General features: G+C 37.0%; 2 protein-coding genes across 2 annotated transcripts; one reads left to right on the top strand and one right to left on the bottom strand.

The window, feature by feature from the left end:
* Window positions 1–40,956: 40,956 nt before the first annotated feature.
* LOC130949764 (uncharacterized) lies at window positions 40,957–41,421 on the bottom strand. Its single transcript, XM_057878402.1, has 2 exons — window positions 41,364–41,421; window positions 40,957–41,267 (listed from the first exon to the last, which is right to left on the bottom strand). Exons 1-2 carry the CDS (start codon window positions 41,419–41,421, stop codon window positions 40,957–40,959), a joined length of 369 nt encoding a protein of 122 aa, XP_057734385.1.
* A 7,964-nt stretch (window positions 41,422–49,385) lies between these two features.
* On the top strand, window positions 49,386–52,214 carry LOC130947852 (uncharacterized). Its single transcript, XM_057876570.1, has 6 exons — window positions 49,386–49,625; window positions 49,710–49,784; window positions 50,405–50,493; window positions 51,470–51,554; window positions 51,638–51,719; window positions 51,903–52,214. The coding sequence occupies exons 1-6, from the start codon at window positions 49,434–49,436 to the stop codon at window positions 51,992–51,994; spliced, it is 615 nt and encodes a 204-aa protein (XP_057732553.1). The 5' UTR covers window positions 49,386–49,433; the 3' UTR covers window positions 51,995–52,214.
* The last annotated feature ends 19,875 nt before the right edge of the window (window positions 52,215–72,089 follow it).

The following is a 72,089-nucleotide window of genomic DNA, read 5'->3' as shown; positions in this document are numbered from 1 at the left end:
GCTTGCAGCTTTTTGTTTCTGAACAGTTTTGGCATCTCCCTTTATCCATTGAATTTCAGAATGATTGGCATCCATAGGAACTCAGAATTCAGATAGTGTTATTGATTCTCCTAGTGTAGTATGTTGATTCTTGAACAAAGTTATTTTATGAGTCTTGGTCGTGGCCCTAAGCACTTTGTTTTCCAGTATTACCACCAGATACATAAATGCCACAGACACATGACTAGGTGAACCTTTTTCAGATTGTGACTTAGCTTTGCTAGAGTCCCCAGTCAGAGGTGTTCAGAACTCTTGAGCACACTCTGTTTGCCTTGGATCACGACTTTAACCACTCAGTCTCAAGTTTGTAACTTGGACCTGCATGCCACAAGCACATGGTTAGGGACAGCTTGGTTTAGCCGCTTAGGCCTGGAACTATTTCCTTAGACCCTCCTATCCACTGATGCTCAAAGCCTTGGATCCTTTTTACCCTTGCCTTTTGGTTTTAAGGGCTCGTGGCTTTTTCTATTGTTCCTTCTTCTCTCTTTTTTTTTTTGACTGCTTTTTCTTGCTTCAAGAATCAATTTCATGATTTTTCAGATCATCAATAATATTTTTCGTGTTCTTCATTCTTTCAGGAGCCAATATTCATCAAATTCAAAGTACAAGTTATGCACTGTTCAAGCATTCATTCAGAGAACAAAAAGTATTGCCACCACACATAATTAATTATAATTTTTATTATTAAGAACTCGAAAAATATAGATTACTTCTTTATTCTAAAAAAAAAAATCTACTACTTTATTCATGCCTGATGATGATGAGAAAAATAAATTATAGCTTAATTGGAAATAAAATCAAAATAGACATACTAATTACTACTACTAAATATCTCCTAAGGTAAATTTCTATAATACTGCTATCACTAAGTTAAAGCAGAAAAATTGGAACTCAGCAACCTATTGTTTTGAGGAGTAGATGTTCCTCTAATCTGTGGGGTGCTTTTCAAGGATTAATTTTTGGCGCTTTAGCTCCCTTAGATCACGCCCTTGCTCTTTCTGTTCCTTAAGCAGTTTGCAAAGCATGCTACTTTGATTGTTCTGTTCTTCCTTTATTTGGTCCATAGCTTCTTGCAATTTGGAAATAGAAGCCTCAAGATGTTCCCAATATTCGAATTGAGGCAGTTCTGGGAGGGCTTCCTGTGCTCTCCTCTTGGCTGAATCATCTTGTTGCTGTTGTCTGACCATTGATATTCCAGTGATTGGCCTCTCAACTGGAATATATTCTGTTATTCCCATCTTCACTCCAGCATCTTTGCAGAGCATAGAAATTAAGCTTGGATAGGCCAATTTGGCGTCCTTGGAATTCCTGTTTGCTATTTTGTATAGCTCACATGAGATCAGTTGATGGACTTCTACCTCTTTTCCCAACATGATGCAGTGAATCATCACTGCTCTTTTAATGGTGACTTCAGAACGGTTGCTGGTGGGCAATATGGAACGCCCAATGAAATCTAGCCAGCCTCTGGCTACTGGTTTTAGATCTTCTCTTTTGAGTTGAATTGGGGTGCCAGTGGTGCTGGTGGTCCACCTGGCTTCAGGGATGCATATATCCTCTAGAATCTTGTCTAGACCTTTATTTACCCGCATCATTCTCCTGTTAAAGGAGTCTGGGTCATCTTTCAGTTGAGGAATCTTAAATATCTCCCTGATCTTGTCAGGATGGGTATGAACAATCTTTCCCCTGACTAAGGTCCGATGGTCATAGAGAGCAGCTCCAATTATTCTTTGCCTGTCTGTCTGCCATAGATTAGCATAGAACTCCTGAACCATGTTCCTTCCCACTTTCGTTTCAGGATTGGTCAGAATTTCCCAATTCCTGATTCGAATTTGCTCTTGAATCTCTTGATATTCATCTTCTTTCAGATCAAATTTGACTTCCGGGATCACTGATCTGTGACTCATTATTTTGTAGTAATGGTCTGAATGTTCTTTAGTTAAGAACTTCCCTTGATTCCAAAGTGGCTTTGGAGTACTCTCTTTCTTGCCCCTTGGGGTGGGTTGTTTTCCTTTAGGGGCCATGATCTTAATGAGTATATTTTTGTGATCACGGATAACCACACCAAACTTAGAGCTTTTCTTGTCCTCAAGTAAAAGAGAAGAAAGGAGAGGGATAGGAGGAGAGCAAGTGTTGCAAGGTGATGATGAGTGGGGCGCCGAACTCAATATATAGGGAGGGGGGTGGGAACTTTCGAAAATAAGAGCATACTAAGATAGAAGATATGATTTAGAAAAGATAGATATGATAAGAAAAAGATATAGTTTAAAAAGAGAAAGATATGAATAATAATTAAAAAGATAGATTTAAATTTTTAATTTTGAAAAAGATTTTAAAGAGATAATTGAGTTTTGAAAACAAACTTTAAAAGAGTTGGATTGGATTGAAAAATAATTTGTCTTTATGGATTAAGATATATTTGAAATTTTTGAAAGAGGGATTTTAGAAATTAGGGTTCTTAGAAAACCAATTTGATTTGAAGGATGACATTTTGAAACATGTTGATGCAAGAAATTATGAATTGAAACATAAAAATTTAGAAAATTTGTAAAGAAAAATGAATTTTACCTCCTCCCCACCATCCTGGCGTTAAACGCCCAACTGCTGCATGGTTTGGGCATTTAACGCCCAAATGTTGCTTCTCCTGGGCGTTCAACGCCCAGCTGATGCATCTTTCTGGCGTTGAACGCCAGGAAGTCCTTTGTCACTGGGCGTTTTTCTGAACGCCCAGAATGCTGTCAATCTGGCGTTAAACGCCCAGAAGGTGCTTCTTTCTGGCGTTTAACGCCCAGAAGATGCTCCTTTCTGGCGTTTAACGCCCAGATGGCTACCCTTACTGGCGTTGAACGCCCAGTAGGTGCTTCTTTTGGGCGTTCAACGCCCAAAATGTTTCTTACTGCCCTTTTTTCGCCAGTGAGCTTCCAAATTCTCCTGTAACTCTGTGAATCCAATCAATTGCTTTTTTACCTTGAAGATATTTTGACCTATACCTGTAAAAATTAACAGAAACAAATAAAATTAAATTTTGTGATTGGCTGGGTTGCCTCCCAACAAGCGCTTCTTTAATGTCATTAGCTGGACTATTACTGAGTTTTTAATTAAGTCTCAGTTTTGAGCATTCTTGCTCAAAATTGCCTTCAAGATAATGTTTAACTCTTTGTCCATTAACAATGAACTTTTTGTTAGAGTCATTATCCTGAAGCTCTATGTATCCATATGGTGATACGTTTGTAATGACATATGGACCTCTCCACCGGGATTTTAATTTCCCGAGGAATAATTTGGGCCTAGAATTAAATAGCAGAACTTTCTGCCCCGGCTCAAAGACTCTGGATGACAATTTCTTATCATGCCACCTTTTCGCTTTCTCTTTGTAAATCTTTGCATTCTCGAAAACATTGAGTCTAAATTCCTCTAGCTCATTTAACTGGAGCAATCTTTTTTCTCCAGCTATCTTGGCATCAAGGTTTAGGAATCTGGTTGCCCAATAGGCCTTGTGTTCCAGTTCCACTGGCAAGTGACATGCCTTTCCATACACAAGCTGGTATGGAGAGGTCCCTATAGGGGTCTTGAATGCCGTTCTGTATGCCCACAGAGCATCATCCAAGCTTCTTGCCCAATCCCTTCTACGGTTAATTACAGTCCGTTCCAGGATTCTTTTGAGTTCTCTATTTGAGACTTCAGCTTGCCCATTAGTTTGTGGATGATATGGAGTAGCTACCCTGTGACTAACTCCATAACGAACTAGAGCAGAGTAAAGCTGTTTATTGCAGAAATGAGTGCCCCCATCACTGATTAACACTCTAAGGATACCAAATCTGCTGAAGATGTGTTTATGGAGGAATTTTAACATTGTTTTAGTGTCATTGGTGGGTGTTGTAATAGCCTCCACCCATTTGGATACATAATCCACTGCCACCAGAATATAAGTGTTTGAGTATGATGGTGGGAAAGGTCCCATGAAGTCAATGCCCCATACATCAAACAACTCAATCTCTAAGATCCCTTGTTGAGGCATGGCATAACTGTGAGGTAGATTGCCAGATCTTTGGCAACTGTCACAATTAAGTACATACACTCGGGAATCTTTATAGAGAGTAGGCCAGTAGAAGCCACATTGGAGGACTTTTGTGGCTGTTCGCTCACTTCCAAAGTGTCCTCCATACTGTGATCCATGGCAGTGCCATAGGATCTTCTGTGCTTCTTCCTTAGGCACACATCTACGGATTACTCCGTCTGCACATCTCTTAAAGAGATATGGCTCATCCCAAAGATAATACTTTGCATCCATGATCAGCTTCTTTATTTGAGTCTACTGTACTCTTTGGGTATAAATCTCACTGCCTTGTAGTTTGCAATGTCTGCAAACCATGGCACTTCTTGGATGGCAAAGAGTTGCTCATCTGGAAAGGTTTTAGAGATCTCAGTGGGAGGGAGGGATGCCCCTTCCACTGGTTCTATTCGGGACAGGTGATCTGCTACTTGATTCTCTGTTCCTTTTCTGTCTCTTATTTCTATATCAAACTCTTGCAGAAGCAGCACCCATCTTATAAGTCTGGGTTTTGAATCCTGCTTTGTGAGTAGATATTTAAGAGCAGCATGATCTGTATACACAATCACTTTTGATCCTACTAAATAGGACCTGAATTTGTCAATGGCGTAAACCACTGCAAGTAGCTCTTTTTCTGTGATTGTGTAATTCTTCTGTGCGTCATTTAAAACACGGCTGGCATAGTAAATGACGTGCAGAAGCTTGTCATGCCTTTGTCCCAATACTGCACCGATGGCATGGTCACTGGCATCACACATTAATTCAAATGGTAATGTCCAGTCTGGTGCAGAGATGATTGGTGCTGTAACCAATCTAGCTTTCAGAGTCTCAAATACTTGTAGACACTCTTTATCAAAGATAAATGGTGTGTCAGCAGCTAGCAGGTTGCTCAGAGGTTTGGCAATTTTTGAAAAATCCTTTATAAACCTCCTGTAGAATCCTGCATGCCCCAGAAAGCTTCTGATTGCCTTAACATTGGCAGGTGGTGGTAGTTTTTCAATTACCTCTACCTTAGCTTGATCCACCTCTATTCCCTTGTTCGAGATTTTGTGTCCAAAGACAATTCCTTCAGTCACCATAAAGTGACACTTTTCCCAGTTTAAAACCAGGTTAGTCTCTTGGCATCTCTTTAGAACAAGTGCTAAATGGTTAAGGCAGGAGCTGAATGAATCTCCAAACACTGAAAAGTCATCCATGAAGACTTCCAGAAATTTTTCCACCATATCAGAGAAAATTGAGAGCATGCACCTCTGAAAGGTTGCAGGTGCATTGCACAGGCCAAATGGCATCCTTCTGTATGCAAATACTCCAGATGGGCATGTGAATGCCGTTTTCTCCTGATCCTGGGGATCTACTGCAATTTGATTATAACCTGAATATCCATCCAGGAAGCAGTAGTATTCATGACCTGCTAATCTTTCTAGCATCTGGTCTATGAATGGTAAAGGAAAATGATCCTTTCTGGTAGCTGTATTGAGCCTTCTGTAATCAATACACATACGCCACCCAGTAACTGTTCTTGTAGGAACCAATTCATTTTTTTCATTATGAACCACTGTCATGCCACCTTTCTTAGGGACGACTTGGACAGGGCTCACCCAGGGGCTGTCAGAAATAGGATAAATAATCCCAGTCTCTAGTAATTTAGTGACCTCTTTCTGCACTACTTTCTTCATGGCTGGGTTCAGCTGCCTTTGTGGTTGAACCACTGGCTTGGCGTCACCCTCCAGTAAGATCTTGTGCATGCATCTAGCTGGGCTAATGCCCTTAAGATCACTGATGGACCACCCAAGAGCTGTCTTGTGTGTCCTTAGCACTTGAATTAGTGCTTCCTCTTCCTGTGGCTCTAAAGTAGAGCTTATGATTACAGGAAAGGTATCACCTTCTCCCAAGAATGCATATTTTAGGGAAGGTGGTAATGGTTTGAGCTCGGGTTTAGGAGGTTTCTCCTCTTCCTGAGGGATTTTCAGAGGTTCTACTATTTTCTCTGACTCCTCCAGATCAGGCTGAACGTCTTTAAAGATGTCCTCTAGCTCTGATTCGAGACTCTCAGCCATATTGACCTCTCTTACCAGAGAGTCAATAATATCAACACTCATGCAGTCATTTGGGGTGTCTAGATGTTGCATGGCTTTGACAACATTCAACTTGAACTCCTCCTCATTGACTCTCAAGGTTACTTCCCCTTTTTGGACGTCAATGAGGGTTCGGCCAGTTGCTAGGAAAGGTCTTCCTAGAATGAGAGTTGCACTCTTGTGCTCCTCCATTTCCAGCACCACAAAGTCAGTAGGAAAGGCAAATGGCCCAACCTTGACAATCATGTCCTCAATCACGCCTGATGGGTATTTAATGGAGCCATCAGCAAGTTGAAGACATATCCTGGTTGGTTTGATTTCTTCAGTTAAACCAAGCTTTCTGATAGTAGATGCAGGTATTAGGTTGATACTTGCCCCAAGATCACATAAAGCTTGCTTGGTGCAAGTGCCCTCTAATGTGCATGGTATCATAAAGCTCCCAGGATCTTTAAGCTTCTCAGGTAAGCTTTTCAAAATGACTGCACTGCATTCTTCAGTGAGGTAAACTTTTTCAGTTTCCCTCCAATCCTTCTTATGACTTAAGATCTCTTTCATGAACTTAGCATAAGAGGGTATTTGCTCAAGTGCTTCTGCAAACGGAATCTTTATTTCAAGAGTCCTGAGATAGTCTGCAAAGCGGGCAAATTGCTTATCCTGTTCCGCTTGGCGGAGTTTTTGAGGATAAGGCATTTTGGCTTTGTATTCCTCAACCTTAGTTGCTGCAGGTTTATTACCTACAGAAGTGGGTTGGGAAGCCTTTTTAGAAGGGTTGTTATCAGCTCTTGTATGTGACTGATTCCCCACTGGCATTTGAATGCCAGTGGTGGGAGCTGGAGTGGCGTTAGACGCCACTTCCTTGTTTGTTACTGGCGTTTGAACGCCAGAACCATGCTCCCTTTGGGCGTTCAACGCCGGATTCATGCTTGTTTCTGGCGTTGAACGCCAGGAATGAGCATGGTCTGGGCGTTCAGCGCCAGCTTTATTCCTCTCTGGGCTCTGACTGTCCTCAGAGGGATTTTGAGTATCCACTTGTTCATTTCTTGGTTTCCTGCTGCCTTGAAGTGAGGTATTTAATGTTTTCCCACTTCTTAATTGAACTGCTTGGCATTCTTCTGCTATTTGTTTTGATAGTTGCTTTTCTGTCTGCTTTAATTGTACTTCCATATTCCTGTTAGCCATTCTTGTTTCCTGTAATATTTCCTTGAATTCGGCTAGCTGCTGAGTTAGAAAGTCTAATTGCTAATTGAATTCATTAGCCTGGTCCACCGGACTGAGTTCAGCAGTTACTGTTTTAGCTTCTTCTTTCATGGAAGATTCACTGCTTAGGTACAGATGTTGATTCCTGGCAACTGTATCAATAAGCTCTTGAGCTTCTTCAATTGTTTTTCTCATATGTATAGATCCACCAGCTGAGTGGTCTAGAGAAATCTGAGCTTTTTCTGTAAGCCCATAGTAGAAGATGTCTAATTGCACCCATTCTGAAAACATTTCAGAGGGGCATTTTCTTAGCATCTCTCTGTATCTCTCCCAGGCATCATAAAGAGATTCATTATCTCCTTGTTTGAAGCCTTGGATGCTTAGCCTTAGCTATATCATCCGTTTTGGAGGGAAATAGTGATTCAGGAATTTTTCTGACAGCTGCTTCCATGTTTTTATGCTGTTCTTAGGCGGGTTATTTAACCACCTCTTGGCTTGATCTTTTACAGCAAATGGAAACAGTAATAATCTGTAGACATCCTGATCCACTTCCTTATCATGTACTGTGTCAGCAATTTGCAAAAATTGTGCCAGAAACTCTGTAGGTTCTTCATGTGGAAGACCAGAATACTGGCAGTTTTGCTGCACCATGATAATGAGCTAAGGATTCAACTCAAAGCTACTAACTCCAATGGAGGGTATACAGATACTACTCCCATATGAAGCAGTAGTGGGGTTAGCATATGACCCCAGAGTCCTCCTGGACTGTTCATTCCCCCTTAGTTCCATGATGGAATAAAAGAGATGGTATATATGTTGATATTATTTATTTTATAAAAATTAATTTTTATAAAATAAAAAAACGAAATAAATAAAAAAAATTGGAAATATTTTGAAATTGAAATCTGAATTTTATATAAAAAATTTCGAAAATGTAGTTTTAAAATTAGTTAGAAGAGATATTTTTTTTTTTTTGAATTTTGAATTTTATGATGAAAGAGAAAAACACATAAAAGACACAAGACTTAAAATTTTTAGATCTAATGCTCCTTATTTTCGAAAATTTTGGAGGGAAAACACCAAGGAACACCAAACTTAAAAATTTTAAGATCAAGACACAAGAAAAACTCAAGAACACCTTGAAGATTCACAAGATCTCCAAGAACAAAAGAAAGAACACCAAACTTAAAATCTTTAGAAAACTTTAATAAAATTTTCGAAAATTATGAAAAGATTAACAAGAAAACACCAAACTTAAAATTTGGCACAAGATTCAATCAAAGAAAAATTATTTTTGAAAAAGATTCCAAAGCGTATACCCAATTATCAAGAATATAAACCAATACTCTAGTCAATTGGGAGTAAATGTAACACTTGTTCTGAATATTCCAATTAATGCTTTAAAAAGAACACAAGTGAAACAAGAAAAGACACAAAGCAAGAAAAACTTGAGATCAAACAAGAAAATAAACAAGAACAACTTGAAGATCAATGAATAACAAAGAACACAAGTCAAAAATTTTAAAATAAAATATAAAATATGCAACTGACACCAAACTTAGAACAAGACACTAAACTCACGAAAATTAGCAATTAATTAATAAAAATAATAAATTTTGAAAAGGAATTTTTGAAAAGAAACTATCCTATCAAGATTTAATGACTCTATACAATAAAAATAAATTATTCCTAATCAAAGAAATAAAATAAGCCTTCAATTGTTCAAACTCGAATAATTCCCGGCAACGGCGCCAAAAACTTGGTGCACGAATTTGCAATCTAACTCTTTGGCAATTCGCACAACTAACCAGCAAGTGCACTGGGTCGTCCAAGTAGTACCTTACGTGAGTAAGGGTCGATCCCACGGAGATTATTGGTTTGAAGCAAGCGATGTTTATTTTATTATTCTTAGTCAGGATATTAATTAAAATTATCAGTTGGAATTATTAGATTGGAAAAATAAAAAAAAGAATAATAGCGTTACTTGTTGTGCAGTAATGAGAAATATGTTGGAGTTTTGGAGATGCTTTGTCCTTTGAACTTCAACTCTTCCTTGAAATCCTCTTCCCACACGCAAGGTCCCTTCCATGGCAAGCTCTATGTAGGGTGTCACCGTTGTCAATGGCTACCTCCCATCCTCTCAGTGAAAACGTTCCTATGCTCTGTCACAGCACGGCTAATCATCTGTCGGTTCTCAATCAGGTCGGAATAGAATCCATTGATTCTTTTGCGTCTGTCACTAACGCCCAACCTTCAGGAGTTTGAAGCTCATCACAGTCATTCAATCCCAGAATCCTACTCGGAATACCACGGACAAGGTTTAGACTTTCCGGATTCTCATGAATGCCGTCATCAATCCGGCTTATACCACGAAGATTCTGATTAAAGAATCTTAGAGATACTCATTCAATCTGATGTAGAACAGAGGTGGTTGTCAAGCACACGTTCATGGATTGAGGAAGGTGATGAGTGTCACGGATCATCACCTTCTCCATAATTAAGCGCGAATGAACATCTTAGATAAGAACAAGCGTGTTTGAATGGAAAACAAAGTAATTGTATTAATTCATCGAGACGCTGCAGAGCTCCTTACCCCCAACAATGGAGTTTAGAGACTCATGCCATCAAAAAGTATGTAATTTAGATCTGAAAATGTCATGAGGTATAAAATAATTCTCTAAAAGTTGTTTAAATAGTAAACTAGTAACCTAGGTTTACAAAATATGAGTAAACTAAGATAATTGGTGCAGAAATCCACTTCTGGGGCCCACTTTGTGTGTGCTGGGGCTGAGACTAAAGCTATCCACGAGTAGAGGCTTTTCTTGGAGTTAAACTCCAAGTTATGACGTGTTTTGGGCGTTCAACTCCGGATCATGACGTGTTTCTGGCGTTTAACTCCAGACAGCAGCATGTACTTGGCGTTCAATGCCAAGTTACGTCGTCTATCTTCGCGCAAAGTATGAACTATTATATATTGCTGGAAAGCCCTGGATGTCTACTTTCCAACGCCGTTGAGAGCGCGCCAATTGGACTCCTGTAGCTCCAGAAAATCCATTTCGAGTGCAGGGAGGTCAGGATCCAACAGCATCAGCAGTCCTTTTTCAGCCTAAGTCAGATTTTCGCTCAGCTTCCTCAATTTCAGCCAGAAAATTCCTGAAATCACAGAAAAATACACACACTCATAGTAAAGTCCAGAAATATGATTTTTGCTTAAAAACTAATAAAATTCTATTAAAAACTAATTAAAACATACTAAAATCTACATGAAATTACCCCCAAAAAGCGTATAAAATATCCGCTCATCAGTATGTAACCTAAATCATAGAATCCAACAAAGATTATCTAAAAACATTCATTCTAAGAAAGCATTTAGGCAATAAGAGGCAACAATGTATAGTAAACAAAGTCAACAATCCAACACTTATAATGAAAAGAGAGAAAATAAAATGAAAACTAAACTAAAACTAACGAATTAACTAATCGACTTACTAATTAACTAACTGAAATAAATGGTTATCCATGGTGTTTGGAAGTGTTGGATGAGGGGTAGAAGAAGGGAAGAAGAAAGGAGAAGGAAAGAAATAGAAAGAGGAAAAGAAACGAAATGTGGTGAAGGAAGGAAATCCGCGCGTACGCACGCATGGCGCGCGAGCGCGGATGGTGGTGTAATGGACGCGACGCGTACGCGTACAGAGTGCATCTGCGTCGATGGCTTATTCCGAGAGTGGCGCGTACGCGTCATGTGCGCGAGCGCGCAAATAGGTTTGTGCCAAAGGCACAACGTTGGCGTGGCATAGGCACAACTCTCTGGAAAATGTATGGAATGTGAAACTTCTCAATCCACGCATACGCACACATGGCGCGCGCGCGTGGATGGTCCAAAATGCTTGATGTGCACGTACGCGCGCAGTACGCGTACGCGTGGATGGTGCTCTATTTTTCAAAAATTTTTGCTATGTTTTTGCACCAATCCAAGCATTTCAAACCTCCAAAAAGCTACCAAAACACCCTAAAACCTTATTTAACATGATAAAATGCTAATTAAGCTCAACAAACTAATCAAAACATGAATTTAAACTACTTTTACCAATGTGTACAAAAAGGAAAATGAAAAGAAGTTACCATGGTGGGTTGTCTCCCACCTAGCGCTTTTGTTTATTGTCCTTAAGTTGGACTTATGAGGAGCTCCTCATCAAGGTGGCTTGTGCTTGTATTCATCTTGGAACTCCCACCAATGCTTGGTTCTCCATTGTGCCCCAAGATTTCCTATGGGTTGAGCCAAGTGTTGATGGAGTTCTTCACAAGCTTGGGGCTCCCAATGTTGATCCTCTTTTTCTAATCCGGGATCCCACACTTTATTTTCACACCCGTCTTGAAGTTGATCATAATTATTAGTCCATCCGGGTGGTAAGTAAGGTGAATTCTCTATATAGTGGCCAACAATCCTCTTAGACCCATCTATTTGAGCACTACTCCAACCTTTATATCTCATGTTTGATGCATCAACTATAATGAGCCTTGATTTGCAACGCCCACCACAAAACCTTTTCCGCTTACGCTTCATCCCACAAACTTCCCTAAGTTGGCCATCCGTTTCAAGCAAACCATATTCAAGTGGGATAATAAAACTAATAGAAATGAATTTCACCCACTCAAATGAAGGTGTAGATGGCAACCTAGGCAAAGATGCTTCCAAAGATCTTGACAAAGCATAACCAACCCTCGTTCTTCTATTTCTAGGGACTTCCACCTCTTCACAAGATCTCTTAATCTCAATCCTTTGTTCAACAATTTTATCAAGACCTTTTCCTTTACTCAAATCATAATAGGGAGGGTGAGAAAAATTTACCTCCTCAACGCTTTCAAATCCAACCGGAGAAGGTTCTTCATGCTCAAAGGATTCTTTACCACTAAGACTTGATGCTTGATCTTCATCACAAAGGGAACTCAATTCTTTCTCTATCCCATCCAAGTCTTCATATGGAATATGCCTTGGAACGTGTGCACTTTCCTCCCTAGCATCAATTTCAATCATCTTGGAGGGGTTTTCTTCAACTCTATGTTTCCATGGAGGCTCCGCATCTCCTAAGTCTTCTACCACTTCTTCCTTGTTTTCAACAATTAAAGCTTCCTCCAATTGTTCCAATACAAAGCAACTTCCCTCATTTCCCACCGGAGTTTCCAATCTCTCCTTCATGCTATGTTCTTCATTTGATTCTCCACATGTAGCCGTGGGAGTTCCTTGAGTGTTCAAGCATTGGGAGGCTAATTGATTTGTTACCGCATCCAAGGCGGCCATGAAATTTTGCACATCCCTTTTCATCTCTTCTTGCCCTTGAACAAGAACACCAAGGGTTTCATCTATTAAAGATTGGGGTGGTTGGAAGGATTCATCATTTTGGGGGAAGGGTTCATAGTAGGAAGGTGGTTCTTCTTGGTAGAGTTGTGGTGGTTCAATGTTTTCCACTCTTTCTACTTGTTGCACAACACACTCCATGGTTGCTTGAAATTGATCCAATGCTTCCTTGAGATGATCCCTTGACTCTTGTTCCTCTTGGATGTCATGAGTAGGATCGTAGGGCTCTTGGATTGAAGGACATAAGTATTCTTCCATGGGAGGTTGTGGTGGAAAGTAGTATTCATCTTATGGTTGGAAATTTTCATATATTGGAGGTGGTTCATCTTGGTAATAATATGGAGGGAGTAGCTCTTGAAAATATTGATGTTGGAGTGGTAGTGGCTCTATGTGTGGTTCATATGGCTCATATAGTTGTTGGTAGGATGGATGTGGATTAGGGTCATATGAAGGTGGTTGGTGAAAAGAGGCTTGTGAGTGTGGTTGGAGGCCATGTTGAGGATATGACTCATAGGCATATGGTGGTGGTTCTTGAAAATCACAAGGAGATTCACCATAGCCATTTGATTGGTATGCATCATAGAATGGCTCTTCTTCATAGTGCGTTGGTGGAGGTTGTTGCCATGAGGATTGATCATATGCATATGGCTCCTCCCACCTTTGATTGTCCCATCCTTGATGCATCTCTTCATTGAAGTTCTCATCACCTACAACATAGTTGTAATCACACTCATAGCCAAAATGAGAATTCATGATAGCAAGAGAGAGCAAAAACAAAAAATAGTAACAAATAAAGAGAACAAACTAAAAACTAACAAAGACGCAAAAAGCAAACATATTCACAACATTCACATATATACAATAACCAATAACACAACACCATTGCAATTCCCCGGCAACGGCGCCATTTTGATGATTGGATTTTTGACGGTTTAGAATTCACAAATGAATTCTCATTGCAAGTATAGTTTCTAAACCAATCACTAATCCTTTCATACAAAAAGTTGTTTGTCACTAAAACAAACCCCTAAAATTTATAAACCAAAGTATTCAAACCTCGGGTCGTTCTCCCTAGGAATTACAATAAAGTGTCTTGTTATTGGTTAGAAATGTGTTTTGGGGTTTTGGATAAGAAGCATGAAAGTAAATGGCAATGAAAATAAACTAACAACTATAAAAGGCTCTTGGCAAGGTATGAAAATTAGAAGTCATATCCTAGTTATTCTTCTCAATTGTGATGAGAATTGTTCATTGCTACCACTTAGTTAAGCCTTACTAAATAAAGGAAAGTCAAGTGGATGAATTGACTTGAGCCACAAGTCCTAGCCAACTCCCAAGGAAAGACTAGCTTTAGTGCACTCCAAACCAATTAGCAATCTCTCCAATTATCAATCAACAAAGGAATTAGATAACTCAAGTATCACTAATTACTCTACCTAGGCCAAGAGGAACAAAATCTACACTATATCTAGAAGAGACATTTCAACAAACACATAAAAGGCAATAAAAGTAAACAACATAAATTGCAAGAATTAAAGAGAGATCTAACTACAAAGGCAAGAGATCAACAATAGAAAAGCAAAGAAGAACAATTATTATGAATTACCTCTTATTGAATTGAAAGAAAATGGAAGGAACAATAGTAGATCTACAACAAAGTATAAGAACAATATAAAGGAAATTACAACAAAGGAGTAGAAGAATGATGAATGTAACAACAAAGAATTGAGAAGTAGAAGTAGAAGAGAACATGAATTAAAACCTAGATCTAAGAACTAAACCTAATCCTAATCCTAATTTTAGAGAGAAGTGAGAGCTTCTCTCTCTAGAAACTACTTCTAAAACTAAACTATGACTAATGGTAACTAACTTATGTTTCCCTCTTCACTCCTTGGGTTAAATAGCATCAGAAATGAGTTGGATTGGGCCCACAAGGCTTTAGAATTCACTGGCCACGTTTTGCTTTAAGTGAACCAGGTGGCAGCAACGGTGCGTGCGCGTACTTTGCGCGTGCGCGCCACCATACGTGTAGCAACTATGGCAAATCTTATATCGTTTCGAAGCCCCAGATGTTAGCTTTCTAAACCAACTGGAACCGCATCATTTGGACCTATGTAGCTCAAGTTATGGTCGTTTAAGTGCGAAGAGGTCGGCTTGACAGCTTTCCGGTTCTTTCATTTCTTCATGAGTTCTCCAACTTTTCATGCTTCTTTCTTCATTCCCTTGATCCAATCTTTGCCTCCTAAACCTTAAATCACTTAACAAACATATCAAGGCATCTAATGGAATCAAGGAGAATTAGATTTAGCTATTTTAAGTTCTAAAAAGCATGTTTTCACTCTTAAGCACAATTAATGGAGAAGTTATAAAACCATGCTATTTCATTGAATAAATGTGGGTAAAAGGTCATAAAATCCCTTAAATCAAGCACAAGATAAACCCTACAAATGGGGTTTATTACTTCGCCCAATAATAATAATAATAATAATAATAATAATAATAATAATTTTTTATATATTTTTAAATATTTTATTATAATAAAAATTATTTAAAAATTTTAATAAATTTTAAATTCAAAATATTATAAATTTAATTTAATTATTTTTAAATAAAATAATAAATTGTAAATAACTCATGATTTAAGTTTCAAAGAATCGAAATGTTATATGAAACACCAGTTGTGCAACGTGAAGGCCAAGATAGAAGGCAATTCACCAAAGATTTCATACGTGAAACGTGGAAAAATAAGCCGTGCAACGTAAAGCGTGAAACAGAGGCTAGTTAGGCTTAGGAAAGGTCATATGTTGCACGTATGAAGGGTGCGTTCCACACTCCAAATGGTCCACTCCCAGGAGCCTACAATACTTCAGTAATCCTTTTTAATTCTTTACTAATTTCTCTAATTTCAAGTGTTTTGTTGGTTCAAGATTGAAGATTTAAGCCCATGATTTTAACGAGTTAAACCCCAAAATGGTCCCTGAGATTGGCGTTTTGCACTGAAATCGTCCCTGAGATTCCAATTGCACCAATTACGTTCCTGAGATTGAAAAAAATGCACCATAGTAGTCCCTGACCCATTTTCCATTAACGACGTGATGACATGGCATGATGACGTGGACTGTAAGTGACACGTGTCACTTCATGATTTGGCCACGTGTAATGGTAGGATGATGTGGTGACCAGTGACACGTGGCATGCTGACGTGGATAGTTGTGCCACGTGTCACAATGTTATTTGGCCACGTGTCCCATTGTGCCACGTGTCGCAACAGTATTCGTCCGCGTGTCATCCATTATGCCATCGTTGTATATGCACCAAATTAGTCCCTCACTTTGCATTAAGTAACTCATTTTAGTCCCTGAAATTGAATGTCGTGCACCAAACTAGTCCCTTCATCAATTTTTTCTCATTTTTTCTATAAATTCAAAATTCTCAATATTTTTTAATGCATTAATTTCAATTCTATTTTTTCACACGTTCTTCAAATAAAAGTATTTTTATAAAATATTTTTTCTCTTGCGAATACCTTATTCGCCAACTTGGAGTTAACGTGAAGGCTTTTCAAGCACCTTCACTACCATCTCCAACCTCTTTCAGTACTTTTATAAAATATTTTTTTTCTTGCAGATACCTCTAATAGCCACCGTCTTGGAGTTGACGTGAAGGCATTTCAAGCTTTCCTCATTATCATCTCCGACCTCTTTCGTCTAGACTGCAGAGATCAAAAGTGGTAGTGAGGGTGGTTGAAGTGCCTTCAATCTAGCTCATTTATATATAACGAAAACGTGTATTTCATAAGAAAAAATATTTATTTTAATTATTAATTTCTTGTTAAAAACACATGTTTTTTTATGAAAAAAATGTGTCTAATCAATCATATAATTATTTTTTTATAATAACATACTTATATATTACAAAATTTACCAATATTAAATTATTAAAAAATTATATAATTAAAACTAAAATCTTAAAATTTTTTATAAAAGCACTTGTATTTAAACGATATATGAAAAAATAGAATTGAAATTAGTGTATCCAAGATATTAAAATTTTAAATTTAAAAAAAATAAGAAAAAATTGGTGAAGGGACTAGTTTGGTGCACGACATTCAATTTCAGGGACTAAAATGAGTAACTTAATGCAAAGTGAGGGACTAATTTGGTGCATATACAACGATGGTATAATGGATGACACGTGGACGAATACTGTTGCGACACGTGGCACAACTGGACACGTGGCCAAATAACATTGTGACACGTGGCACAACTATCCACGTCAGCATGCCACGTGTCACTGGTCACCACATCATCCTACCATTACACGTGGCCAAATCATGAAGTGACACGTGTCACTTACAGTCCACGTCATCATGCCATGTCATCACGTCGTTAATGGAAAATGGGTCAGGGACTACTATGGTGCATTTTTTTCAATCTCAGGGACGTAATTGGTGCAATTGGAATCTCAGGGACGATTTTAGTGCAAAACGCCAATCTCAGGGACCATTTTGGGGTTTAACTCTGATTTTAACTAAGTAAGGTTCCAAATTTTGAATTTCAATTACAAGAAAGATCATTAGCTAATTAAGAGTCATTAAGACTTAATTAATGCAATTTGATTTGATTTAGTTTCTTTTTGAATTAGTTTAAATTTTGAATTAGTTTTAAGGTTAGTACTTAAAGGAAGAGGGAGAGTCATGTGCTCTTCTTCTTCCCTTCCTTCTTTTCTTCGATAGTTTTTATACTTCAAGAATTCTAGGTTTTTTTAGCATGGGTTATTAATCTCTTCGGTTAAGGTTAGGATCTCTGTTGATTCTAATGGACTAATATTCCAGTTTTTTTACTTTTGATTAATGTATTCATGTTTTTTTAAGAAAATTTTTTTGTTCTTAATCCAAAGAATTCAAATGTGTTGGAAAATAATTCTTCCTTAAATTGAATTCTCTTAATATCTTGAAAAAGTTAATTAATTTAATTAAGTTTGAAAATTTCTTCTCAGAATTTTTAGATTTGAAAACTAGACTTGATAAGTGACATTGAATCAACTAAGAATAATTCTTATGTATTGTGTGGTTTTTAAATCAGTGAAAGTGCTTCACCTCTTTTCTTAAATAATTGACTAAGAATTTAATGATTAATTAGATTAAAGAGAAATTGAATTACCAAGGAATTGGGGTTTGATTACTAATGATTTGCTTTAAAACCCAGGAGTGAAAATAGGCTAGGGCAGACCAGATTTTAACAGGCCTGACCTATGTCATGTAGTTAATTGGCCTGAACTTGACCTGCAGTCTATTATAGGTTTTTCTTTAAGTACTAAGTCTAGCCTGATTCAGCCTAGCTTGACCTGAAACCTGTTAAAAGGCGATATTTTTTTATAAAAATAAAAATATTATTTAAAAAAACTATTTTTTAATAAAAATATTTATATGTAATATCTCATATTTAATATTTATAAGAATTTTTAAACTTTTAAAGTATTTAAAATATACAAAAGTATTTATAATTAAATATAATAAATTTAAAATATCTCTTAATTTTATTAATAATAAAAAAATTATTTATATATATAATTATGTGTTAACAGGCTCAGGCAGGCCTGATAGGCCAATAAGGCTAATTAGTGAGATTGGGTTTGGACTATTAACATATTAAGCCTTTTATATGAGCTTGAGCCTATGCCTGTTTTATAACAGGTCATGCCAAACCAGACTTAACACAGGCCAGGCTGCAGATCTCTGACAGGTCGTCTGATCTGGTCTTTTTCCACCCGTAGTGAAACCTTAAGCCTCTTAATCATATTATTTTCTAAACTAATTTTAGTTTGCTCTTGTTTAATTCTCTATTTTCATGCTATTTGCTATTGAAATTTTAAGTTGTGTTTTTCTGACTAAAATAATTAAGTGACTATTATTTGCTTAATCTGTTAATTCTCGTAAAAATGATAATCCACTCCCGTGATATTACTTGATATAATTTAGTGCACTTACTGATCATTTATAATTTTTTAAAACTTGCATCATATATTATCAATCATTTTAAAATAAATTAATTTATATTTCATACCAAATAATATTTATTTATAAGATTATAGTGTAAATTCCCGTGGAAGACACGAGGAATAAAACTAGTATATTATTAAAATCAAATTTTTTCAATTAATAGCATAACTCATGTGGCATGTTTTGAATGTATTTTTTATTTATTTAATTTTATTTATTTAAATATTTTAATTATTTATTTATTTGTTTGATTTAATTAAAATAAATATTAAATTATTTAATATTTTTTAATTATATTAACTATAATTAATCAATTATATTAATTATTTAATTTGACTAGAATTAATGAATTGATTTTATTTTAATTTGTATTAATTTTCATCTTATGTATTTTGATTAATAATTTTTAAAAATATTATAATTTTTATATGATATATTTATATAAGATATTTTTTATTTATTTAACTTATTTAAGAGAGCCAAATAATTATAATTACTTTATTATATCAATTATTTGATTTGTTTGATTCAAATATATATTAGTTGATTCATTTTATTGCCATGTAATATGTGAGACGTTATTTATTAAAAGTTTGTTACGGTAGGTAACCGGAGATTAATTCAATAGATGGCGTTCAGCGGCCCAAGTGTATGAAGGAGGAGAACTCCGGGCGTATCTGCAACTCGGGAGGCTCCGTCCGACTTGCGCGCGTGGGTGAATGGGGGGTGGTACCTGCAAAGACACTCCGATGCCTAAGTTAGCAAGAGTGTAAGCAGGTCTAGAGAGTATTGGACTTAGGAATACCTGAGGCGTGTCAGTGTACTTATAGTGGTGAGCCAATAACCACCGTTGGAGTAGTGCCGTATCTTTAGGATAATAACCGTCCCATTATCTTAGGGAGGTTAAGATATGGCTTTATGAAGTGGTTAGAGAGATTTCAGGGGCGGTTACTCATTTGAATGAGTACTTATCTGCCAGCTAATCTCATAACCGACTTCTTCGTACTGAGTCGTGGTTGACACCGACTTCTTAAGGGGAGGTTCGGTGCTTTACTAGGCTTAATCTATTGGATCAGGCCTTTCGATTGGACCTGGGCCCTTAACATTGGGCCAGGGTATGAACAGTGCCCCTACTTGAGCCCAAGATCCTTTTAAGGCTTGGGTTCAAGTATTTAACTCGGGTTCGTAGCCGACCTTCACGGGTTTTGGAACCGACGTGATTTTCGCGACCTTTTGTTTCTGACAGTTACGTCAATTCAAGCGTCGTGTCCGTTGGGGAAGCGTTTAGGGATTGAGGGCTTTGGTAATGGTGCAATCGCATTAATGACAGCCTCGTTTTTACCATTATGCCCCTTAGTGTGTTTATAAATGCTTTCCCTCTCTTTCGTTTTTTCGTTTCTGCAAACTTTCAAACTTCTTCTTCCCTTGTTCGTGCTGCATTCTTGTGTTCGAAGATTTCTGCTCTCTCCAACCTTCATTTCTTGGATAAAGGTTAGTTTTATTTCTTCCATGTCATGTCTTATGTTTGCATGTTCTGTTTTGTGAGTGGATAGGTTGGCCTGTAGATTCTAGCCTCGTATCTCTCCTCTTTAGGGGTCGTGTGTTTGATTTTTCTTTTTCTTTTTTCCTTTTGTAGGTTTCTGCCACTTTTCTTTATATAAAAAATGGCTTCCGTAGATGTTCTTTCTCAGTGGGTTGACGTTACGGTCCTTGGGGAGGAACCGTTGGTCGATGCTGAGTTCATCACTCATCTTCGTACTCATCACAGGCTCTGTACTTCGGAGGAGGACGAGCCAAAATATGAATTAATAATCCCGGGTTCTGAAGACCAGGTCTGTTTTGGGAGAGAAAATGAGGCGGCCCCTTATTTTTTCTTTATGTATGAGTGCATGATCACCCGTTTGGGTGTTTTTCTTCCTTTCTCAGATTTCGAGATATCTGTTTTGCATCACTGTAGAGTTGCCCCTACTCAACTTCACCCCAATTCTTGGGGTTTTTTGAAGATCTATCAGTTTATAAGCCATGCTCTGGACTTTCCGACTTCTCTAAGGATTTTCTTCTTTCTCTTCCATATGACTAAGCCCTTTAGTGGGCTAAACAACAAACAGCAATGGGTATCCTTCCGAGCCATACAAGGTCGGAGGATTTTCACCCTTTTTGACGAATCTTTTCACGACTTCAAAAACTTCTTTTTCAAACTTCAAGCTGTAGAGGGTCACCACCCCTTTTTCCTGGATGAGCATTCCTCTCCCCGCTTCCCCCTTTATTGGTCGCCTCCTTCCTCTTGTGAAAAGTATGGTCCAGATGACCTGGATGAGGTGGAGGCGGCTATTGTGGGGTTTTTCCGAGAAGCGTGGGGGAAGGCCCCATACTTGGATACCAGGAAAATTCTCCAGGGTACACCGACCTTCGTTCAATCTCAGCTAGGTAGTGCATGCGTTCTTTATTTCCGAGTTGTTTCTGCCGACTTGCATTCTACCGACTTGTAATTTTTGTTATTTGTTTTCTTTTGTAGATATGGCAAAAAGGAACGCTCAGGAGGCCTATGGTGGACGAAATTGTGATCACATCAATATAGCATCAATGTATTATTTGTAGAATTGTGGGCACAACTCCGTTCAACTAACCAGCAAGTGTACTGGGTCGTCCAAGTAATACCTTACGTGAGTAAGGGTCGAATCCACAGAGATTATTGGCTTGAAGCAATCAATGTTTATTTTATTTGTCTTAGTTAGCATAAGAAAGAAAATTGTTTGTATTACTTGAACAATAGAGTTACTTGTTTATAAAGGATTGTGGAATATGTTGGAGTTTTGGAGATGCTTTGTCCTCTGACTTCAACTCTTCCTTGAAATCCTCTTCTCACACGCAGGTTCCTTCCATGGCAAGCTCTATGTAGGGTGTCACCGTTGTCAATGGCTACTTCCCATCCTCGCAGTGAAAACTATGCTCACGCACTCTGTCACAGTACGGCTAATCACCGGTTGGTTCCCGCTCCTACTGGAATAGAATCACTCTTTTGCGTCTGTCACTAACGCCCAGCAGGTTAAAGTTTGAAGCACGTCACAGTCATTCAATCCCGGAATCCTACTCGGAATACCACAGACAAGGTTTAGACTTTCCGGATTCTCATGAATGCCGCCATCAATCCGGCTTATACCACGAAGATTCTGTTGGGGAATCTAAGAGATATTCATTCAATCTGATGTAGAACGGAGGTGGTTGTCAGGCACACGTTCATGGGTTGAGGAAGGTGATGAGTGTCACGGATCATCACCTTCTTCACAGTTAAGCGCGAATAAACATCTTAGATAAGAACAAGCGTGTTTGAATGGAAAACAAAGGAATTGTATTAAATCATCGAGACGCTGCAGAGCTCCTCACCCCCAACAATGGAGTTTAGAGACTCATGCCGTCACAAAGTATGTAATTCAGATCTGAAAATGTCATGAGGTACAAGGAATGTCTGTAAAAGTTGTTTAAATAGTAAACTAGTAGCCTAGGTTTACAGAAAATTAAATAAACTAAGATAATTGGTGCAGAAATCCACTTCTGGGGCCCACTTGGTGTGTGCTGGGGCTGAGACTAAAGCTTTCCACGTGTAAAGGCCTTTCTTGGCGTCAAACTCCAGGTTTTGACGTGTTTTGGGCGTTCAACTCCGGATCATGACGTTTTTCTGGCGTTTAACTCCAGACAGCAGCGTGTACTTGGCGTTCAACGCCAAGTTACGTCGTCTATTCTCGCGCAAAGTATGGACTATTATATATTGCTGGAAAGCCCTGGATGTCTACTTTCCAACGCCGTTGAGAGCGCGCCATTTGGACTCCTGTAGCTCCAGAAAATCCATTTCGAGTGCAGGGAGGTCAGGATCCAACAGCATCAGCAGTCCTTTTTCAGCCTAAGTCAGATTTTTGCTCAACTCCCTCAATTTCAGCCAGAAAATACCTGAAATCACAGAAAAATACACACACTCATAGTAAAGTCCAGAAATATGATTTTTGCTTAAAAACTAATAATATTTAACTAAAAACTCACTGAAACATGCTAAAATCTACATGAAATTACCCCCAAAAAGCGTACAAAATATCCGCTCATCACAACACCAAACTTAAACTGTTGCTTGTCCTCAAGCAACTAGATGAATAGAATAGGTTCTAACAGAAATTAAGAAGTAATACATATTTTAGAGTTTTAAATGAAGCTCAGATTCTTATTAGATGAGCGGGGCTTGTAGCTTTTTGTTTCTGAACAGTTTTGGCATCCCCCTGTATCTTTAAATTTTCAGAATAATTGGCATCCTTAGGAACTCAGAATTCAGATAGTATTATTGACTCTCCTAGTGTAGTATGTTGATTCTTGAACACAGTTATTTTATGAGTCTTGGCTGTGGCCCTAAGCACTTTGTTTTCCAGTATTACCACCAGATACATAAATGCCACAGACACATAACTGGGTGAACCTTTTCAGATTGTGACTTAGCTTTGCTAAAGTCCCCAGTTAGTGGTGTCCAGAGCTCTTAAGCACACTCTTTTGCTTTGGATCACGACTTTAACCACTCAGTCTCAAGCTTGTAACTTGGACCTGCATGCCACAAGCACATGGTTAGGGACAGCTTGGTTTAGCCGCTTAGGCCTGGATGTTATTTCCTTGGGCCCTCCTCTCCATTGATGCTCAAAGCCTTGGATCCTCTTTACCCTTGCCTTTTGGTTTTAAGGGCTGCTTGGCTTTTATTCCTTTTGATTGTAAAATTTTTTTTTTTTTGAACTGCTTTTTCTTGCTTCAAGAATCAATTTCATGATTTTTCAGATCATCAATAATATTTTTCGTGTTCCTCATCCTTTCAGGAGCCAACATTCATCAAATTCAAGGTACAATTTATGCACTGTTCAAGCATTCATTCAGAGAACAAAAAGTATTGCCACCACATATAATTAATGATAGTCTTTATTACTAAGAACTCATAAATATGGATTACTTCTTTATTCTTAAAAAAAATTTATACTACTTTATTCATGCCTGATAATGATGAGAAAAATAAATTATAGCTTAATTGGAGATAAAATCAAAATAGATATACTAATTACTACTACTATATATAACTTATAAGGTAAAATCCTATAATAATACTATCACAGAGTTAAAGCTGGAATTAGAACTTAACAACCTGTATTTTGGGAAGTGGATGTTCCTCTAGTCTGTGGGGTGCCTTCAAGAATTAATTTCTGACGCTTTAGCTCCCTTAAGTTCACATCCTTGCTCTTCCTGTTCCCTTAGGTGCCATGATCTTGATGAGTTTTAGCTCAGTGATCATGGCAAATCACACCAAACTTAGAGGTTTGCTTGTCCTCAAGCAAAATAAAGGATAGAAGAGGAATGGAGGGAAAGGCAATTTCGAAATCAAAAGATATGATGAGTTGAAAAAGATTTGAAAAAGATTTTAAAAAGAAATTTGAGTTTTGAAAACAAATTTTAAGAGAGTTGGATTGGAAAAAGATTTGTGTTTATAAATTAAGATACATTTGATATTTTTGAAAAAGGGATTTTAGAAATTAGGATTAAAATTTTTGGAATTGAAGGATGATATTTTGAAACATGTTTATGCAAGAAATCATGAATTGAAACATAAAAAATTAGAAAAATTGTGAAGAAAAACGAATTTTACCTCCTCCCCACCATCCTGGCGTTAAACGCCCACATGGTGCATGTTTTGGGCGTTTAACGCCCATATGCTGCTTCTCCTGGGCGTTCCACGCCCATTTGGTGCTTCTTTCTGGCGTTGAACGCCAGGAAGTCCTTCGTCACTGGGCGTTTTGCTGAACGCCCAGGATGCTAGCAGATTGGCGTTAAACGCCCAGAAGGTGCATCTTTCTGGCGTTTAACGCCCAGAAGATGCTCCTTTCTGGCGTTTAACGCCCAGATGGCTACCCTTACTGGCGTTAAACGCCCAGTGGGTGCTTCTTTTGGGCGTTTGACGCCCAAAGTGTTTCTTACTGGCTTTTTCACGCCAGTAAGCTTCCAATTTCCCTGTAACTCTATGACTTCAACCAATTGCTATTTTACCTTTAAAGATACTTGGACTTAAACCTGTAAAGAAAGAAAATTTATTTAATTAGTAAATATACTTAGGAAATGGCTGGGTTGCCTCCCAGCAAGCGCTTCTTTAATGTCAGTAGCTGGACTATTACTGAGTTTTAATCAAGTCTCAGTTTTGAGCATTCTTGCTCAAAATTGCCTTCAAGATAGTGCTTAACTCTTTGTCCATTAACAATGAACTTTTTGTTAGAGTCACTATCCTGAAGTTCTATGTATCCATATGGTGATACACTTGTAATTACATATGGACCTCTCCACCGGGATTTTAATTTCCCAGGGAATAATTTGAGCCTTGAATTAAATAACAGAACTTTCTGTCCTGGCTCAAAGACTCTGGATGACAATTTCTTATCATGCCATCTTTTTGCTTTCTCTTTGTAAATTTTTGCATTTTCGAAAGCATTGAGTCTAAATTCCTCTAGCTCATTTAACTGGAGTAATCGTCTTTCTCCAGCTAACTTGGCATCAAGGTTCAGGAATCTGGTTGCCCAGTAGGCCTTGTGTTCCAGTTCCACCGGCAAGTGACACGCCTTTCCATACACAAGCTGGTATGGAGAGGTCCCTATAGGGGTCTTAAATGCTGTTCTGTATGCCCACAGAGCATCATCCAAGCTTCTTGCCCAATCCTTTCTACGGTTAATTACAGTCCGTTCCAGGATTCTTTTGAGTTCTCTATTTGAGACTTCAGCTTGCCCATTAGTTTGTGGATGATATGGAGTAGCCACCCTGTGGTTAACTCCATAACGTACCAGAGCAGAGTAAAGCTGTTTATTACAGAAATGAGTACCCCCATCACTGATTAACACTCTAGGGATACCAAATCTGCTGAAGATATGTTTCTGGAGGAATTTCAACACTGTTTTAGTGTCATTAGTGGGTGTTGCTATAGCCTCCACCCATTTGGATACATAATCCACTGCCACCAGAATATAAGTGTTTGAGTATGATGGTGGGAAGGGTCCCATGAAGTCAATGCCCCATACATCAAACAACTCAATCTCCAAGATCCCTTGTTGAGGCATGGCATAACTGTGAGGTAGATTGCCGGATCTTTGGCAACTGTCACAATTAAGCACAAATGCTCGGGAGTCTTTATAGATAGTAGGCCAGTAGAAGCCACTTTGGAGGACTCTTGTGGCTGTTCGCTCACTTCCAAAATGTCCTCCATACTGTGATCCATGGCAATGCCAAAGGATCTTCTGTGCTTCTTCTTTAGGCACACATCTACAGATTACTCCGTCTGCACATCTCTTAAAGAGATACGGTTCATCCCAAAGATAATACTTTGCATCTGTGATCAGCTTTTTTGATTGCTGTCTACTGTACTCTTTGGGTATGAATCTCACTGCCTTGTAGTTTGCAATGTCTGCAAACCACGGCACTTCCTGGATGGCAAACAGTTGCTCATCCGGAAAGGTTTCAGAGATCTCAGTGAGAGGGAGGGACGCCCCTTCCACTGGTTCTATTCGGGACAGGTGGTCTGCTACCTGATTCTCCGTCCCTTTTCTGTCTCTTATTTCTATATCAAACTCTTGCAGAAGCAGCACCCATCTTATAAGTCTGGGTTTTGAATCCTGCTTTGTGAGTAGATATTTAAGAGCAGCATGATCAGTGTACACAATCACTTTTGATCCGACTAAATAGGATCTGAATTTGTCAATGGCGTAAACCACTGCAAGTAGCTCTTTTTCTGTGGTTGTGTAATTCTTCTGTGCGTCATTTAGAACACGGCTGGCATAGTAAATGACGTGCAGAAGCTTGTCATGCCTTTGTCCCAACACTGCACCAATGGCATGGTCACTGGCATCACACATCAGTTCAAATGGTAATGTCCAGTCTGGTGCAGAGATTATTGGTGCTGTAACCAATTTAGCTTTCAGAGTCTCAAATGCCTGCAGACATTCTTTATCAAAGATAAATGGTGTGTCAGCAGCTAGCAGGTTGCTCAGAGGTTTGGCGATTTTTGAAAAATCCTTTATAAACCTCCTGTAGAATCCTGCATGCCCCAGAAAGCTTCTGATTGCCTTAACATTAGCAGGTGGTGGTAATTTTTCAATTACTTCTACTTTAGCTTGATCCACCTCTATCCCCTTGTTCGAAATTTTGTGCCCAAGGACGATTCCTTCAGTCACCATAAAGTGACATTTTTCCCAGTTTAAAACCAGGTTAGTCTCTTGGCATCTTTTCAGAACAAGTGCTAAATGGTTAAGGCAGGAGCTAAATGAGTCTCCAAATACTGAAAAGTCATCCATGAAGACTTCCAGGAATTTTTCCACCATATCAGAGAAAATTGAAAGCATGCACCTCTGAAAGGTTGCAGGTGCATTGCACAAGCCAAATGGCATTCTTCTGTATGCAAATACTCCAGATGGGCATGTGAATGCCGTTTTCTCCTGATCCTGGGGATCTACTGCAATTTGATTATAACCTGAATATCCATCCAGGAAGCAGTAGTATTCATGACCTGCTAGTCTTTCTAGCATCTGGTCTATGAATGGTAAAGGAAAATGATCTTTTCTGGTGGCTGTATTGAGTCTTCTGTAATCAATACACATACGCCAACCAGTGACTGTTCTTGTAGGAACCAGTTCATTTTTTTCATTATGAACCACTGTCATGCCACCTTTCTTAGGGACAACTTGGACAGGGCTCACCCAGGGGCTGTCAGAAATAGGATAAATAATCCCAGCCTCTAGTAATTTAGTGACCTCCTTTTGCACCACTTCTTTCATGGCTGGGTTCAGCCACCTTTGTGGTTGAACCACTGGTTTGGCGTCCCCCTCCAGTAAGATCTTGTGCATGCATCTAACTGGGCTAATGCCCTTAAGGTCACTGATGGACCACCCAAGAGCTGTCTTGTGTGTCCTTAGCACCTGAATTAGTGCTTCCTCTTCCTGTGGCTCTAAGGTAGAGCTTATGATTACAGGAAAGGTATCACCTTCTCCCAGAAATGCATATTTTAGGGAAGGTGGTAATGGCTTGAGCTCGGGTTTAGGAGGTTTCTCCTCTTCCTGAGGGATTTTCAGAGATTCCATTATTTTCTCTGACTCCCCCAGATCAGGCTGGACGTCTTTAAAGATGTCCTCTAGCTCTGATTCTGGACTCTCAGCCATATTGACCTCTCTTACCAGAGAGTCAATAATATCAACACTCATGCAGTCATCTGGGGTGTCTGGATGTTGCATGGCTTTTACAACATTCAACTTGAACTCCTCCTCATTGACTCTCAAGGTTACTTCCCCTTTTTGAACATCAATGAGGGTTCGGCCAGTTGCTAGGAAAGGTCTTCCTAGAATGAGAGTTGCACTCTTGTGCTCCTCCATTTCCAGCACCACAAAGTCAGTAGGAAAAGCAAATGGCCCAACCTTGACAATCATGTCTTCAATCACGCCTGATGGGTATTTAATGGAGCCATCAGCCAGTTGAAGACATATCCTGGTTGGTTTAATTTCTTCAGTTAAACCAAGCTTTCTGATAGTAGATGCAGGTATTAAGTTGATACTTGCCCCAAGATCACATAAAGCTTGCTTGGTACAATTACCCTCTAAAGTGCATGGTATCATAAAGCTCCCAGGATCTTTAAGCTTCTCAGGTAAGCTTTTCAGAATGACTGCACTGCATTCTTCAGTGAGGTAAACTTTTTCAGTTTCCCTCCAATCCTTCTTATGACTTAAGATTTCTTTCATGAACTTAGCATAAGAAGGTATTTGCTCAAGTGCTTCTGCAAACGGAATCTTTATTTCAAGAGTCCTGAGATAGTCTGCAAAGCGGGCAAATTGCTTATCCTGTTCCGCTTGGCGGAGTTTTTGAGGATAAGGCATCTTGGCTTTGTATTCCTCAACCTTAGTTGCTGCAGGTTTATTACCTACAGAAGTGGGTTGGGAGGCCTTTTTAGAAGGGTTGTTATCAGTACTTGTATGTAACTGATTCCCTACTGGCAATTGAACGCCAGTGGTAGGAGCTGGAGTCGCGTTAGACGCCACATCCTTGTTTGTCACTGGCGTTTGAACGCCAGAACCATGCTCCCTTTGGGCGTTCAACGCCAGATCCATGCTTGTTTCTGGCGTTGAACGCCAGGAATGAGCATGGTCTGGGCGTTCAGCGCCAGCTTTATCCCTCTCTGGGCTCTGATTGTCCTCAGAGGGGTTTTGAGTGTCCCCCTGTTCATTTCTTGGTTTCCTGCTGCTTTGAAGTGAGGTATTTAATGTTTTCCCACTTCTTAATTGAACTGCTTGGCATTCTTCTGTTATTTGTTTTGACAGTTGCTTTTCTGTCTGCTTTAATTGCACTGCCATGTTCCTGTTAGCCATTCTTGTTTCCTGTAATATTTCCTTGAATTCGGCTAGCTGCTGAGTTAGAAAATCTAATTGCTGATTGAATTCATTAGCCTGATCCACTGGACTGAGTTCTGCAGTTACTATTTTAGCTTCTTCTTTCATAGAGGATTCACTGCTTAGGTACAGATGCTGATTTCTGGCAATTGTATCAATAAGCTCTTGAGCTTCTTCAATTGTTTTTCTCATATGTATAGATCCACCAGCTGAGTGGTCTAGAGAAATCTGAGCTTTTTCTGTAAGCCCATAGTAGAAGATGTCTAATTGCACCCATTCTGAAAACATTTCAGAGGGGCATTTTCTTAGCATCTCTCTGTATCTCTCCCAAGCATCATAAAGAGATTCATTATCTCCTTGTTTGAAGCCTTGGATGTTTAGCCTTAGCTGTGTCATCCGTTTGGGAGGGAAATAGTGATTCAGGAATTTTTCTGACAGCTGTTTCCATGTTTTTATGCTGTTCTTAGGTTGGTTATTTAACCACCTTTTAGCTTGATCTTTTACAGCAAACGGAAACAGTAGTAATCTGTAGACATCCTGATCTACTTCCTTATCATGTACTGTATCAGCAATTTGCAGAAATTGTGCCAGAAACTCTGTAGGTTCTTCATGTGGAAGACCGGAATACTGGCAGTTTTGCTGCACCATGATAATGAGCTGAGGATTCAGCTCAAAGCTACTAACTCCAATGGAGGGTATACAAATACTACTCCCATATGAAGCAGTAGTGGGGTTAGCATATGACCCCAGAGTCCTCTTGGACTGTTCATTCCCACTTGCTTCCATATTGAAATACAAGTTGAGAATTTATATGTTGATAATTATTTATTTTATAGTAATGGAATAAATAAGAATGGAATATATAAAAATTTGAAAATATTTTGTAAAAAATAAATATATGTAATTTTTTTTTTTTTAAAAAAAACAAAATAAAAACGAAATAAATAAAAGGAAGTGAAAATATTTTGAATTTGAAAATTGAATTTTTATGAAAGATTTTCGAAAAAAAAAAATTAGTTAGAAAAATAAAAAATTTTTGAATTTTGAATTTTATGATGAAAGAGAAAAACACACAAAAGACACAAGACTTAAAATTTTTAGATCCAATGCTCCTTATTTTTCGAAAATTTTTGGAGGGAAAACACCAAGGAACACCAAACTTAAAAATTTTAAGATCAAGACACAAGAAAAACTCAAGAACACCTTGAAGATTCACAAGAACACCAAGAACACAAGGAAGAACACCAAACTTAAAATTTTTAGAAAACTTTGATGAAATTTTCGAAAATTATAAAGAAAATAACAAGAAAACACCAAACTTAAAGTTTGGCACAGATTAAATCAAGAAAAATTATTTTTGAAAAAGGTTCCAAAGCGTAAATCCAATTGGATTAAATATAACACTTGTTCTAAATATTCCAATTAATGCTTTAAAAAGAACACAAGTGAAACAAGAAAAGACACAAAGCAAGAAATACTCAAGATCAAACTAGAAAATTAAGCAAGAACAACTTGAAGATCAATGAAGAACAAAGAACACAAGTCGAAAATTTTAAAGAAAAATATGAAATATGCAATTGACACCAAACTTAGAACAAGACACTAAACTCACGAAAATTAGCAATTAATTAAAAGAAAAATAATAAATTTCGAAAAGAAATTTTTGAAAAGAAACTATCCTATCAATATTGATTTAATGACTCTATAAAAGTAAGAACAAAAATAAAAATAATTTATTCCTAATCTAAGAAATAAAATAAGCCTTCAATTGTCCAAACTCAATAATCCCCGGCAACGGCGCCAAAAACTTGGTGGACGAAATTGTGATCACATCAATATAGCATCAATGTATTATTTGTAGAATTGTGGGCACAACTCCGTTCAACTAACCAGCAAGTGTACTGGGTCGTCCAAGTAATACCTTACGTGAGTAAGGGTCGAATCCACAGAGATTATTGGCTTGAAGCAATCAATGTTTATTTTATTTGTCTTAGTTAGGATAAGAAAGAAAATTGTTTGTATTACTTGAACAATAGAGTTACTTGTTTATAAAGGATTGTGGAATATGTTGGAGTTTTGGAGATGCTTTGTCCTCTGACTTCAACTCTTCCTTGAAATCCTCTTCTCACACGCAGGTTCCTTCCATGGCAAGCTCTATGTAGGGTGTCACCGTTGTCAATGGCTACTTCCCATCCTCGCAGTGAAAACTATGCTCACGCACTCTGTCACAGTACGGCTAATCACCGGTTGGTTCCCGCTCCTACTGGAATAGAATCACTCTTTTGCGTCTGTCACTAACGCCCAGCAGGTTAAAGTTTGAAGCACGTCACAGTCATTCAATCCCGGAATCCTATCGGAATACCACAGACAAGGTTTAGACTTTCCGGATTCTCATGAATGCCGCCATCAATCCGGCTTATACCACGAAGATTCTGTTGGGGAATCTAAGAGATATTCATTCAATCTGATGTAGAACGGAGGTGGTTGTCAGGCACACGTTCATGGGTTGAGGAAGGTGATGAGTGTCACGGATCATCACCTTCTTCACAGTTAAGCGCGAATAAACATCTTAGATAAGAACAAGCGTGTTTGAATGGAAAACAAAGGAATTGTATTAAATCATCGAGACGCTGCAGAGCTCCTCACCCCCAACAATGGAGTTTAGAGACTCATGCCGTCACAAAGTATGTAATTCAGATCTGAAAATGTCATGAGGTACAAGGAATGTCTGTAAAAGTTGTTTAAATAGTAAACTAGTAGCCTAGGTTTACAGAAAATTAAATAAACTAAGATAATTGGTGCAGAAATCCACTTCTGGGGCCCACTTGGTGTGTGCTGGGGCTGAGACTAAAGCTTTCCACGTGTAAAGGCCTTTCTTGGCGTCAAACTCCAGGTTTTGACGTGTTTTGGGCGTTCAACTCCGGATCATGACGTTTTTCTGGCGTTTAACTCCAGACAGCAGCGTGTACTTGGCGTTCAACGCCAAGTTACGTCGTCTATTCTCGCGCAAAGTATGGACTATTATATATTGCTGGAAAGCCCTGGATGTCTACTTTCCAACGCCGTTGAGAGCGCGCCATTTGGACTCCTGTAGCTCCAGAAAATCTATTTCGAGTGCAGGGAGGTCAGGATCCAACAGCATCAGCAGTCCTTTTTCAGCCTAAGTCAGATTTTTGCTCAACTCCCTCAATTTCAGCCAGAAAATACCTGAAATCACAGAAAAATACACACACTCATAGTAAAGTCCAGAAATATGATTTTTGCTTAAAAACTAATAATATTTAACTAAAAACTCACTGAAACATGCTAAAATCTACATGAAATTACCCCCAAAAAGCGTACAAAATATCCGCTCATCAGCCTACCAAAGGGTCCAGGAGGCCAAGGCGAAGTCCCGGGCTAGGTCCGGTGGTGCCAGGGCGATCACCTCTCCTCCTCCTCCTCCTCCTCCTCCTAAGAATACTGGCACTCCTTCTCAGCCCCTTGTCATTTCTTCCTCGAGTTTGTCTCGACCACCCCCTTCTGCCCAAATTCTCTCCGAGCCAGAAAAGAAGAAGCGTAAGGCTCCAGAGTCTGGCTCTTCTTCTTTTGATGGTGGGGTTAAGGCGGATGCTATGGCATTCGTCCGAAAGAACATCTATCCTTTTATCAGTATGGATGATGTCTCTGTTCGAAACCACCTCACCACCATGGCTGAGGAGAGTTTTAGGGCGGCGGGTGTTTGTGGCAAACTTTTGGACATCTTTGAGAAGGCTCCTCTCAGCTCCTTGGGGGCAACCTCAAAGGTTGAGGAGTTGGAGGGGAGGCTTCTTCTTTTTGAAAAACATGAGAAGGAGTTGAAGGAGGAGAGAGATAAATTGAGGAAGGAGAGGGATCACCTTAGGGAGGAGGTGGGTAAGCTACGAGCTCAATGTACTTTGGAGGCGAATTTAAGGAAAACAGCACAAGACAGCTATCACAGTTTATTTCAAGATATTGTTGCTGTGAGGAAGGACTTGCTGAACTCTCGGAACGCGTACGCCGAGTTGGAGGACTCTATCGCCGATGGTGCCGAGGAGTCTTGGAGAATTTTCTTGGAACAAGTCAGAGTTATCGCTCCCGACTTGGACCTTTCTCCTTTACATCCCGACAAGGTAGTTATTGATGGCGCCATCGTTGATCCTCCTGTCCCCGAGGTTGTTTCTGAGTCGGACCTGAAGACTCGGGGGCAGAGGATTATAGAGTCTCCTCCTCGTCCTAAAGATGCTCCGACTTCTTCCTCTGTTCCTCCGACTGGTCCTGGTGGCGCCCCTCCTGAATCTGGTGGTGATTCCTCTACTCCCTTGAAGAAATGACTCTTTATTTTTTATGGCTATATGGGGGCCCGGCCTGTGGGTCCCCTCTTTTTTAAACTTTATTTCTCTGTTGGTGGTTGTGAACAATTTCTTTTTTGGCCTTTTAAGGCCGTAAACAAAAATATTTGTGGCGATTGCCCTTTTTTGAACAAGGGCGTAGAAAAACAAATGCCCTTTTTTGGATAAGGGTTCTAAGTTACCTCGTGCGTGCATGCTTTTTCTGTTTTTGATATATTTTTTTTATCTTTTTTGAAGAAAACCTCTTTGCTGGCTTGCGTTGTTTTCTCAAGCCTTTTTCATTCAAGGGCTTTTGTGCAGTCTTTAAACTTTTTCCAGGTTTTCCTATCTCTTTTGTTATCCTTTGTACTCAACTTTGCTTTATTGAGCTTCTATGACTTAGGTTATTTTTGTGATGCGTTTTTCCTTTACTCGGAGCTCGGTTTTCTTTTACTCAGAGCTCTTTCGAGTTCGTTTTACTCGGATTTTCATTTCGACTTGAGAGTCGGATGATTCCTGAGTTCTCACGATCAACTCATATAACCTCTTTACACCGACTTGTACCTCGTCGTTTTATCCTGACGACCATCTAGGTCGGTGCATGGGATTTTCACGTTTTGTCGAGCTTAAGTCGGCGCGTTTCGTAGAAAGACTTATATAAAAAAAAAAGAGGATATTTAAGAGAGATAAATGAAAAAGATCTTTATTAATTGGGAAGGTACTTTTTTGCTACTAAGGGTCTTGATAGCCTATTTTCCCTTAGCCTCTACTATGATGCCTCATTAAAAACCCTTCTCCAGAAAAAACCCTTTTCTTTGGGAAAAAATCGTGAAGTTGGGAAAAGAGTACATCAGGGAGTAGAGTTCGCTTTTAACTGTAGTACCTTTTCATATTACAAGCATGCCACGACCTTGGTAGCTCAGTGCCATTTAGGTCGGTTACTTTATAATAACCTTTTCCTAAGACTTCTTTGACTTTGTATGGTCCTTTCCAATTTGCGGCGAGTTTTCCCTCTCTCGATTTGTTGACTCCGATGTCATTTCTGATTAGGACCAAGTCATCTGTAGCGAATGTTCTTCGAATGACTTTTTTGTTGTACCTTGTAGTCATTCTTTGCTTCAGTGCAGCTTCTTTTACCTGGGCCTCCTCTCGGACTTCGGGGAGCAAGTCGAGCTCCTCTCTGTGCCCCTGTATGTTTCCGACCTCGTCGTGGAGAATTACCCTTGGGCTTTGCTCACTGATTTCTATTGGAATCATGGCTTCTACGCCATAGACTAATCTGAAGGGCGTTTCTCCTGTGGCGGATTGGGAGTTGTCCTATAAGCCCATAATACTTGAGGGAGCTCTTCAGCCCAAGCTCCCTTTGCTTCCTGTAGTCTTTTCTTTAATCCTGCCAGTATGACTTTGTTAGCTGCCTCGGCTTGCCCATTGGCTTGTGGGTGTTCTACCGAGGTGAACTGGTGCTTGATTTTCAAACTGGCTACTAGATTTCTGAAGGTGGCGTCGGTGAATTGGGTTCCATTGTCTGTGGTGATGGAATAAGGTATTCCATACCTTGTGATGATGTTTTTGTAGAGGAACCTGCGACTTCTTTGAGCGGTGATAGAGGCTAATGGTTCTGCTTCTATCCACTTTGTGAAGTAATCTATTCCCACGATCAAGTACTTGACTTGCCCTGGTGCTTGGGGAAAAGGACCTAACAAATCCATTTCCCATTTTGCGAAAGGCCAGGGGGAAGTGATACTGATGAGCTCTTCTGGTGGAGCTACGTGGAAATTTGTGTGCATCTGGCATGGTTGGCATTTTTTCACAAAGTCTGTGGCATCTTTCTGCAAGGTCGGCCAATAGAATCCTGCTCGGATTACTTTCCTGGCTAGCGACCTTGCTCCGAGATGGTTTCCGCAGATCCCGCTATGTACTTCCTCCAACACCTCGGTGATTCTTGAGGTCGGTACGCACTTCAGCAATGGTGTTGATATCCCTCTTCTGTAAAGGACATTTCTCACCAAAGTGTAATGTTGTGCTTCCCTTCGGATCTTTTTAGCTTCTTTTTCCTCTTTGGGGAGGATGTCGAATTTCAGGTATTCGACTAAGGGGTTCATCCATCCGAGGTTTAGGCCGGCTACCTCAAGTACCTCCTGTTCATCCTCTGTTTTTGATACCGAGGGCTCTTGGAGGGTTTCTTGGATCAGGCTTCTGTTGTTCCCTCCGGGTTTGGTGCTTGCTAACTTGGATAGGGTGTCAGCTCTGCTATTTAGATCCCGAGTTATATGCTTAACTTCGGTTTCCGCAAAGTGCCCAAGGTGTTCCAAGGTTTTTTCCAAGTATCTTTTCATATTGGGGTCCTTTGCCTGATACTCTCCGCTTATTTGGGAGGTTACCACCTGAGAGTCGCTGTATACCACCACCTTTGTAGCGCCAACTTCTTCCGCTAATTTTAATCCGGCAATCAAGGCTTCATATTCTGCCTGATTGTTTGAAGCCGGAAATTCAAATTTTAAGGAGACCTCTATCTGGGTTCCTTTTTCATCTGCCAATATTATGCCTGCGCCGCTCCCTGCTTTGTTGGAGGATCCGTCTACATAGAGTTCCCATGTAGTCGGCTTTTCCTCTTGTTCACCTGCATATTCTGCAACGAAGTCGGCGAGACATTGAGCTTTAATTGCTGTCCGAGTTTCATATCTCAAATCAAACTCGGAGAGCTCTATTGCCCATTGAACCATTCTCCCTGCAACATCCGCCTTTTGGAGGATTTGCTTCATGGGTTGGTTCGTACAGACTCTTATTGTGTGAGCCTGAAAGTAAGGTCGTAGCCTTCGTGAGGCTATTACTAAGGAGTAGGCAAACTTCTCTAGTTTGTGGTACCTTAGTTCAGGGCCTTGTAGGACCTTACTGGTAAAGTAAACCGGGTGTTGCCCGTCCTTGTCTTCTCTGATCAGAGCTGATGAGACAGCCCTGTTTGCCACGGATAGGTATAGGACAAGGTCTTTTCCCGGTACTGGTCGTGTTAAGATAGGAGGTTGACTTAGGAATCTTTTGAACTCTTGGAACGCCTCTTCGCATTCCGCAGTCCATTCAAATTGGCATCCCTTCCTCAATAAAGAAAATAGTGGAAGGGATTTCAGTGCCGATCCCGCCAAAAATCTGGAGAGGGCTGCAAGTCGGCCATTGAGCTGTTGAACCTCTCTCAAACAAGTCGGGCTTTTCATTTCTAGGATGGCTCTGCATTTGTCGGGATTGGCCTCAATCCCTCTTTGTGTTAGCATGAAGCCTAGAAATTTTCCCGCTTCTACTGCGAAGGCGCATTTTGCGGGATTTAGTCTCATCCCATGCAACCTTATAGTGTTGAAGACTTGTGAGAGGTCGGTTAAGAGGTCGTTTTCTTGCTTGGTTTTTACTAACATGTCGTCGACGTATACCTCCATTAGGCTCCCTAGATTGGGAGAAAACACTTTGTTCATCAGCCTTTGATACGTGGCTCCTGCATTCTTTAGTCCGAATGGCATGACCACGTAGCAATAGTTGGCTTTTGGTGTGATGAACGATGTTTTCTCCTGGTCGGGTTCATGCATCGGGATTTGGTTATATCCCGAGTAGGCATCCATGAATGATAGGTATTGGTACCCCGAGCTGGAGTCCACCAGGGTATCAATACTCGGTAGAGGATAAGGGTCCTTAGGACATGCCTTATTCAGGTCGGTATAGTCGACGCACATTCTCCATTTACCATTCTGTTTCTTGACTAGCACTACATTGGCTAGCCATGTTGGGTATTTGACCTCTCTAATAAAGCCGGCTTCCAAGAGCGCATGTACTTGTTCTTCTACTATTGAGGCTCGTTCTAGGCCGAGCTTGCGTCTTCTTTGCTGTACAGGTCGGGACCCAGGGAAAACCGAGAGCTTGTGTGACATGAGCTCGGGGTCAATCCCGGGCCTGTCGGAAGCCTTCCATGCGAAGGGTCGGCATTAGCTCTTAGGAGCTCTCCCAACCTTTGTTTTAGGGTTTCCCCTAGGTTGGCTCCTATGTAAGTGTTTTTTCCTTCCTCCTCACGACTTGTATCTCCTCGGTTTTTCCTCCCGGTTGGGGTCGCAGTTCTTCTCTGGTCCTTGAGCCGCCTAGCTCTATGGTGGACTTCTTTGCCCTTCCTCTCAGATTTAGGCTTTCGTTATAGCACTTCCTTGCCAATTTCTGATCTCCCCTCACCGTTGCTATTCCTCCTGGGGTCGGAATTTCATGCAAAGGTGAGGAGTCGATACCACTGCTCCCAAGCGATTAAGGTAGTTCTGCCGATTAAGGCATTGTAGGCTGACCTCATCGATGACTATGAAGTCTATGCTCAAAGCCTTGATTTTTCCCCTTTTCCGAAAGTGGTGTGAAGGGGTAAAAATCCCAGTGGTTTTATTGGCGTGTCTCCTAATCCATATAGGGTGTCGGGGTAGGCCCTCAACTTTTTTTCATCTAACCCTAACTTGTCGAAGGCGGGCTTGAAAAGGATGTCCGTCGAGCTTCCTTGATCTACTAGGGTTCTATGGAGATGGGCATTAGCTAGGATCATAGTTATCACCACGGGATCATCATGCCCGGGTATTATCCCTTGCCCATCTTCTTTTGTGAACAAGATAGTGGGGAAGTCGGGTGTCTCTTCCTCGACTTGGTAGATTCTTTTGAGATGTCTTTTGCGAGAAGATTTGGTGATCCCGCCTCCCGCAAATCCTCCTGAGATCATATGGATATGTCTCTCTAGGGTCTGTGGTGGCGGATCTCTCCTGTCCATATCATCTCGCTTCTCTTCCCATGGGTATCCGACCTCTCCATGAGATATCTATCAAGCCGACCTTCTCTAGCCAGCTTTTCTATCACATTTTTGAGGTCGTAACAGTCGTTGGTGGAGTGACCATATATTTTATGGTACTCGCAATACTCACTGCGGCTTCCCCCTTTTTTATTTTTGATAGGTCTTGGGGGGTGGCAGCCTTCAGTGTGGCAAATCTCTCTGTATACATCCACTATGGAAGTTTTTAGTGGAGTATAAGAGTGATATTTCTGGGTCTCTCGAGACCGATTTCTTCCTTCTTTTTGACTTCCCTTTCCCTCTCCTTAGATGAGGAAGTGGGTCCAGGTCGCCAACTCAGGTCTCTTAATTTTGCATTCTCTTCCATGTGATGTACTTTTCAGCCCTTTCTTGTACATCACTTAGTGAAACGGGGTGTCTTTAGATATAGACTGTGAGAAGGGACCTTCTCTAAGTCCATTGACTAACCCCATTATGACTGCCTCTGTGGGCAGGTCTTGGATCTCTAAACATGCTTTGTTGAACCTTTCCATATAGGCTCGCAAAGATTCTCCGGCCTCCTGTTTTTATTCCCAGGAGGCTCGGTGCATGTTTTACCTTGTCTTTTTGGATTGAGAACCTCATCAGAAACTTTCTTGAGAGGTCCTCAAAGCTGGTGATAGATCTCGGGGGAGGCTATCGAACCACTTCATCGCTGCTTTCGATAAAGTGGTCGGAAAGCCTTGCATCTCGTAGCGTCGGAGGCATCAGCTAGATACATCCGACTTTGAAGTTGCTTAGATGATGCTTTGGATCCGTGGTTCCGTCATAGAGGTCCATATCAGGGCTTTTAAAGTTCCTCGAACTTTTGCCCTCATTATGTCCTCGCTGAAAGGATCTTCTCCGCCCGAGAATTGATCTTCTTGGTCGCGGGAGTTATGACCCTTGAGGAGGATTCTAGCTGCAAGAGTTTTCTCTCTAACTCTTTTCGCCGCTCATCCCCTTTAAGGTATCTTTCAGTTTCCTTCTGTTTCTCCGTTCTTGTTCCAACTGTCAGGCGCTATGGACTAATCCCATTAATTCAGTTACGTGGATGGTCCACCCCTTCCCGATTCTCGCTCGTCTGAGGGATTTGCCTTCGGGTTTTTTACTCCGGAGGTGCCCTCTCTATGCTGATCATTAACTTCTTGGTGGAAAGTTAAATCCGCATTATCGTTACCTGCGTTCAGATTCTCTTCTTCGGAATCCGTTTCCGCATGAACTTCCTCGTGGGATCTATCCGCCATCGATGGATGATCTCTCGGGTCCCCGGCAACGGCGCCAATGTTACGGTAGGTAACCGGAGATTAATTCAATAGATGGCGTTCAGCGGCCCAAGTGTATGAAGGAGGAGAACTCCGGGCGTATCTGCAACTCGGGAGGCTCCGTCCGACTTGCGCGCGTGGGTGAATGGGGGGTGGTACCTGCAAAGACACTCCGATGCCTAAGTTAGCAAGAGTGTAAGCAGGTCTAGAGAGTATTGGACTTAGGAATACCTGAGGCGTGTCAGTGTACTTATAGTGGTGAGCCAATAACCACCGTTGGAGTAGTGCCGTATCTTTAGGATAATAACCGTCCCATTATCTTAGGGAGGTTAAGATATGGCTTTATGAAGTGGTTAGAGAGATTTCAGGGGCGGTTACTCATTTGAATGAGTACTTATCTGCCAGCTAATCTCATAACCGACTTCTTCGTACTGAGTCGTGGTTGACACCGACTTCTTAAGGGGAGGTTCGGTGCTTTACTAGGCTTAATCTATTGGATCAGGCCTTTCGATTGGACCTGGGCCCTTAACATTGGGCCAGGGTATGAACAAAGTTCTTCTTCATTTTTTTTTCTTTTTTGATCTTAAATATTTTGATTTTAAGTTTGAGAACTTTAGTCATTATTTATATTTCTTTTTTTATTTTAATATCAAGTCTAATTATACAATTGTATTATAGCATGTTAATTTTTATTAAGCATATATATTAATAATATAGATTTATTGAATAACAATTATAAAAAATAATATATATTAAATGGATTACTAAAAAAAAATTTAAAATAGAGTAAAGTATATTTTATGTCCTTGAAGTTTGATAAAAGTTTTAAAAATATCCCTAAGTTTTATTTTGTTTCAATGTTTTTCTAACAATTTTCGATTTACATCAAATATACCCTCTGACAGTTAATTTTTTAAAAAATTTAAGACTAATTCAACAACGATTTCATAAGAACAACTCTCAATACAAGCAAATCAAGCATAACTTTCATGTATTATTGTTAGATTGGTTTTAAATTTTTTAAAAATTTAGTCGTCGATGATATATTTGATGCAAATTAAAAACTTTTAGGACAAAATTGAAACAAAATAAAATTTAGGGATATTTTTAAAATTTTTACCAAGATTCAAAGACAAAAAGTATGCTTTACCCTTTAAAATATTCTATCAATATATAAATTGAATAGAAATTTTTCATACATTGTAGAAGAATGTAAACTAGTTACTAAACCAATAAGAAATAGACATTATTATTATTATTTCATCTATTTGAATAAACTTTGTTCTGATCTCGAACAAAATATAATGAATACACGTCTTTCTTTCTTTCCCTTTTGTAGTTGTTGATGAAACAGCATAATTTATGCGTACATATGTTTCATCAAACTATATAAATGTGTATATAATAACACTAACAAACAGTTTCAGAGTGAACTGGAATGAAAGGAAATGGGCTGTCGGAAGCATATGTGAAGGTGAGAGCATTTTTGAAAGGGCGACCAGAATTAACAATACACTGATCACCCTTAACACTCAAAATGTCTGGGATAGTAGTGCCTAAGTCCGCAGTGGTCTCTAAATCTTTGCAATTTAGAATCACATTCTGTAGAGAACAACGACAGTTGTTTGTTATGGTCACAGTAAACTCTGGCTTTCCATGCCTCCAAATTCCATCCTTATGTTGTGCAATTTGTAAGTTATTCAACGAGCACTGGCAATGGCCTGATCATCATCAAACATTTTTTTAGACCAAAATAATTTATATTGACATATAATGAATAACGATTTGAAAAAAGAATAAAAAAAAGACTAAATTACATTGAGAAACGAGGGAAAGGAAGAGGAATATGCTGATCATCTTGACGGTGACTGCCATTATTTCTGATAATTAGGAGCCAGGAAAATGTTTGATTCGGATAGAATAGTAAAGCTCTTTTTTTCAAGTGTTCTATTTCTTAAGGAAGTTGTTTTATTTTTATTTGTTTTGGTCTTTCCAAGAACATAGCAATCAGTATTTATAGATAGAATAATTATTAGGGTCAAATAATAAAAATTGACTAATTAAATGTATTTTGAACAGATTTTATAAAAAAATATGAGATATGCTATTTAATGAGATATGCTATTTAATGTCTATATTCACATTCCAATTTTTTAATGTCTTGCTGACAAAAATTTGATCATCATTCCTAAAATATTTTTGACTTACCAAATTTTCTAAAAATATAGAATCATAGATTTGTACTCCGCACCGAAATTCTCTTTTTTGGTGAATCTTTTAAAATCTATCTATTTTATTATATAAAAATTGGATTTCTACACTTAATGATAAAGTTGACGTGGCATACTTTTAAGAATATTTCTTGATTTATTTTTTTTAACTCATTAAATTCAATTCATTACGATGAATTAATTATATCAACTAATTGATTTAATTAGATATCTAAATATTACACAATTTATTATAATTTATATCAATCAATTATGATCAATTACTTTAATTCATTATTTTATAAAGCGCATAATAAAATAGATAATTTATTACTTATTCTAATTGAATGTAATAAAATAATAAATACATATTAATTTAGTTAAAAAATTATTATTTTTTGTATAATTTGTTATAGATATTTTTATATAAAATTAATAGTTAAATATTATTAAATTATCAATTATATGTTAGTTTTCGATCATCTTACTACATATATATAATTAATAACCATGACATTTAGTAGAAAAAAAAAGATATTATGATAACATTAATAAAAAAAAACTACTCAAAGACGAAATATTAATGATATTATATAAATGTAAGAGATTAAATTGTTTAAAATATATATATTAAAATATAAACATATATTAAAAATAAGTTAATCGATATATATAATGATTAATTTAGTATTGTAAATATAATATTTTAAAATATCATAATTATCTAAAAATTCATAATTATATTTGACTTTCGTAAAGCTTAGTTAATACGTTAAAATCCGGTTTTTTAGTTCTACGTGTCACAATATCTATTTTCATGAAAGTTTCATTTGCTTTTTTTTAATGGATGTTAAACAATTATGAAATGTGATGAAATTATGAAAGATAGAAGTTCCCAAAGTCTTACCACGTGCTGGTTATGGATGGAAGTTTCAACACCTAATTAAAGTACCTGGTAGTTCAACCGCTCAAATTTGACCATAGAAAAAAAATCAAATTCTCTTATTCATTTTTCTCTCCTAACTCCCATTTATTCTCAAAACTTACCTCTTTTCTTTAATCCTCCCCCTCTCCTCTCCTCATTGACTTAGTTTTCACGCAGCTGATGACGGTAGCGTAGCTGGTGGCGGCAAACTGGGTGCTGTTCGGTTTTCAATCAGGTATGGGAGCATGACGAAACAGATGAAGCCTTTTTTTACCTCCACTAGTCAGCAGTGGAAGGAGCGGAAGCTCGCCGAAAAACCCACAAGGTTCCTCGTCAGCACTGGCACTCAAGAGATAAAAGAGCCCCATAAGGAGCTCATTCACGAATGTCCAATCCTCCTCTTCCTCTTCCTCTCACCAACTGTAGCCTTATTTATCCCTGAACTGGTAGCTTTTATTTTTGGCACATCTTGCTAATATGTACATGTATTCTTAATAAACTAAGTATTTATGTTCTTATTAAACTTCATGTTTTGATGTTTATAGTAACGAACAAAGCAAAGAGCAGAGATAAAAGAACTTATGTTCTTGGACTGGACTAGATTTCTCTATATTTGATTTTTTTTTACAAAGCTAAATATTTTTTTTCTTTTTCAGAGTAAAGAAAAAGGAAATATATTTTAATAGCTATGTTGAGTTCAGCTGCAGGTCTTCTTTCGAATTGGAAACGGCCAAGACGGAAGAAGAATGGACCCTCTGGTAGGTATACTTTTTCTTTGAAAAATCATTTTTGGCAAGATTCGAGGCTTTATAGGATGCCATTGAAAGTATTAAAATTGTCTTGGAAAACTCATTTAGGGACTTGGTAAAAAACAAAATGTCTCTTTTGAACATTATGACTCGATAGAATTTATTCATTCATTCTTATCCACCTAAATCATACAAAAACTAGAAGTGAAAATTTACTATAAAATGTGAATTATTTGATAAATTAAAAGAAATATAGGTAACTATAGTTATTTGTTATAATTGAAAATATAGGTAACTATACTTATTTGTTATAATGTGAATCATTTGGCAAACGCTTATAGTAGCAATCGTAATTATGCATTTTGTGAAAAATTTTTTGTTCATTTATCAAAGAAATGAAGTATTGCTTTAGGAAGATAGATAATGAAATTGTTTAATTCTCTTAAGCTTGTCTTCGGTGCAAGTGTTATATATGCTAATACTATAATTTGTAATTTCTATGAATTTGCTTCAATACTGGCTATAAAATATATATTTTTTAACAGATTGACTCTTAGTAGTAATTTTGGTGACTAGTATACTCTTTATTTATTAGGTTAGAGATTTAGGATATGCATTAGAGGTTGAAAATTATGCTGAGTATTTAGGAGCTCCAAATAAGGTGTTATTTGTAATTGATGTAAATATCATAATTTCTTCACGTTCCAAGTAAACTTTTTTGCGAATCTAATTATAGTTTTCTCATGTATAGGGATCAAGTAAAGCAACAGCAGTTGGTTTAAGAAATGAACCCTTTGTATCATTTAGTCTGTTTTCTATTCTTTTTGGGAGAACTTTGAAAGGATCATTATTTAGTGGGTTAAACTCCATATCATACCTATTCATCATAGTTGACAAATGCATTAAACATGTATTCTAAATCTATATACATACCATAGAATAATTATATCTTGGTAAATTATATTTCAAAACAGTTTAAATGTTAATTATGTCTTATATGTCTTAAATAGTTAAATTGTTCATATAGTTTATCAAGTGGATCATTTTAATAATAAAAGAATAACTCTTTTAGACTAATACTATCATTGTGCAGGTTGTGCTCAAAGGAGAAGTACCTGGGGTGGATTACTTTATACAGATTTACTTTTGATTCCAATGACCCAAACTATGACAGCACTGAGGTAAAGAATGTAAAGAAATTGAACATTCACGTGTATATGACTTCTATAGGAATATGAGTATTCAAATGAAAAGAAAAAGTAAACACCGCCACCTGATTTAGTGGATTACAAAGAAAAAGCAACAGTAAATATAAAAAAAATACTTTGTAACTGATGATGTTGTTGCAATAATTGAACTCAGAACTTGAAACGCCACAATGTGACTACTATTTTGTTTCATTGTTTATTTTTTCACTAGTTGAAGTTAAGATGATGGAATTGATTGTTTTTAATCTTTTTTGCCTATTAGGTGCATCTTCTATTGGTTCATTTGTCAATTCAAAAATTTTTGCTGCATTTTTTATTCATACGAAAAAGAAATCATGCAATATTTTCATTTGGAAGAGTCTAATCTTGAAATAATTTCAAAACCTTTGCTATTCTTTTAGATTTTAGTTGATATATATATTTTTTATTTAAGAGGCATGATCTATTGAATTTGCATTTGTTCATCATTACTTCATTAGGTAAGTACTTTAATTATTCTGTCTCTTTGATGATGGAACTGCTTAAATTGGTGGCATGCTTTTTGGCTATGATACACAAGTATTTATTTTATTTTATTTTGGATTTCATATATATAATTAGAAAATTCATTATGCCTTCTTTAATTCGTGCTTATTATGCCACATCTACCCCTAATAATTCTTTTTGCTTCTGATTGTGTCCATCAAAGTTATTGATTTCATCTAATTTCTTATTTATGGTAGTTCACATATAAAATTTTAATATGTGTTGACTGAAGATATGAGAGATATATCAAGATATTTTTCCCCTCTAATCATACGCCAAGTCTAATTAATAACCAAAACTTCTATTTTACAATTAATTCTGTTTAAAGTAAGAACTGAGTTGTCACAAAGTCAAAACAAGAAAAATTTGATTAGGAACTTTTGATGCAGTTTTGTCTTTGGTGCACCTATTCTTTTATAATGCTTGTTTTATGCATAAAAGAGAATTGTAATCTGATTGTATGTTACTTACATATATCATATGTCTATACTGATAATAAGGTAAGTGAGGTGATATAGAGTTTAAAATAGTTGAATTATGTTATTCACCTAAGGTCTCTTTTCATCCCATCTACATTGAACGTTGCTAATTGCTATTGTGACTGATGCAATTTTCAATTCTCATGGTCGCATTCAATTTTTTTTCCTTTTTGAACTTCTTAAATATCAGGTTGTTTATTTATTGTTGTTTTTATTGGTTTCAAATGACTAATGTGATTAATGACCCGACTTTGTCAGGTTGAGACTTAATTGGTAATGAGCCTCATCTTGCAAGACACGTTTGATGAAAGTACTTCCTACACTGTTCACTTTGTTTATGGTTTGGAGTTATGGCCTTTGAAAATATTGTTTAAGTGGCCAAAGAAAATTATAAATTCTACAGAAAATATTTTTTGGTTAGTTTCATGGTTTAGTTGCTAGTTACAAAGGATGATCTTTAGTTGGTAAATCTAATGACTTCATAACAATATGTGCTTTTTTATCCAAAGAACTCGGAGGCCAAAGAACTGGCAGATTAAAGTCCACATGATGCTTCTAATGAGCCTTAGGTAAATATTACAAGTTTGTTCTTTCTTTTTGTTTCTTTCTTCTCCTTCTTACATTTATTTTTTTGTATTTTTAGAGATACACGCTAATGCTTAATTTTTTTTATGATGACTTGATTTTACAGAAGCAATTAGTGCATTTATCATTGATATAATTAGAATGGAGACATCACTTGAGAGATACGGCATTAGGGATTTTTTTTGTTAAGTTTGTGTATAATTTTATATTCCGTAAATTTTGTCCTTTAGTTCCAAGTTACCAAGTGACTAGAAAGAAGAGTATGTTAAACAACAATGTTTAAAGAATAAAATTAAGTTTGAGTGTGTTACAAAATTTTTAATAAGTTAGAGTTAAATAGAATGTTTGAGAGAATTGAATTAATTCTAGAGAGAATTCTTTGATTAGGAATCAAAACAATAGAATTGAAATAGAATATGTAGAGTGTGTTTGAAATAATTATTGTCTTTTTATTATCGCCACTAATCCTTTTTAGTAAGAATAATTTTGGTAATATCATAACTCATAAGAATAGAATTGGAAATTAGACCATTTTTGGTCGAATTTGATTTAAATTGAATCCTAAAAATTAAATTCTTATTAGAATTGAAATTTGCATTACTTTTTACTGCCAAAATATGAAAAAAAAAACTCTAACTCATGAAGAAATTGATAAAATTTAAGTTTATAATCTTTTGAATGTCATTGATCTAACCACAGCATCTAGAATTCTAATTGTAAAATGCACCAGTGTATCACATAAAATGATTTATTATCACAAATGATTAATAGTTATTAGTTATGTTCTTCATTTCAATAATTTCTTTTTAATTTTTTATTCATATTCGTATGAGATCAAACTTATGTCATTTTCATATATATTGATCTCTCATGTAAAATGAACATAATTTATAGGTTAATTGACCTTAATATTTAAATTAGCATATTTTTAGAGTGCACCAATAATCATAATATTTATAAAATATAAGTGATGAATTGCATATAATAAAATAAAAAAATTACTATATGATTAATATTTACTGTGGTTAGCTTAATCATATCAAATTTAGAGTTCACCAATTAAAATGTAAAGTTTAAAATATAAAAAATAAAATAATTGACCATAGTTTAAATATAAGAACAAGAACAGTATAAACTGATATTATGTCTTGCTTCCAAAGTGTTGTTTTGACCAAATTTTCTTAAATTCGTATTTCCTAGTTGTGATCATTGTATTGGTTACTTTCATCACATCATCCTCTTTTGATTCATGGTATAAGGTCGTTGATGTTATGTCCCCGTGTTTGGCACAGGTCTTAAAACTGGTTTGAATTAATTATTTTTGAGAGGTTGTGATCACATGTTCCTCCAGAGGATTGACTTTCTCTTGGGCCTCTTTCTCTTATTTGTTAATAACATCTGTTCGTACCCTGACTCAATAGATAAAAGCCAAGCCTAAAAAGACAAAAGGCCCATTAATAAGGTGGCCCTTCACGATAAGTCCGACCTCTTAAAGAGGTCAGACAATGTCATAAAGGTCCAGTTCTACTTGATTAAACAAGTAATTGACTCCTTAAAACTTTTCTATTATCTCTATCCCATCTAGAAGATAAATCTCAATAAACTTTCAAGATAAAGGAAACGCTTATCTATCAGAAAAGATAGAACTATTCCAACAAAGGTGGTTATCTATCCTACTATAAATATACGGACACCCCCAAGTATAAAACACGTTCTAATCTTCTAAAAGCCAGCTTAAATACCTTACTAACTTAAGTATCGCAGTCTCTTGCAGGTGTCACCCCCACCTCCTCATGAGGAACTCAGACAGGCGGCACCTTGGCACTGAAGAGGTCAGACGCTGCCTCATCAAGGGACCTGAATCTCACGTTCAAGCCCAAATCAACGTTTTAGGTAATCCTTGGAACATTGGCGCCGTTGCCAAGACCATTGGGGCTTCAACTCAAAGTTATTGACATTCACAGTAGGTATTACAATTCTACTTCCTCAACTCCTAAGATTAGGAGTAGTGAAAGATCCAAGGTCTTAGCACACTCGTTAGCAGTAACGTCAACAAAAGCCTCCAGTTTTTCAAGGTCAACAATGGTCTCCACAATGAAAAATGTTCTCTCCTAGAATTTTTTTAATAATTCTAATTGGTGAGTGAAGGGGTTTTATGAAAACCCCAAATGTGAACAATGTATGAAATGTGGTATCCCACTGAAACGTCGACGTTTTTTGGTGGATGTGGATCAAGACAACTAAACCCTTAATTATTTTATATTGTCCATGTATGCAATAAACATCCACTTTAGCAACGAGATATGCCAGCACACAAGGTTAATGTGACACGTCAGTATTTTTTCATTCAGAGTTGATGAAAAAACACCCACATGAATTGCATTGTGTCACAAGTAGAGGGTAGACACTAAAGTGGGTCGTTTTTATCATGAGAGATTGTGTTGTTATTTGAAAAAATGGACCGGAACTGAGTTGGTACTTCACTCTTATTTTGGTACAATGAATAAAGAGTAAACTATTAAAATAGTACCCAAAGTTTACACTAATAAAAATAACCTAAGAAGATGTTAACAACAAATGAGCTCCTGAAAGATTTACAAACACAACAAGAAAGTTAGATATTAAATATATATTCTAAAAAAGACTTTAGAGATCATATTTTGATGCAATCTTTTACAAACATTGTTAAAAAAATAAAAATTTTTCATCCTCAAAATTTGACCATTTTATGTTAAGTGAATTTTTTAAAAATTTTTTATTTTGAATGACCAAATATTTTTGAAAAATAAAAAATATAGAAATTAAATTTTGTTGTGAATTTATTTTTTGTATCTTTTAAATATTTATTTAAATATTGTCACAAAATTTCGGATTAAATGAATAAATTATTTGATAAATACAACAGATTTTTTTGTTATTTATAAAAAAGTAATAATATAATACATATTAATTATTTTTATCGCATTTTTCTTGAACCATCCTTTAAGATGGGCCTGAATATTTCGAATACTGATATGGGTAGCTAACTCGTGAATAAATACTGAATTTAGATAAACAATTAAGCCCAAAAAGATTCCATAAGCATAACTGGGCTGGGCCTTCCAAAATGGTCCACTTATTAACGCAGTGTGTAAATTTTCTAAACTGCGACAGGTTGGTTTGAAATATTGGCAAGCAGCTGAGACTAAAAGCGACCGAGAGTGGCAATGGTAATGGCAATGGAAGAAGATGAAAAGCAACAAGAGGCGGTGTTGGTGACACCGGGCGAAGTTCTTGGAAGAGTCTCTGACATCAAACCAGGGAGAGGCGCATACGCTGCGCTTCACAACGAAACCGTTTACGCCTCCCTCACCGGTTTCCGCCGCACCTTATCTCCCTCCCCTGATTCCTCTGACCAGGTCTAGGGTTTTTTCTTTTCCCCAATTTAACTGCTTCTGTTCGTTAATTTTCCAAAGGTTAATTAAACTCTTGTTAATTTTCAGCGACCAACAGTTGAAGTAACGGGTCACAAGGCCCATGGACCTGTTCCCCAGCCTGGCTCTATTGTCATTGCACGGGTAATCTACAGCTAAAATATTCTTCTCTAATATTTTGGTGTAGTTTCATTATTAATATTTAAAGTTCATGTTGCCATTTGATTATATATTATGCCATATACCTGCTTATATGCATTGGGAAAATTTAATTGACTTTCACCTGACTTGGTAATACTCATATTTGAATTTAATTTCGATACATAGTTTTTATGGATGTTTGGTATAATTGTGAGGAAACTAGTTTTCCTGCACAGTTAGCGTAAAGAAGTCATGCATCTAATTATGTATTGCCAAAAGTAACTACTTTACATTGATGGTATAAATGATCATTCAAAAGAGGGATGTTTTATGTTTTAAATCAAATTGGCCATTTTTTTTTTGGATCTGGCTCTTCTAAAGTTGTTCAATTTAGAGAAAAAAGTATACCATTAATCACCATTGAATCAAGATAGTGGGACTCACAGATAATAAATGTTACAAATTCAAAGGTGATTAAAGCATCACTTTACCACTTTCTTAACATTGTCACTTTAGAGGATCTTTTTCCATTTTTTTTGGCAACTATTCCTTTACGTTTTGTTTTTAGTAATTATTAAAATGTTTATCATGACTGACTTGACACTTTATTTGGGGCATTATAGATCACTGAAGTGATGGCTAAGACGGCATCGGCTGATATTATGTGCGTTGGTCCAAAGTCGGTTCGGGAAAAATTTACCGGCATCATAAGGTACACCCCATGCAACTATTCTAATTTGTTTCCCAAAACGATAGCATCACAATTTTAGAAGTATTCACAAATTGCAACATTAGCAAAATAACTACTTTTCAAACCACTATTTTAAATGCTCATCCAAAAGAGAGTTTTGATTGGGTGGCTATCGGTGCATCAAACTGAAATGTTAAGAGAAAATAGCTACCTTGGAATTTATTTACTTTGTGAAATGTCAGGCAGCTTACATTGAAGCAACATTTCCCATAAACTCCTTATCTTTTATTCTCTATCTATATATGGCACGTACGTGTCTTCACTGTAATGTAGATAGGCTGCCTTAGCACTCAGACCTCCATTTGGTTACTGTTTGTATTGTTGGCTTTGGTTGGCTGTAAGATGAGGAACCTGGATTTAGGTCACCTTCTTTACTTGACATCAAGTAAAGGTCAAGGTAATGCTTAATTGATTGCCCATTCATCAGTATGATACTGTCCTTTTTTTTTTTTTGAAAAATAAATAAATAAACAAACAAGTGGATGATAGTCATGCTATTCTTTTGGGTTTGGGAGTTGGCACTCAGCTGATCTAATAGTTGCCAATTTTTATGTATCTTACATTAAAAATGCATACATGGAGTTTGATTTTAAACAATTTTCTATTATGTTTTCTAGAACCTTTGGTTTATTGAATTACCATTCTAAAGAGGAATACTGGACTGCAGTTCTTCTTTTTCCTCTATTTTCTAATTTGTCGTCTGACTTTGGAGGTACTTTTGCAATTACATGAAAGAAAAAGAATAAGTGAGTTGGAGGAATGGTTGTTGGAATAAATGTCATATGCTTACACAGCTCCACCTTTTGGTGTATTAACATTTAATGTTTATAACCATCTCTTTATCATGCATCTCATGTTTGAACTGATGAGCTCCGATAATCATGTTTTGTGTCTCGGTGTATGAAATGTCAAGTATTCATAATTCTTGTTTTGACAGGCAGCAAGATGTTAGAGCAACTGAAATTGATAAAGTAGATATGCATCTCTCTTTTCATCCTGGTGACATTGTTAAGGCTCTTGTGGTAAGAGGTTTGATTATCTTAAATTCCAAATTTCCCTTGAATCAATTGGTTCTTAATTGAATATCCACTTAATTGCAAATCAGCTTTCGCTTGGGGATTCACGTGCATACTTTCTTTCAACTGCAAAGAATGAACTTGGTGTTGTTTCTGCAGAAAGCATTGCTGGTGAGTTTGTGCTCATTTTATGGGTTTACAGCTACATGGTTGTCCTCATTTGTTTCTGGTTCTCTTTAGTTTATGTGAATGGAGTATGTGACTACCTGTTTCTGTATATATTTATTGATTTAATGCCTTATGATTTATGAAATCCATGTGTGCCTTGTTATACTTTCTTTGTTTTTTATTTAGGGGCATGTATGGTTCCAGTAAGTTGGACAGAGATGCAGTGCCCATTAACAGGCCAAATTGAGAACAGAAAGGTTGCAAAGGTTGCAAGCTGACAAGAATACTAAGGTCCTGTAGAAATCTTCTAACAAGTTTTCTTGTTATAGTGGTAAGTTATATTCGGGTAATTCTTGGTAACCATACAAGAGCCCTAGTTTGCACTCTATGTTACCAATTGTTTTAACATTGTAAGTAGCAGGAGAGCAGGGCAATATTCTCCCCCTTTTTTGTTCTGTTTTTAAGGACCTAAACTTATGAAGTCTCATTTTTATAGTATACCAATTGGTTTAACATATTGCCGAGGCATTTTTTTATCAACATAATGTGGTAGAGCTAGGGTGAACATGGATCGGATTCGATTCGTAGATCTGCAATATTTTATCCGGATTCGATCCAAAAATTACAGATAAGATCCCTCCGTAGAGCCATTGGATCCGATCCGATCCATATACTGAAGCCTGAAGGATCGGATAGTGGATTTGAGATGAATACCCGCGGATCAAATCCGCATATCCGCAATAAATAAATAAATAATATATATAGCTAAATATAACCTAGCTAATAAACCCTAAATCCCCTTCTTCGTTTCGGCGGTCACCCCCAAATTACCTCAGTCCCAATCTCATCTAACTCCCCCTCCAAGTCACCGTCTCGCCGTCACCCAACACCACCATTATTCTCGTTCATGCTCTGCAGTGCCACACCGGAGGTTTCTCGCCACTGACGTTCCTTGGTTGCACTCCTCTTTCTCGTTGCTCTTGTCTCTTCCTCGGTCACGCTCCTTGCTTCCTATCGCTCGCTTCCTCCGTTTCACCGATCTCCTCTTCATTGTCTCTGTTCCAGTATTCCTCAAGGTTTATTGTCACTGTTCTAGATTCTGAAACTGTTTTGGCTGCTTCTTCTATTCCAATGTTCATCGTCTCTGTTCCAGTGTGCTGGCTTCTGTTGCTGCTTTTTCGTTTAGCTTTTGATTCTGCTTATTCTTCTGTTTAGGTTCTGGATGGTTATTTTTTTCTTTTAAATTTAGAAACTATTAGGTTAGATTAAATTTTCTTGGTACTATTAGAAAATTTTGGGTTTTCAATCTTCTATACTATTGTTTGAATTATGGTTTTGTTTCTTGGTATGGAGGAAGAGAATTTGTTTGATTTTTTTTTTTTTGGGTATGATTCTATACTTCTATTTAAATTTTTTTATGTTTTTCTTAATTTTTGAATTTTTGGGATCTTTTCCTTATATTTTGGTATGGTTTTATTTGAATTATATATGCTTTTCTTAATTTTTGAATTTTTGGAATCATTTTCTTAAATTTTGGTTGGTTTTGTTTGAACTTTTCTTAATTTTTGAATTTTTAGGTGGATTAGATCGGTCCGAATATAAAAACTGCGGATATTAGATCAGATCCGATGAGTTTAGTGCGGATTAGATCAAAATTTTGACCATATGCGATCTGCAGAGCTTGCTACAATAACTCTCAACAAAGTATAACGATCACAGGCAAAAGGATAGCAATAGTAAGGAGTAATATTATGCAGAACGTGTAAGTGTATGAATATGAAGAATGAATCAATATATGGATAGCAGAATGATTCCCTTCCGAGTAGGGAATTGACTCCTCTCAATTACCGAGCGTGCATCATGCATTCCTCATTTCTACGCATCTTACTCTGTTCTAATGTAACAAACTTCTTCTCGTGCCGCCTACTGAATTATTTCCCTGCTACGCAATCTCTTCACATGTGGTAGTCTCTCGTCATAAGGGTGGCTTCCTGACCCTTGTGTTGGGCTCTGATGATTCCATCGAGTCCATTAGGTTCCCAGATCCAATTTTCGTTGCTCCTTTCTAATGGCCTCTATTTGTATCACGATGACACTCAGTTCTTGTTGCATCCCGTGCCTATTAATCCTCCCCCATCGACACCTAGCTCTTGTTGCATCCCCGTGCCTATTAATTCTCTTCCATCATTGTTGCGGGATCGTCATCAAACAACCATTCATGTAATTATCAAAATAATCATCCAGTTATTTAGTAAAATGACCATTCAGTATTTATTAATTATATATACTTAAACTGAATCAAACAAAATAATCATCCAATTAAGAATTAAAATAATCATCTACGTACTTAGTGAATTAAATATTCAACACATTTGTGAGGTAGAGAGAGTTGACGTCGACGCATGGAGATAGGGGTGGAGATCAGGCGACAGAGCAACCACGCAATGACAACTTTGGCTAGGTGAGGTTGCGAATCTGCTCCGTGAGCTTTGAACTCGGATGCGTAGCGGCCAAAGATGGAAGAGGAGTCGAATAGGTGGAAGGAACGGCGGCCCACGAACAGGGCAACGGGAGGTGGCGGCGTGCGGTGGGGCCTGCACGGCCGGTGCGTTGGTGGGCTGCGCGAGAGACACAATGTGCGCGAGGGACGCCGGCTGCCGGGGGCTGCACGACCGCCACATTGGGGGCTACGTGAATCACTCTTTGTGCGCGAAGGGGGTGCTCAGACGTCCACAGTGAGCAGGGCAGCGGCAGCTGGTGTTCCTGGCGGCAACGGACTGGTGAAAAGGGAAGAGACTGGGCGACAAGAAGACTCTGAAAAAGTGAAATCACATGCGGAGAAAGGGGGTTGTGGTATACGTAACTGCTGCTGTTGCAAATCCATTTTCTTTTTTAATTCAAAATAGAAAATTATTAAAAATTAATTAAACTCTCACTCTGTCCATCGGTTTGAGGATGGAAGCTAGTTGAAAAATGAAGCTCCGACCCAATGAGTTTGAACAGCTCTGTCCATAGTCGTCTTGTGAAGCGTGGTTCTCGATCACTGATAATGCTCTTAGACAATCCCCAGTACTTCACCGCATTCTTGAAGAATAGTTGTACTACTTCCTCTGCAGTGGAGTCAGTAGGGGCAGGTATAAATGTAGCATATTTCGAAAATTGATCCACTACCACAAAAATAGATCCAAACCCCTCGGACTTCGGTAAGGCAGAGATTAAATCTAGAGAGACATTTTTCCATGGTCGCTCTGATGGAGGCAAAGGTCCCAACAACCCACTTGGTGTTTTGTTTTCAATCTTATCTTGTTGGCACACAAGACAAGTCTTCAAATAATTCTCCACTTCATACCTTATTTGAGGCCAATAATAGGAAAATTCAATGAGTGTCAAGGTCCTTCGCTGACCTTGGTGACTAATCCACTTGGCGTCGTGGCATTCTCTCACTAATTTTCTTCTTAGATTTTTCCATTTAGGGACGTATAGTCTTCTTCCTTTGGTGTAGAGAAGGTTATCTTCTAGCCAAAATATTTTGGTTTTACCTTCTCTAGCCAACTCTACCAACTTCTTGGCTAATGGATCATGATGCAACCCTTCTTTGATGGTATACACAATATCTCATTCGACCATAGAAATAGTTGCCAACTCAGCCTTGTGGCTCAGCGCATTTGCTACCACATTAGTCTTGTCCGACTTGTATTCAAATTTGAAATCAAACTCAGTTAAGAAATCTTGCCACCTAACTTGTTTGGGGCTTAACTTCTTCTGTGTTTGGAAGTAGCTTGTAGCTACATTGTCTGTCTTGACGATGAAGTGTGAACCAAGCAAGTAGTGACGCCAAGTTCTCAGACAATGCACTACCGTGGTCATTTCCTTCTCTTGGACGGTGTATCGCCTCTCTGTATCATTCAACTTGCGACTCTTAAAGGCAATCGGATGTCCTTCTTGCATCAGAATCCCTCCAATAGTGTAGTTAGAAGCATCAGTGTGGACTTCAAATATCTTTGAGTAGTCAGGTAGGGCTAGTACTGGTCCTTATGTGATTGCAGCCTTCAACTCATCAAAGACTTTTTGATACTCCTTTGACCATTTCCAAGAGTGATTCTTCTTGAGAAGATTAGTTAATGGTGCAGCCTTGGCAGAGTATCCCTTAATAAACCTCCGATAGTAATTAGCCAACCCAAGGAATGAGCTCAATTCAGATATCTTATTTGGCGGCTCCCATTCTTTGATAGCCTTCACCTTTCCTTGATCCATACAGAGAGTTTCATCTTTAATGATATGTGCCAAGTGGTTGTCCCTTGCAAAAGAACACTTTTCCTTCTTCACATATAGGTTATTCTCTCGCAAGATGTTAAACACGGTTCGTAAGTATTCTACATGTTCTTCCAAAGTATTGCTATAGACAACAATATTATCCAAGTAGACAACTACAAACTGATCAAGGTAAGGTCGAAAGATTTCATTCATCAAGGTACAGAAAGTTGCAGAAGCATTGGTCAAGTCAAAAGGCATCACCAACTACTCATACGATCCATACCTCATGACACACGTGGTCTTAGACTCATCACCATTAGCAATTCTCACTTGGTGATATCCTTACCTCAAATCCAATTTTGAAAATCACTTGGCTCTACCAAGTTGATCAAATAAATCGGTTATCAAAGGAATAAGGTATTTGTTCTTGATGGTTACCTTGTTAAGTGCTCGATAGTCGATGCATAGTCTCAACGAACTAGCGTGCTTCTTTTGTAACAAGACTGGTGCGCCATAAACTCCTCAAGTTCTGGCGGTGCTGATGTGGGATAAATGTCGGTTAAGAATTTTCACAAAATAATTTCATTGCAAGTATAGTTCCAAACTAACAATTAATCCTCAATCAAAGTTTAATTTGTTTGTCACAAGTACAAATCCCAATAAAAATAAACCGAAGTATTTAAATCTCGGGTCGTCTCTCAAGGAATTACAGGGAAGTGTGTATGTTATTAGTTATGAGGTATATTTTGAGGTTTTGAAATAAGGGACAAGAAATGTAAATTGCAAGAAAGTAAAGGAAACTCAAACGGTAAAAAGGTCTTGGCAAGGGTTAATGGTTAAGGTTCAATATCCTTATTACTAACCACAACATGATAATTACAAGGATCACTTCCACTTTGTCATCCCCAAAATCCGAGGAAAGTCAACTGAGCTTAATGGATCCTAGTCCATAAGTCCTAGCTACCTCAATAATTGATTTAGTGAAAGGCTAGAGTTAATGGAAATAAATTATCAATCACTTGGACATTAGTAACTCAAGGTTACTCAAGTTACCAATTCAAGCCAAAAACACAAAAATATACACTAAAATCCAACCAAGCATTTTATCAAACACTTGGAAGGCATGAAAGAAAAGCATATTAAAATTGCAACAATAATAAAATCGACTAAATGCACATTTTGGTCCTTGAGATTCACGCGATTACTCATTTTGGTCCCCTAAATTTAAAATTACCTATACTGGTCCTCTAGATTCAAGTTTGGGCACCAATATGGTCCCTCGACTCTTTCCGGTGATAATTAGGCAAATGGAGTGCTGAGATGACAGCCTTCCTGTCACGTTGGACACTATAACGGCTAGTTGATGTGGCGAGGGTTGTATTTATATCCAATTTAGTCCCCCCTTGTTAAAATTTTGTCATTATAACTCAGATAAATAATAAGATAATTAGGGTTTCAGGGACTAAATTGGATACAAATACAACTCTCGCCACGTCAACTAGCCGTCGCAACGTCCAGCGTAGTAGGGATGGTGTCATCTTAACACTTCGTTTGTCTTATCATCGCCGAAAATAGTCGAGGGACCACATTGGTGCCTGAACTTGAATCTGGAGGACCAATATAGGTAATTTTAAATTTCGGGGACCAAAATGAATAATCGCGTGAATCTCAAGACCAAAATGGGGATTTAGTCAATAAAATCTAACAACTACCAATTACAAGAAATCAACAATAACAATTCAATTAAACAATAAGAAAGATAAAAACATAAATTACGTTAAATGAAACTAAAATTAACAAAGAGTTCATGAATATAAAGGCAGCAAAATAAAGGGAATAACAAATAAAACTAAAAGAACCAAGATGCAAGAATAATAAATTGCAAGAAAACTAAATTAAAACAACAATTAAATATAAACCTAAGAGAGATCTAACCTAATCTACCCTAATTCTAGAGAGAATAGAGAGCTCATCTCTCTAGAATATATCCTAAAGCATGTTATTATATATTCCACTCCTAATTGCCCTCCCCTTTATCCATCTTGAATTCAACCTCTAAACGCTTCAGAAATGAGTTGGATTTGGATCTGGATGGCTCAGAAATCACCCATAGCTTACTGCCTTTAAGTTGGTCACATGCCGTTTGTCACACATATGCGTCGCCTAGTAGATGTCCTTATCATGCGTACGCGTCACCATGAATCCTCCAAATGCTCATTTCTTTATGAGTTCTCCACTTTGCATGCTTTTTCTTCACTTCTTCCATCCAATCCTTGCCTTATAAACCCTGAGATCACTCAACAAACATATCAAAGCATCAAATGGGAGAAAAGTGAATTAAATTTAGCATGTTAAAAGTCTAAAAGCATTTTTTCAATCATTAAGCACAAATTAGAGAGAATTACAAAATCATGCTATTTTAGTGGATAAATGGGAGAAAAGTTGACAAAATCCACCAAATACAATACAAAATAAATCATAAAATTGGGGTTTATCAATCTCCCCACACTTAAACAATAACATGTTCTGATGCTAAATCAAGAAAGAAACAAGGGATAATCAATTTATTCAATGCAAACTATCTAAATACAACCTATCTGCATGTAATCTATCTAAATACATGCAACTATTTTCTAAAATAGCATATCTAGCTATATATTTATTATAGAATTATGTTTTTATTATTTTAATTTTTTTAGCATCTATAAATATTTTTATATATTAGATCATTACACACAATTTAGATACATACAAATCTTTTATCTACTATTCTCTCTTATCTTTTTAACAAGTACAAAGAAAGTCATATAAAAAAATGCTATTAACTTGACATAGAAAGAAAAAAAATTTTAATAATAAAAATTTTAAATAAATTTAGTAAATCTAATTTAATTTTAAAATTTAGTCCAAGTAATACGAAATTTGTAATATATTTCCTTCTCTTCATGATAGGATTGAACATCTAGAACGTAGTATTTTCAAAAGTAAAAATTTATAAATGATCGTTTAATTAAGTGATGATAATCACATGAAAAATTATAATTTAAGATTATTTCCAATGATATTTATATAATTGATACATTTAACTCATTTAGTACCCTTTTTAAGTAGTTTATTTAAATTTTATTTATACTGATTAAATAACATTCTCTCACCGTTCTCAAGTCTTTCACAAAATTTAAAAGAATAATACTTTACCTTCAAGACTTCAAGTATTATATATTAGTACAAAGAAAAATGATATTTGAATAGATATTTTCTTTTCAATTATTTTTTTTTTCTACGGTACCTATAATCTAAAGGCCTTTTTAATAACAATTGTCTAATCAGTATTGTCTTTCTGATAATGCAAAATATGATTGGTGTCATTATATTAGTAGGGTTATTAATGATTAATTTCTCACCAAGAAAGCTTTTGTGTAACTTTTTTTTTTGTAGTAAATTTTGAATTTTTAAAAATTATTTATTTTTATATTTTTTAAATTAAATATTAATTTTTAACTCTTTTTAGTAAATAAACACCATATTTTAGACACCATAACTTAAAACACTTCTACATTTGTATAATTTAGGGTCTCTCAGTCATTTAAAGCACATAGTACCCACCCATGTCAAATTATTCTATCATTATCATTAATCATGTAAGATTATTGAAATATATATATATATATATATATATATATATATATATATATATATATATATATATATATATATATAGAAAATATGTTTGAATGTTAATAGTAAAGTATCGAACTTAATTATCTATGAAGGTTATAACATATGATGAGTTTCTTGATTTTGCATTTTATAACACAGTCGAAGAAACTCAGATTCTATGCTCTTGTAAGAATTGCTATTTTCAGTAATCTTGGATTCGTATGAACGATACAATATTCTATGCTCTTGTAAGAATTGCTATTTTAAGTAATCTTAGATTCGTATGAATGATACATTGGTACATTAAATTTTTTTTGTTTTTCATTGTTCTCCGTTAATACCTAGTAACTTTCTTCACCATGTTGCATTGCTAAAGCAACTTCACCTATGTTACACTGTAGTACATAGCCGGTCTCAAACCCGGATAAAGGAGGAGAGTTGTGTTAGGTCTTCGACAACCAACATAAAAACTTAGTAGAATCTTTATGACATGAATCAAAGGCGTTATTGTGCTAAACTTAGGTCGTTGTCCAGAAGCAACGCACTGTATGGTTCGAGTACAATGTCAAATGAGCAAGAGCCACTGCATCGGTGTCCGGATGTAGTGTTAAATGAGCAAGGGTTCTCGCATTTTCGTGAATAGATGAGGGTAAATAAGCTAGTTCACAAAGTAAAAGGTAAAGTTCGGAGTGACAGAAGATTGAGATTTAGGACATGGAACATAAGCACTTTAACAGAAAAATCCATGGAGGTGGTGGACACCATGACAAGGAGGAAGATTAACATTATGTGCCTACAAGAAACAAAATGGGTTGGTGCGAAGGCTAGGGAGTTGGATACTTTTGGATTCAAATTTTGGTATACAGGAAAGATAAAGAATAGGAATGAGGTTGGAATTATCGTGGATAAGCAGTGGAAGAAGGACGTAGTGGATGTCAAGATAGTGGGAGATCGGATCATCTCTATCAAACTTGTGGTGGAGGGAGGTACTTTTCATGTGATTAGCGCCTATGCACCGCAAGTGGGTTCGGACAAACAACACAAGATAAGGTTTTGGGAGGATCTAGAAAGTTTGGTCCAAGACATACCTTCGGGAGATAAGATTTTCTTAGAAGAAAATTTAAATGGTCATGTTGGAAGAGAAGTGACTAGGTATGGAAGTATTCACGGAGGCCATGGTTTCGGGGTGATCAATGCCGAAGTTAAAACTATTTTGGACTTTTTCTCAACCTTTGACCTTCTCATTGCAAATACATGTTTTAAGAAGAGAGACAAACATCTTATAACCTATAAGAGTGGCATGACAAGCTCTCAAATTGACTTCTTCTTGTTGAGGAGAGTCGACCGAAAATTTTGCATTAATTGTAAAATTATCCCGGGAGAGAGTTTAACAACACGACATAGGATGCTTGTCATAGATTTTTGCGTTGAGAAAAAGTTAAGAAAAAGACATCGTATGAAGAATCCAAAGACGAGGTGGTGGCGTATGAAAGGTGAAGAACAAAGAAGTTTCATAAGACAGGTAGGAGAAGAGGCAAGATGGGATGGGAGTGGAAGCGCGAAAGAGATGTGGAGAGAGATGACAGAAGTTATTAGAAGAACAACAAAAGAAAGTTTTGGTGAATCTAAAGGGATAGGACCAAGAAACAAGGAGTCCTGGTGGTGGAATGCGAGTGTACAAAAAAGATAAAGATAAAAAGGGAGTGCTTTAAAGAGTGGTCTTTATGCCACAATGCAGATAATTGGAAAAAATATAAAGCGGCTAAGAAAGAGACAAAAGTGACTCTAAGTGAAGCAAGAACAAGAGCATATGAGGGTCTCTACCAGTCTTTGGACACGAAAGAAGGAGAAAAAGGTATATATAGAATCGCAAAGAGTCGTGAAAGAAGAACGAGAGATCTGAATCAGGTGAAGTGCATAAAGGATAAGGATGGAGAGGTGCTGGGTCAAGAGGAGAAGATTAATGAAATGTGGAAAAGCTACTCTTACGAGTTATTTAATGGACATAAGACTCTTCCGAGCTTTCTTCGGTTATGCACAAGGGAAGAAGATCAAAACTTTGAGTAGTATCAAAGGATTTGAGACTTTGAGGTAAAAGAAGCTCTAAAGCAGATGAAAAATAGCAGGGCAGTAGGACCTGATAATATCCCGATTGAGGTTTGGAAGGGCCTTATAGGAAAATGCATCAATTGGTTATTAAGCGTTTTAATGAGATTTTAAGGTAAAAAAGATGCCTAATAAGTGGAGAAAGAGCACATTGATACATATCTACAAGAGTAACACGGATATATAAAGTTGCGAAAACTATATAGGGATCAAGCTCATGAGCCATTCTATGAAGTTATGGGACAGGGTGATAGAACGGATGTTGAGAAAAGAGACACAAGTAACAGAGAATCAATTTGGATTTATGTCAGGCAGATCTACCATCGAAGCAATATATCTGTTAAGAAGGATGATGGAGTGGTATTGTAGTAATAAAAGGGATATACATATGGTGTTTATTGATTTGGAAAAAGCGTACAATAGGGTGCCAAGGGAAGCCTTATGGAAAGTTTTAGAAAAAAAAAGAGTAAAGATCGCATATATTTGTGCAATTAAAGACATGTATGATGGAGTCACAACTAGTGTGAAGACTAAAGGTGGTGTGACAGAGAAATTTTTTATTAGTATAGGATTACACCAGGGATCATCCTTAAGTCCATACCTTTTCACATTAGTCTTGGAAGTACTCATAGAGCACATCCAAGAGCCTGTGCCATAGTACATGCTTTTTGCTGATGATATCGTTCTTATAGGAGAGTCAAGGGAAGGCCTAAATAAGAACTTAGACTTATGGAGAGAGGCTCTATAAGTTTATGGTCTGCGCATAAGCCATAGCAAGATGGAATATATGAAATGTAAGTTTGGTTTGAGAAGAAAAAACCCTAATATAGAGGTGAAGATTGGGAAAAACATCCTACGAAAAGTTAAAAGTTTTAAGTATTTTGGGTGCATCATACAGGATAATGGAGAGATTGAACATGATGTAAATCATAGGATCCAAGCAGGTTGGTCAAAATGGCGGACTGCATATGGTTTTATATGTGACAAAAAAGTACCTTTAAAACTTAAAGGTAATTTCTATCGTACTGCTATAAGACCGGCTATGCTTTATGGTACGGAGTGTTGGGCAACCAAAGGGGAGCACGAACATAAGCTAAGTGTGGTAGAGATGAAGATGTAGAGATGAATGAGTGGTCATATGCGATTGGATAAAATAAAGAACGAAGATATAAGGGAGAGAGTTGGAGTAGCACCCATTGTGGAAAAGATGGTAGAATCGCGCCTCAGGTGATTTGGACATGTGAGAAGAAGACCGACAGAATACTCAGTCAGGAAGGTGGATGAAATGGAAGATGGACAAGGGATGAAAGGCTGAAGAAGACCTAAGAAGACCATCTATGAGGTGGTCAAACGAGATCTACATGTAAACGGTCTCTCTGTAGACATGATACATGACAGAGTTCAATGGCATCATTTGATTCATGTAGTCGACCACACCTAGACGTCGTTTGTTGTTATTGTTGTTGTTGTTGTTGTTGCTGCTGCTAAAGCCTAAATATTACGGTAATGTCCTGTGCTCTTTCTAGAAGGCACGTTTTCTCATGTTCTTGATGTGTATTTTTGTTCGAAGAAAGAAATATTTGATTGCTAAATTTTTTGTTAGTTGTATTCTTGTACATCTCTTAAGAATTAAGATGATGATTTGCTGCTTTCCTTAACCTGTTATTGTTTCTTACCTGATTGTAAAATGCATGGTGTGCATATCTTTATCTCTATGAATGTATTTATTTATCATCTTTCTCTCTATGACGGTTGCATATCTAGATTTTGTATGAGTTATTTTGAATTCTCAAATAGAAAATCATTGATATGCAGCATCTAAAAGATATGAAGCAGTAGGGTGGCTTAGAAAAATGGTTGGAGTTGTTATGTCCAAAGATTTACCAACTGAACCCTCTGAGGAAGAGTTTAGACTTAGTTTGAGAAGTGGGATTATTCTTTGTAATGTTATTAACAAGGTTCAATTTAGAGTTGTTCCCAAGGTGAATTAGATAGATCCTAATTTAATTTAGGGTAAAGTATTATTTTGGTCCCCTACGTTTGGGGTGAATTCTATTTTAGTCCCCAACGTTTAAAGTGTTCTATTTAAATCCAAAAAAGTTTTGATTTGCATCAATCAGGTCCTGCCGTTAAATGGGTGTTACATTCTTAACAACGTATCCGACGTGGCAAACTCGGTAGTGTGGCTACAGTTAACAGTTTGAAGGAGGAAAAAAAAGAAATGAAATCCGGTCCAATAAGTAAACCCTAATCTCCAAAATTGATGTTCTTCGTCTACTGAGAATGGCTCCTCAGTCGTATTCCCAAGGTTCGCGTAGTAGCAGCAAGAGTCATGGGAGAAGGAGGATGTGCTTCTGTGGAGAGAGACCAGCATTGCAGACATCATCTACAGCGGAGAACTCAGATAGAAGATTTTGGGGTTGTGTCAACTATCAGGTGAGTTTAATCTTTTCTGTCTCTTTTTTCCAAATTGCGTTGGGTGTTAGTGTTTGGAGGATCTGAACTATTTGATGTCTTCGTTTTGGTTTGGTTGAGAACAGATAGGAGAAGGATGCGATTATTTTGCTTGGACAGAGCCTGAAGGGTAAGATCCACAAATTGAAAGACTAAAGAACAAAGCAAGTTCGTTGAAACAAGAACTGCAGAAAGCTGAAAGGAAATTTGCATTGGCACTTGCTGTTGGAATTCTTGGATGGACAAAGGCTGGGCTGCTGCTATATGATCGACTTAATTAAGGTTTAGGGGGTTAGTAGTTATGTTTGTTTGCTTTGCTGCTGTTGTTCCTAGTTTGGAGGGAATGTGAATTATTTAGGGGAGTGAAAAAATTGACATACAGTTAAGTTAATAACAGTGATGTGTTAGTTGAAACTTTTTGGAAGTTGTATGTGTAAAGACATTTGCTGTAAACATTATCAAATTTTTGAGTGAAATGAAAAGCTATGAGTTCCTGTATTTTGACATTCATTATTTGGCTTTGTAAAAGTTTATTTCAGTTTGATCTACCAATAAATAGAAGGCTTAATTTGCCAATTCACATAACTATGTTGCTAAAAATTCATTTAAATCATTAGATACTGGAGAAGTCTTAAAGTAGCTTCTCTTAACCATTACAATATCCAAACAAGTCTTAAATAGAACCATGAAAAGATAACAACACAAAAGAGATCAACATGAAAGTAGTAGTCTTAAAGTAGGCTGTCTAAAGTATCACAGGGACAGTAGCCCTTGGTCATTGCCACTTTCATTACAAAACAGAAGGTAAACACTAAAGTCTACTATGTTCTTCATCCCAATGCTTTCCAGGCCCTAGGTGGTGTTTTTGCCATGAACTTCAGAGTCCTCCTTGATGGGCTAGTGACTGTTGCTGTCGATGGCTGGGGTTGACTGGTACTGCTGCTGCATCTAGGTCTCTTGGAGGATGTTTGTGACTCTTGGCTCCCTCCAACTTGTGTATTTTATCTTTTTCTTTGGCTAAAGTTTTGTTGCTGGTTGTGTTGTTGTCTTGGCTGGGATCTTGCTTGGATTTAGAGTCCTAGTTGTGCCAGCACCTTTTTTGGCTTGTGGAGCTACATTATTCTATAAACAGTGACAACAAACATTGACATCAGGAAATTTGGTTCAACAAATTGGGTTCATCAGACAGTAACAACAATCACATATAACGAATTGTGTTCAAATTGACAACAAAAACTTTACCTTTTTTGCTGAGGCCTCGACCTTATGTTTTCTAGGGCAGGTTCTTTTGTTGTGACCAAGTGCCAAATAATAGGAACATTTTTGTTGTTGTCCAGTCCTGGATAATTTAGCCAGTGGTCCATTGTTGCGTGGCTCATCACTAGTCTTGTTCCGGCTTAGTTTTGGGCGCCCTATTGGTTTCCTAAACACTAGTGGCAGCACATCATCATTCTCAATCCGAGTCCAGAGATTTGGTCCATTCACTGGGTAGATTACATGTTGATAGCAGTCCACATAGGTCTCTTTTCTATAGCACTTGTTCACATAGCTCTTAACATCCAAACACATTTTCCTAATGCAACTCATGGCATGCTCACAAGGGTAACCTGTTAGCTGAAACTTTCTATAGGAGCACTCATGTAAGTTTAAGTCCACAACAAATTTGTCTCTATTACCCTAACTGCTAGACACCTCATACTTGTCCTACCCGCATATATGGCCAACCACTCCTCACCCTTATCAAACTCTCTTTCAATTTTCTTGTTTATTTTTGGCAAAATTTCTCCAGCATATGTAACTATACTTTGTCTGTTGTTAGCCCACCTATTCATTATATAAACCATAATATCTTCTAACATAGACACAATGGGTTTTTCTCTAGCCTCTACAATAACGGAGTTAAAACACTCACACATGTTGTTTACAAGTGTATCAACTCTAGGAAAATAATTAAACCTGGACTTGCTCCAATCCTTGGCAGGGATCTCCATGAGATGATTATATGCGCCTTGATCAATCAGCTGAATCTCCTTCATCCTTTTCTCCCACTCCTGGTGATATGTTGGCTTTGTAGCCTTCCACATCATCATCTTTAGCTGAACACTTAGGAACCTTTTTCTGAAATTGCTATATAAGTGCCTGACACAAAACCTGTGGTCTATGCCAGGCAGCAACTCATCAAAGGTAGGGATCAATCCCTTGGAACTAGAATTTAAAAACAGCACCAGTCAATAACAGCACAACATGAATTAAAGACAGAATTAATTAGACAAGTTTAGTTGAATACTACTTAGATTGAGAGTTACCTTTTGTTGGTCGCTCATGAATGTACACCATCTGATCTTATCAACTCCCAAATCATCCCATAGATTCAGCAAAAACCATCTCCACGAGTCTTTTGTCTCTGCTTCAACAACAGCATAGGCAATTGGCAAAATCTGATCATTGTGGTCCCATCCAATGGTTGTTAGAAGTTGACCCCCATATGGAGTCTTGATAAAGCATCCATCAAGGCCGATCATGGGTCTGCACACCATGAAACTCCATTTGCAAGCATCTAAGCAGATGTAGATCCTCTCAAATCGTGGTCGCATGTCCTTACCTGGAATTGGTGTCTCCAATTGAAATTCAGGAGGTCTCTCCACTTGAATCTGAACATTGGAACCTGGATTTGACCTCAGTAACTCGGCAGCATAGTCATGAATCCTCTTATATTGCTCTCCATAAGTACCATTAATCTCATCCAAGGCTTGCTGCTTCACTCTCATAGCTTTGGTCTTTGTGAGATCAACATTCCACTTGCTATGAGCCTTTTTTTTTTTATCAAAGTTGTCAACTTGATTTTAGGATTCTCAGTCTTCTTCATAAAAGCCTTACTCAGCCACTGAGAACTCATGATACTAATCTTGGTTGCCTTACTGCATGTGTATTTTTTGTAACAGTTGGTCAATTGCTATGTATCCTCTCTCTTCATCTTATGACAGTAAGCAAACCACTTGCAACCTTCTTTGCAAACAGCTTTGCACCTATGGCTATCACACTTTGAGAACCATATTCCTCTGCAACTGTACACAGCGTAGCTAGTTACACATTTCTTAAAAGTATTCCTATCTACGTACAATGTCCCAACCTCCCATTTATACTCCTTCATATTCTTCAAACTCTTATACAACGGGTACTTCTTCAACAAGAGATCTCCTTCATAATCACTTACAGGGACATCCCACAACTCCTCACTCTCATACCCATCATCTTCATCCCTTAGTCCAGCAGCCACCACTTTCTCTTTACGCTTATTAACACTGCCACTAAATTCTCCTTGTACTCTTCCAGTTGGAACACTCTGTTTCGTCTTTTGGGAATCCTTCATGGTTGTGACTTCAACATCATACAAACTCCCATCACCATTCCAATCATCATCACTGTCATCAAATGCAACCTCCAGATCACTATCTTCAGAGCTGTTTTCACTCCACTGTTCATTATTGTCTCCCTCATCATCATTTCCTAGCTGGTAGTCATCATCCTCAGATTCATCATCACCTGACCTCTCTGACCTCTCTTCATCATCATCCTCCAACATATCATTCTGGATTTCTGTCACCACCGTAGGCTTCTTATCCATCTGGGCCTGAGCAAATAATTGGGCCTTGTGCAGCACAATTGGACCAGGCCCAACATTGTTTGCAGTGGGTGCAGTAGCCTCACCAGCATCTATGTCTTTAACTTCCTCAATGGTGTAGCCTTTTCTAGTAGTAGCACCATCTTTGTGAACAACAAAAAGCTCCACCATGTTGTCCCTCATTCTAATACTGGCCATGTCCATTGCATTCTGGTCTGTGTGAAGCATCCTCAGTCCTACATCTGTTTCATCTTTCAGAGACATATACCACATTGCAGTAATGTTCTTTGCCACATATCCCTGTTCGATCACTATCTCCATGGCCTCAAACCTACTCCACCTATCTTCATCACAGTAGTCCACTATCGAAGTCTCACCTCCCACATAGTGCAAAGGTTCACCATCAAACCCAAACTTCCCCCCATGGTGTATATTGACACTAAAATAACTCATTTTCTGAACAATCTATTAGACAAACACAATAAATTTCATAAAATTCTCACATTGATCAAGAACAACAGAAATGCATAAATGCAATCACTAGGACAAAATAAAAATTTTCAAACCAAAACAAGAAACGAATATGAAACTATAAAACAAACCAATCACACATCAACATGCATCTTTACATATCAACATGCATTAAGATGATGAAAACCAAATGGGTTGAGAAGATTTGATAGCGGAATACCTGATACGATATTCTTCCGAAAAGCAAGGTTTCAAACTAACTAATGCTGTGGACCTTTAACGTTACTAAAAGACAATGTCACTTCTCTGGCTACGAATCGCAACCCTTTAGTGACAATCGGTGGGGTTTGATGCTTTTGGTTATCGTTTCGTGCTTCACAAGAAGAAGAAGAAAAGTCAGGGTAAGCATGCATTCTGTCCAAAGGCGGGAAGGATTACACGTCTATTAACCATTGTCCCCTCTCCCTGGCCACGTCAGATACGACGTTAAGAATGTAACACCCATTTAACGGCAGGACCTGATTAATGCAAATCAAAATTTTTTTAGATTTAAATAGAACACTTTAAACGTTGGGGACTAAAACAGAATTCACCCCAAACGTAGGAGACCAAAATAGTACTTTAGCCTTTAATTTACTCACTTTTTTGTATTGTTTGTTTAGTATTTACTAATGTCTACAATGTGTTCTTCATTTTAAGATTGTGAATAGTCTTGTTGTTTTTGCATTGATCCCGGATGGGACACCATTATCAGCATATCAGTACTTTGAAAACGTGAGGAATTTTCTAGTTGCTGTCCAGTTATATAAGAAAATGACATGCTTGTAAAATTAGTATATTAATCGATGTTATTTTGTGTTGTTAGATGACAAACAGGGAGCACTTGAATTTCTCAAGTTAATATTAGTATGAATTTTATCATTTTGTTATTTGTGAATACTTATATGTAGTCAAACTGATCTTTACTATAGAAAAAGTTTATGCAATATAAGCATATTGAAGAAATAGAAAAATTGACTTATTGGACCAATTTTAATGGTTAAATATCTTGAATTTAATTTGTAAAGTGGGTGTAGAATATGTAATTGAAAAAAAGGATTTTAATTCAATATTTTGTGCATTTAAATGTTACTAAAGATCTATTGTAATATTTTTTATTATTAACAAAAAAGATCTTTGGTAATATTTATTAGAGTATTGTTATAGAAGATCTATTGTAACATTTTTTAAAGTGTTATTAGGAAGAGTTATTGAAATATTTTTTAAGTGTTACATAAATATTTATTGTAATATTTTTAAAGTATTAAAAAAATTATCTATGGTAATATTTTTCTAAGTGTTACAAAATATATCTATTGTAACATTTCTTTAAGTATTACTAAAAAGGGTCTATTGTAATATTTCTTATATTACTATAGATTCTATTATAATATTTTTACTAAATATTATTAAATTTTTAGAAGAATGTTAGTAAAATTCTGTAGTAACATAGAGTATATTTAACATTTATAAAAATATTACTAATATACATAGGTAATATTTTTTAAATGTTAGTAATTTTTTTGAAGGATTAATTTAATTAAAAATATTTTTATAAATTTAAAAATATCTTATTTTTCAAAAACTAATTTGACTATTAAACTGAATTGGTTATTTTAAAATTTCAATGGGAAAGTCTCATTGTTTAACATTATATTCGTTCTTGAAATCAAGACAACAACTCCAAGGTTAGAATCCGGAAGAAGAAATTATATATATATTTCAAAAAATTTTGGTGAATAAGTTCTCATAATTTTTTCTATGTATTTTAGTTTTTGTGGCTTTTTTATTTTCTCCAAATTGACAAGTGAGGATATATCAAATATGGCTCAAAGACAAGATATAAGAGCAAAAATATATATTATATTATGTGAAAATATGTTTACATTCAAAATAAATAAAATTGTCTTTTGTGAATATTTACCAATAATGAGAATAAAGCTAAGCTTCCCATTATCATTTGGAATTTCTGGCATATTGACCAGTGAGCGACTGTAAATTAATTATAAAAGAAGATAACATTTATATTTTAAACCTAGAAATAATATGATTTAAAAAAATCATATTTTATAAAAATTTATTATAAATAATATGATAAAATTCTATAAATAATATAATTAAAGTAAATTTATATTTATAATAATAGATTTTTTAATGGGTATAATCGAAAAAATTATTAAGTATAAAAATATTCTGGTACCTAATGTTTTGTGTTTACAAAAAACAATAATTATTTTATTATAAAAAATTGTTTTTTTAAAGGAATTTAATTGTTTTAACTGTTATGTATTTATCTATTTTTATTTGTATTTTGAAATCTATATAAAAATAAATAAATACATAACAAATAGCAAATTTATAATATTCATACGGTCGAAGCTGAATGCGACGTATAATAAATGTTAATCCAGTCGTCCCATTATCATGTTATACTAGCAGGAGGACCTGTGCAAATTGCATGGAATTACCATTTTATGAACATACCCAAAAAATAAATTATTCAATAATGATTGGATTAGATATCCAATCAATCAAACATAGTCATATTCAAAGATGACAATGTTCTAAAGAGAAATAAAGTAGATGATCAAGTTAAATAAAATTAGTTTGAAAAAGTTATGATCATATCAGAATTAAATGGTTAGAAAAGTTTAGAACTTCACAAATGTCAACCAATTAGGCATTTTTTATTAGGAGAAAAGTTGAAAGAAACATCAAGTTGTAATATTGTTAAATATAAATTGTATCTAAATATAGTAATCTGCCGATTTAATATCATTATATCAATGCTAATTAGGATCTAACACATCATGATAATGATATAAAAAGAGTAGCATCTAATTGCAATAAGTATAAAGCTAATTGGGGGAATGAGATAACCAAATAGCATATTAATCTGACTGTTCACATCTGATATCAAAAAGTATTTAAATTAACCAAGAAGTTCACATCCCATACATATTTTGAATTTTAGATAATGAAAAACCCAGGGTCCAAAATAGAATACATATCCCAAAATTAATAAAAGAAAGTCTCAAAGCAGCTAAATCAAATGATCTTCGTTCGAAACACTCCTAAATATACATAAATATCCAGGCCTAAGTTTATGCATCCTGACAAAATCTTTTCATTTGGGTCCGATTTTGTACTCTCGATTCTTGCCCTTACTTTTCAAGACATACATTGCAAAAGTTTTAGTAATCTTTGAGTCCTTAACAATAAATTTTCATTGTTCCGATCCTCCACTCTTAAGTAATAATCTAGCAAACTCACAGCAAATATACTGTTTAAAAAAAAGGTTAAAAATAGGTCATAAAAAATAAATTCACCAATAAGTATGAAATAATAGTTACACAAACTTACAAATCGATCAGCCTTCATATCATACTCAGTCAACCTCTTGCTGTGATGTTCAGCAACACATCTATATATTTCAATTTTAATAGATAGAAAAAATATAAGCAAACTAAAAATAGTAACAGTGAAAGATGTAAGATAAGCTTATACAGAACATTGTGAGATGGAAATTGATTCTTGTAATCAGTACACTTTGAATGTAACAAACTTATCAACCAATCAAATTATATCAAGAGTGAGAAAATCAATAATACATGTAACAACAATCTAATATTAAACCAGAAAAAATTAACACACCCGCTTTTTTTGTTATTGACCTCTTCTTGACAGTAGTTCCATTGGAAGTGTTCTTCCGAATCCTTTGCACACCAGAACTTCAAGTGTAATAAAAAAATAAAGTAAAATAAAGA

This window comes from Arachis stenosperma, chromosome 9 (genome assembly GCF_014773155.1).
Source record: "Arachis stenosperma cultivar V10309 chromosome 9, arast.V10309.gnm1.PFL2, whole genome shotgun sequence".
Classification (NCBI taxonomy): domain Eukaryota; kingdom Viridiplantae; phylum Streptophyta; class Magnoliopsida; order Fabales; family Fabaceae; genus Arachis; species Arachis stenosperma.
This window is presented reverse-complemented; position numbering and strand designations above follow the sequence as displayed.

Excerpts from the sequence above, each read along its gene's own strand:
- LOC130949764 (XM_057878402.1), bottom strand. The coding sequence starts at position 41,421 with ATGGCAGTCACCGTCAAGATGATCAGCATATTCCTCTTCCTTTCCCTC. Across the intron at positions 41,268-41,363 it reads CCTTTCCCTCGTTTCTCAAT|GCCATTGCCAGTGCTCGTTG; the intron begins GTAATTTAGTCT and ends GATGATGATCAG.
- LOC130947852 (XM_057876570.1), top strand. The coding sequence starts at position 49,434 with ATGGTAATGGCAATGGAAGAAGATGAAAAGCAACAAGAGGCGGTGTTG. Across the intron at positions 49,626-49,709 it reads CCCCTGATTCCTCTGACCAG|CGACCAACAGTTGAAGTAAC; the intron begins GTCTAGGGTTTT and ends GTTAATTTTCAG. Across the intron at positions 49,785-50,404 it reads GCTCTATTGTCATTGCACGG|ATCACTGAAGTGATGGCTAA; the intron begins GTAATCTACAGC and ends GGGGCATTATAG.